This window comes from Vicugna pacos, chromosome 26 (genome assembly GCF_048564905.1).
Source record: "Vicugna pacos chromosome 26, VicPac4, whole genome shotgun sequence".
Classification (NCBI taxonomy): domain Eukaryota; kingdom Metazoa; phylum Chordata; class Mammalia; order Artiodactyla; family Camelidae; genus Vicugna; species Vicugna pacos.
In genome coordinates this window covers 25,793,866-25,858,464 of record NC_133012.1, presented here as the reverse complement: position 1 = coordinate 25,858,464, position 64,599 = coordinate 25,793,866, and the positions used below count along the sequence as shown (strand labels likewise).

The 64,599-nt window shown below is 48.6% G+C and overlaps 2 protein-coding genes and 2 long non-coding RNA genes across 4 annotated transcripts; 2 read left to right on the top strand and 2 right to left on the bottom strand.

Moving 5' to 3' along the window:
* Nucleotides 1-17,336: 17,336 nt before the first annotated feature.
* On the top strand, nt 17,337-21,265 carry LOC140689527 (uncharacterized). The gene is made up of 2 exons (XR_012064569.1): nt 17,337-17,530; nt 21,038-21,265. It is a non-coding gene; the product is annotated as an uncharacterized lncRNA (long non-coding RNA).
* A 6,106-nt stretch (nt 21,266-27,371) lies between these two features.
* Nucleotides 27,372-35,027, top strand: LOC140689528 (uncharacterized). Its single transcript, XR_012064570.1, has 3 exons — nt 27,372-27,444; nt 27,885-28,012; nt 31,197-35,027. It is a non-coding gene; the product is annotated as an uncharacterized lncRNA (long non-coding RNA).
* Nucleotides 29,021-50,380, bottom strand: XKR5 (XK related 5). The gene is made up of 7 exons (XM_015248527.3): nt 50,303-50,380; nt 48,296-48,479; nt 41,398-41,582; nt 40,384-40,593; nt 38,713-38,882; nt 34,186-34,297; nt 29,021-30,611 (listed from the first exon to the last, which is right to left on the bottom strand). The coding sequence occupies exons 1-7, from the start codon at nt 50,358-50,360 to the stop codon at nt 29,470-29,472; spliced, it is 2,061 nt and encodes a 686-aa protein (XP_015104013.3). The 5' UTR covers nt 50,361-50,380; the 3' UTR covers nt 29,021-29,469.
* Nucleotides 50,381-53,656: 3,276 nt separating this feature from the next.
* On the bottom strand, nt 53,657-61,038 carry LOC107034609 (uncharacterized). The gene is made up of 7 exons (XM_072950122.1): nt 60,848-61,038; nt 58,506-58,586; nt 56,713-56,839; nt 55,913-56,008; nt 55,348-55,430; nt 54,419-54,874; nt 53,657-54,331 (listed from the first exon to the last, which is right to left on the bottom strand). The coding sequence occupies exons 2-7, from the start codon at nt 58,515-58,517 to the stop codon at nt 53,657-53,659; spliced, it is 1,449 nt and encodes a 482-aa protein (XP_072806223.1). The 5' UTR covers nt 58,518-58,586; nt 60,848-61,038.
* Nucleotides 61,039-64,599: the final 3,561 nt, after the last annotated feature.

Sequence of the window (64,599 nt, the reverse complement as noted above, 5' to 3'; positions counted from 1 at the left end):
GAGGCGAGGGCCGAGAAGTGTTCGCAGGCGGTCTGGTCAGCACGCGCTTTTATTGTCCCGGGGTATTAGCTGCTCTCACGTTCTATTTGCAAAGTAATTAGCATTTCTAATATTTATTGAAATTGCTTCGTTTGCACACCCTGTACCCCGTACAAAAGAATAATGTATAAAATACGAGAATTAAGTTTAAGCCAATATCGCGGCCCTGATTCATTGCAGCCGAATTTTAAATTGCTCAGCTTTTTCAAGATTGAAGCTGAGCTCCCGGGACCTCACGACATTTGTGCCATAAGTACTCGAAAACCTTAAGGCGTCCTGTTACTTTTAGATCAAAATAATCAGCGTGAGCCTTTGTTGGAGCCAAGATGGTGGGAGCTCTCACACACGTGACCCGATTTCCTAGCATGAGCCTTTTGCCTGGTACTCTGGGTTTAGCAAAACACTTAATCCAGAAATCATGTTTTCTGTCATCATGGTCGATTTCCGCTGTACGCAAGTCCTCTTCCCCCCGCTCCCCGGCAGCAGCGCTGCTGGGTCGCTGGCTCCCTGGCTCCCCGCGCGGCCAGCGTGTCCTGCTGTGGAGCTGGACCACTTAAGTGCCCGTGAGCCAGCTCACCGGCTGTGGCAAAGGAGTTTTGCATTCGTCTATGTCAAGAAATCACCTTCCTCAAGCCAGTGAAATACAGACTTAACCCACCAGGTCGGAGTGAATTTGTTTAGTTCCCATTAGTATTAATGGAGCCATACAATTAATCTGTGTCACCTCAAAAGAAGAGCTGTGTTTCAGGAACCCAGTCACACAATTTTTAGTCGTGGAACAATGTATCCCCTGGAAGAGGACTTTTCTAAAAGTGTGACCTGCTCTATTTTTATGTTACAATCCCAACTTGATAGCTACTAGTCCTTTAAGATAACATTTCTGCTTATTGGTAATGGATTTTTGCTGCAAAACTGTATCAGTGTCTCAGATGCAACACACCAACTGAATCATGATAATCAAAATGGAACTCATAGTTAAGGGAAATTGTGTCGAATTTTCGAGAACCAGAGTCAGCCATTTCAAGAATTGGGTAGCAGGAACTGGTTTGTGTACGTTAGTGTGCACACGTTTACACACATTCCCACGGGATACAGTTGGCCTAATTATGAACGGGGCTGTAGGTAGAACTTACGAAACATGTTCTCATGCCAAACTGCAATTTTCTCTTACTTGTAAAGTTCACTTTAGATCAATCTATGTTGTGTAACTTACTTTGAGTGTCATGGACATGCTCTAAGTTTACAAGACCAGTGCTCTAACCCCTGAGCTATGGAGCCAGCTGCTACATGCTCTAAGTTTAAATTTTAAGCAGCAGTCCCACTGGAACAATATTGATTGTAAGTGAGTTGGAGAAGGCAGAGTGAGCTGCATAAGATCACTGGAACATCGTGTTTCTTGTAACCATCCTTATATTTGTCTCATAAAAGGTCTATAATATATTTGTTTAAAAATTTTGTATCAAAATATTTGGAAAATTAGAAGCTTCTTTTTAACATGTATTGATATGACTTGAATTACTATTTTCTGAAATTAAGAGCCCTGTGTCTACCTATAAATCGTTTCACGTAGATATCATTTAAGCTTTTGTTTGTGCTATTTTTATTGTTGATTTACAGCTTAGTTATTACTTGGGTTTCCTTTAAAAGAATGCAATCAATGTGCATGCTTTTATGTTTTTCACAAAAGGGTGTTTGGATGAAAGTAAAAGAAAAAAATAAAATCTTTCACTGTCTCTAATGTCTGTGCTATTAATGTTTTGCAACCCTAAAAATTCACCAGCAGTCTCCTGTTACATAAAATAGGCTTCATGACTGGCCCTGCATTCCGAACATACAAAAATACAGTAGTGTAGAAGTTTAGAGCATGTTTTTTAAAAAAAAATACATTAAAATACTCAAAATTGTGAAGCAGTATATTAGTTTGGTTATATAAACTCATCCATATGTTTTACAAAGTATATGGCGAATATGAATTGCTTACTAATTCTGTGATTATTAGGATAGCTCACTGAAACATGTCAAATGCCTAAAATCAGCCAGGTTAGTGGGTAAAGTGCCAATTTGACTAATCCTTACATCACACATACAAGTGATTTCTTTCATTTGTTTCACTTCCATGTGATTTTTTTTTTCATTTAGAATAACAATTTCCTTTATAGCCAGATTGTGCAGACTTTGTTTCTTTTGTAACATTACGGGTTTTATACTTACCTTCACTGGCTAGGTCTGTGTCAATAAAGCGATCTAAATAAATTAACTGTTAAAACTAAGAAATTTGCCCGTCAAGTATAGTCACAAAGTAACTGCCAGATGTATATCAGGTGCACATTTGTGAAAACAGAGAAATGTGTGTTGTAGTAGTATTTCATGATCTCATGTGTGCGATTGAAAATCTATATAGTAGAGGTAAATTTTAACCCAATAATATTTGTTGAAGTGTTAGGTGGAGGGAAGGGCCATCTGAGCACATATTCCAGACATCACCTAGTAGTAACTTACAAATCTTTGCTTATAAGTAGGAATTGGGGGGGAGGGGCAGTTTTTATTAGTTACAGATACTTTTAGATTAAAGACTGGCTACCTTGGAGTATTATGTTACCATTTAGTATAACTGGCATTATAAACACACTGCATTAGCCTGGCATCCAAGCATTAGAATTAAAATCCATACTTGGTCAAACCGTTACTGAAAACTCAGATATTTGATATTACATAGGTAAAATCTCCATGTGATTCGACTGAATCTAAAACTTGCTGTTCAGACACTTCGAGGAGCCGTGTATGCAGTCACTAAGGTATTTGAGCTTAGAGGAGTTAAGACTTGACATTATCCCCAGGATTTCATTGACACCTTCTCCAACTTGAGGGCGATAAAGTAACCCCATTCCTTCAATCAACTAGGGAGTCATTCTTGGGGTACTCATGCATGGGGTCAAAGATTTCCTAGTTATTATCCTGAGCAGGAAAAAAAAAAGCTGTTGTTCAGAAAGCCACTATAAACAGAAAGCTCAGCCATTTCTACCGTGTTGAAGGAAATTTGGTATGTGGGGCAAGCTCCCAGTATATTTACTGATGGTGACGAGACAGGTCGGTTTTCCATCCAGATCAGGGATGGTTCATGATCTTACATGTGAATGTGTAAGAAAGACATGTTCTACAGTTTCATGTTTATCAATCTCGACATCTGAAAAAACAGAGGAAGAAGAAGCTGCTGCTGTTGATAGTCTCCTGTGTCCAGCAGGAGAGAGTATTTACTAACAGTCTTCTCTCCTTACAGAATGTTCAGACTAAATTCTGACATTTTCTTGAGTTTATTGGCACTAATGCTCAACAAAAAAGGGAAGATACAAATCTCAAAAGGTAGTTATTTGGTGACATATGTAACGATCAAAGATGTGTTTGGTGATAGTTCTTTCATATATATGTGATATATATGTATGTTTTGTTGACAAACATAGCTACAGAATACTATATATTATTTTAAAAGCTGATTTTGTCGTGATACTTGCCAAGATGTGTAGCGTGCTTACAGGGTGTCAGGCAGCTTGCTGACCTCTGGACACTGTCTCATCCAGTCCTCATAACAGATCCTGGACCGCAGAGTATCTTGGTTCTTGTTGAGAGCAGTGAGTCTGCAGGCAGACCGCCAGGTTTTGAGTCCTGATTTTGCCACTTGGTATTTGATTGGGCAAGTTATTTAAAATTTGTGACCCAATTGTTTTCATCCGTAAAAAAATAGCAGTAGTAATCGTGCTGCGGACTCAGGAAGTCCGTGCGTCTGAAGCACCGTATGTCGTGCGGGAAATGCAGCAGGTGCCAAATAAGTCTCGTTCTTGTAATTCTCCTCCTGCTCGCAGTTTTACCGATGAGGAGGTTGAGGCTCAGAGTTCAAATAAAATACACAAAGTCACATAACTAACACTTTTGGCAGAAAAAAGTACTCCTCTGCTTCGTGAAGATGTAATGCAGTATTTCAAACTACCTAAGTGCCTTCAACTTCAGTCATGGCCATAATCACAGTTATGTAAAGATTACATGTTTTTGAAATCTAGATATAATACAGGGATTCAAAAGGAAAAATTCTCCATCTTTTGTAAGAAAAATTTCATGGTCTCTGCAGATCGGTTCCACGTTGGTCCTGAGGGCTGAGGAGATGCCCGCTCCCAGGAGCTGGCAGCACAGAATCCTTCCCACGTTGGTGAAGGTGATGTGTAGTGGCGGGCTCGGGGGTCTTCCCCGTAATGGCAGGGTAGTGTTCGAAATTGTCCAACTTAAGATCCCTTACTAAGGGAGACCGCATACTGTACGATAATCTGCTTTGTCGCTACACGTGTATAATCTTAGGCAAATTACCTTCCCTGTTTGATCCCTCCTTTATCTGTAAAATGAAGTGAATACTTACCTCACGGAGTTTCATTAGAGTCCAGCGAGGTAATAGTTGTAAGAGTGCATTCGTGTATGAAGCTCATGAATGTGAAGAGATTGTTCCAATTCTTCCTAAATCATTTCAGCTTTACTCACTGTCTGTGATGTGTGAATAAATAATTATTTCTGACATGTTTTGGAACTGAAACCCGTAATTCTTAGGAATATTTGTTATTAAACATGTTTTTCAGTCATTCCGGATCATATATATGTTGTGTTCTGTCCGGGCATCCTTGAGTTACTTTCCTTCTGGGTCACAGGTCAGTCTCTCAATTTCCAGACCGTTACCAATAGATGACTGGTAACAGTCATCTATTCATAACTGTCCTGTTCTCTCTCACTTGCACCCATCGTTTCTGAGGTCCTTGGAAGTTAGTTTCAGGGAAGATGACAGAGAAAGTTGTTTTTCTCACCCACCATCCCATCATCGGTCAGAATGGAAAATAGCAGTAAATGCTATTGGAGAACATTGCTTATCAGCATGATGGAAGCCAGGATGAAGGAGGGAAGAATCCACCGTAGAAGGAAGAGCATTTTCAGACTGAGTACCAGTTGAAGGAAAGGAGAAATTCTGCATCCGGCTGCCATGCACCGCATGTGAGGAGCTGACCGAGTGTGTCCTGGAACCCAGAACGTGTCCAAGAAATACATACATTCTTTGCGTGTGCCTGCTTCAGCTGGGTTGGTTTTATTCTTGATGGTGGTGGTGGTGGTGGTGGTGGTTAAAGTTTGACCTTCTAGTTGAAAGGCAAAACAACTAGCAGTACAATTATTGTCACTTCAGGACGTCTGGGGTTATAGTTAAGTTACTGTTCCGCAGGTTTTCTAAACCTGCAGCCGGCATTGCGCCCGCTCACCCCACATCACTGAACACCTGGCAGGGCAGAGCTAAGTTACTTCCAGAGGGGCCTGCTTAGGGTGTAAGGAAAGCTAGTGAATCCAGCAAAGCCAAAGACATGCTAGGAGATAGGTGCCCTGGGCGTGGTCACCCTGCCACGCCCCTCCTTCAGGTTTCCGCAGAGCATGCTGCTCAAAGGACCTGTGTGGACCACAGCTGCGGGTGACGCCATCCATCACTGGCGTGTTCTCCCAAGAGGCAACTCACCTGGAACTAGGAGTAAAAGCAGTTGCTACCCTGACTTAGGGGCACCCAAAGATTCCGGCCCCTCAGGGTCACAGCACAGACAACTGTCAGCTACATGCTGCGTGTCTCTTGGAAGAGTGGCTTTGTGCTGTCCAGATGGGGGAGACCAGGCCCTTTAGTGTTCATTTCTGTCTTTGAAACCTGCTGCTTTGGGGAGGGGTGGCAGGGTGAGGGGTAAGGGCATGGATTCCGGAGCCAGGCTGCTGGGGCTTTGAGCCCTCCTGCCCCTCGCCAGCTGAGTGACCTCGGTCCACTTCCTAAGCTCCGCGCAGCGGTTCCCTTAATTACAAAACAGCAGTGATCATGATGGTACTTCCTCATCGGGTGGTTGTGAGGATTCATGCAGTAACCTGTGTAAAGTTCCAGGATGACGGAGGTCCTTGTACCGTGCCTGGCACGTCCTGAGCGCTGTGTTAGCTGTGTTACTAGTGTTCTGAGAAGTCAGGGCCACGACCCAGGCCACCGCCCCTCTTCCCAGCAATCCTGGGATCCAGGGGGCCGCTAAGCCATCGAAAAGTCTCTTATACCTGGGATTTCTGTTGTAAAACATCTCAATTACTTTGTCCACATGCATGTCCATACGTGGATCTGCCTTCCACTAGAACTAGCAACAGTCTTGTTTCAGGTTTTTGATTTGTTGGTCTAACATGGCATATGACAAGCACATATTCGACATCATGACGTGAAATAATGTGCATTAAAAAGATCAACCCAACAACGTATCCCCCTCTTCTGCACTAATGTCTTTCTTCTTTTTCTTCTTTTATTTGTTTGTCTCTGTATTCCCTCTTCTCTCTGTTTCTAGAAATTGAGATAAAGAATTTTAGATTCTGATCTAAAATGAACTAATCCAGCACAAAGCATCCTTCCACGTGTCCCTGTCTGGGGTAACTCTGTGCTTGTCCTCAACTTGCTCTCACTCCTGCGTGCGCTCCGGTTCCTGCTGGTTCCCTGACCTTTCTGATTGTGTCGCTTTTCCTGAGATACTTTATTACCGACGACTGGCCCCGCTCTCCCATGCATATGTGTCTGCAATTATGTTTCTGTTGGACAGACTGGTCTACAGGATGACAGAGGTCGGGGGCTTGTGGGTCCTGAGACTCCGCCACAGTTCCCTGCATGTCCGGGAAGGTTTGTGTAATTCACTCAATAGATAGAATTATTGGAAGTGTCTGTCTGCTGTTGCATCTGCTTATAATGAAGAGCTTAAGTTGTGTTACGTCTGTCTGCTTTGTTCATTCTTCCCTAAGGAAATTACTTGGGTTGAATCGTGTTGAAAGGCAGTGTGTTTATTAGTGGCCTCAGAAGACACATTAAAAATGTTGAATGCCAACAGCAAAAGAATGAGACTTTTTAACAAGGTTGCAGTTAATTCCGAGAAGTGCATAGGAAACGAGATAATCCTCCCCACCGAGTTGTTAGAAGAATGCTCCTGTAATCTAGTAAATAATGTGGACGCTGTAGGTTAGGACTAATAGTTACTAGATTGCGCAGTTGGGAACCTTGAGTTGGAAAAGCCAAGGAGGGGGAGGGGACTCACTGTACAGAAGCAACAGTGACGAGAGAGGACCTGGATTCCGATCTTGGAGGCGGAGGGGTGAGGGGTGGTCTCCTGGTCCCCCGCCCAACAGACCGTAATCATCAAATGTTGATGGGGCTTTATTATAAGGATATAGGATAAAGAAAGAATGTACAGGATAAAGAAAGCTTACATATGAATGAAATACGTGTGCTTATAAATATGCACGTATGTGTAAAAATACATGATTTACCACTGACGGTAAGGATTTTTCAGGCAATGCTGAATTACCTCTCTTTACATCTTTAGTGTTGAACCCAGGATCTGGGGAACCTTCCCTTCATGCTCTTTGGGCTGGTGACTTACTACTCGACTCAGTGGCACAAAAAACTCTTTAACCGACCTCTGCCCTGACGCCTCCCAGTTAACTTGGAGACAGCTGACTTTGATATGTGACTTTCTCTTGTGTTCCCTAATTTCCACGCGTGCCCAATTACTGCCGCTCTTAACACCTTGTAGAAGGCTTTACGTACTAAAACGTACTGTATTTATACACGTAGTCAAAGATATGCTAGGTTTATCTGTCTCTGCTGGACCAGGGTAACACCGGGACTTTATGTAACAATGTTTAATCAATAAAGTGTCTCATAGCTGACAAAATCCTCAAAGTATCAGCCATGCCCATATGCCAATAAAAGCTCCATTTGTAATAATTAGAATAGCTCTGTTACTGAGTATTTGCCATCTGATAGACAGTGTACAAAGTGCTTTTCATACATTCTACTTAAATTCTCACAATAACCCTGTGAAGCAGATGGTGGTCCCGCAAGTGTCCTGTTCACAGGGATGACTATTTATGAGATGGGGGTCAAGTGAAGTGTGACAGAGCAGGAAGGACCTCCATATCCAGCCCCTTCCCCATGATTGTTTGCCACCCCCTGGTGGCCACTTAATGGCAGGAAGGCGCTTCGCCGTCCAGGACAAAGAGCTGGTGAGAAGCAGCTCGCTCCGTGGAAGACCTCGGGCCCCGCCACGCCCAGGTTGCTGCCACACACGTTTGGAGACAGCAGACGGGTGCCGGCATCCTCCCTCCCTGCTCCCACTCGAAGGGCTTCACCTGCAGTCAGCTGCCCCTCTGCCCACTCCTGGCCGTGTCGCAGCCCTAAGGATGTCGTCCCTCTGCTGGCCTGTGTGGCCCCCACAGACCCACACCTGGCCGTCCTCCCTGGGGACTGTCTTCTCCTCTGGTCTCAGCTGCGCACACCTTTGGGTGAGGCGTTTGCAACATCCTCATTCACACAGACGGGCAGTGAGTGGGCAGCAGTGACTGTGGCCCAGTGTCTTGGTTAGATGTGTTTGTGGTCCCCAAACTCCAGTCCCCTTTCAGGTGAGTAACCATCTCTGGAGGCCAGTGGATAAACACTTGATGGACAAGCCTTCGGGGACCCCGAGGGACCTGCACAGCCAGACGCCAGCCTCGGAGTTGAGTGGACGGCACAGAGGTGCCTGTTAGGTGAGCCGGAGGCCACGGAGAGCCTGCCTGGGGTCACCCCCTCCTAGAGCCCTGGACCCGGGTCTCTGCCTGTCTGTCCTGTGCCGTGTGGGCCGTGGGGACAGCGAGGAGGGAACAGAGGCCTCAGCCTGACTTGGGGTGGAGGGTCCTTGCTCATATCTGCCCAATGGGACCCTAGGCCCATAGGATGGTGCTCCTATACAAGAGATGCCAGGGGTACATGTGCGCAGAGGAGACCCCATGTGAAGACACAGAAGATGCCCATCTGCAAGCCAAGAACTCAGGAGAAACCATTCCTGCCTGCACCCTGATCTTGGACCTCCAGCCACCGGAACTGGGAGGAAGTGCATCTCTGTTGTTTAAGTCCCCAGACTGTGGCACTTTGTCACGGCAGCCGGAGAAGACCAACAGAGATTAACAAGGAATCACGGCTGGGCTCAGAGCCTCCCCATCCAGCAGAAGACCCTGGCACCCGAGATGCACCCGGCCCGTCAGAATTGCAACGTGCTTCCTACTGCTGCTCCACTCTAGCTCCGTGCTGCGGGGCCAGTCGAGTATACATGGAACCTGTCTAGACAAGTGAACTGAGATGACCTTGAGGCTTTTAAATCTCCCTTCCATCCTATCATTGCTAGAATCTATATACTTCTTACTGTTGACATTCTAATAGCAACCCAACAACTCTCTCTCCATCTTGAGATCTCTTAAGGTCCATTACAGGAGAACGGTCACTTAGCAGAGTCTCCGAGGACTGATTTCTCCGTGCTGTACTCTGAGGGTCATCCGTGTGAGCTGAAGTAGATGCTTTTTGGGGGAGTGATTTATAGGGTGTTTTTTTCATTGTCTTAGTCTTTGAACAGCTGAGAAAGATTGGGACTTGGATTGGATTCCCCTTTCCCTTGGCCTATTATGTACTTTATCCTTGGCAAAGTACAGCCATAAAAAAGAATGAAATCATGCCATTTACAGCAACGTAGATGGAACTGGAGATTGTCATTCTAAATGAAGTAAGCCAGAAAGAGAAAAAAAAAATACCATATGATATCATTCTTATGTGGAATCTAAAAAAAGGAAAAAGATGACACTAATGAACTCATCTACAAAACAGAAATAGACTCACATACATAGTAAACAATCTTACGGTTACCTGGGGAAAGGGGGTGGGAAGGGACAAATTTGGGAGTTTGAGATTTGCAAATATTAACTACTATATATAAGAATAGATAAAAATCAAATTTCTTCTGTAGAGCACAGGGAACTATATTCAATATCTTGTAATAACCTTTAATGAACAAGAATATGAAAACGAATGTATGTATGACTGGGACATTGTGCTGTACACCAGAAATTGACACATTGTAACTGCCTGTGCTTCACTATAAACAAACTAACTAACTAACTTAGGGTGTTATTGTTTCAGTTCATGTTACCTCAGAGGCAGAATCAAACAGACTGGCGGTATTTTAGGAATCGAGGAAAGCCTCTACCCCCATGTGATAAGGCCATTCTCAAAGGTGATCAACACAGAGTTGAGGGAAGTTTTGGGATGCTGTTTCTTCATCCCTCTCCCCAGGCCTTCCTGTTTTCCTGGGACCGCCACATCCTGCAGGCACTGACGGCAGAGGATGTTCGAGTCACAGCCCCGCCAACCCCCAGCCAGCTCCCGCCACAGCCCTGCTGCTCCCTAGTCACAAGTCACAGCCATGTGCCCGGAAAGACAGTTTCCACAGGACGAGCCACACAGGTGGCAGCTTTTCTGCCCATCAAGGGATGTGCCTGGCTGAGGTACCAGAGGGATTTTTACACCCAGCCTCCTAAACACAGCGAGGCCAGAGCCCCTGCTGTGGCCCCAGAGGCACAAACAGCTCAGAGGCATTTCCTGTGGGGGATGAAGCAGCAGACTGGCCAAGCTCGGGCAGAAAGTGACTGTGTTGGGAGCAAGTGGGAGTCAGGGAGGCTGGTGGGCAGCACTGTGGCCTCCAGGTGGCCCGGACTGAGCTGCTTCCTAGGGGTGGAGGCGCCAGGTCCGTGTAAGATTTTCACCTTTGGCGGCCTTGTTCTGACTCTCACAGTGAGCCTCCCAGCTTCTGTGGCCCAAGAATTATTTTGGCTCCAGACTGTTTGCCAGATGGGTTCCCAGACTTAGTACCTTTGCATTTGGCTCTTTTCTCGTAGTTCCATTAGAAATGCTCTCCTAGGCTGGACTTCCCCGCCGGCCGTCTTCTCTCTTCTAACCTGCCTCCCAGCTAAGTGGGAGCTGCCACCCAGCGCTCAGGGGGCCAGGGTCGCAGACTGGGGATTGGGCACCACCTGGTGGCCAGCGGATAGATGACTGGCCACTGAAGGCTGAAGCCGTCGCTAGAAATGACGACTGGGCATGAATCCAAGTCATTAAGCGATGAGTTAAGTACCAAGATCAAGAGAACAAAACAAGAGCAGTAACAACAACAAGACATCCTGTTAACGTGACGGACAGGGAGCCGCCCCGCAGCCGGGCCCAGGTCCTGGGTTCTTTCCTGGGCCCTCGCTTTCCACCAGGGTGATCTGCTTCATTCTGCATCCCTTTTCTCTCCTGCCTCCCAGCTGCTGGGAGAACAGGACTGAACTTTTCCATCAGCTCTGCCTTCTGTGGGAGGCCAGCTCCCCAGCGCTTACAGCCGTTACCAGTCACTCCTGCCTCACAGTCTGGGGAGACAAGGGGTTAGTGGTCCCTGGAGGTCTGGTCGTTAAATCTCCCAGGCCCATCCTCTGGAAACTGAGTCAGTGGGCCTGGGAGGAGCCCCAAAACTTGATTTTTTAACCACTTGCCAGGCGATTCTGCCTCAGGTGGTGTCTGGATGCAGGAAGGAGGCCCGTGGAGGAGGCAAATGGCTCCACGTGGTCAGCACCAATGACAGAAGATTACCTGTGTCCTGTTGGCCTCATGCTTTTGGCCGGAGCCTCTCACTTTCACAGACTTGCACGTTAGTAACCTGGGGCCAGCTCTCCCAGTGGGGACACAACCCTGCGTGGGTGGCCGGGGGCTTCCTTCTCTCAGGAGGAGAGTGGCTGTTTGCTGGGATAAGTGGTGGAGAGGCCAGTCTCCTCTCTGTCCAAATACCTAGAAATAGAGATTTCCACTTTCTCTTCAGACACCAGAGGGAAGATAGTCACTGCAAACACAAAGCAAGGGCACAGTTTCCAAGGGCTGCAGGGAGGGGACGCACAGAGAGCCTGGCCCCGGGGGCCAGTGGTGCTCGGGGATTTCAGAAGCCAGGAGACATGGAGCAAACACCCCTTCATACTTCCCCGTCCATGGACTCGTGGGAAATCATGCCCCTACAAGCACATGGCAAGGTCTGAAGAAGGTCTTGGGAAGAAATGCATTAGGGAACGTTATTAAAATGGTTAGGGTCTTGTGTATAACCTGCAACAGATCGTAGTTCTTTTGGTACTATTAAAATGTGTTTGTTTCTAGACTGACTGAAGTTGGCATGGACTGGACGGTCATGAAGCATGGGCCCCCTGCCCTTAGTGACTGCATCCGGGGAAGAGTCTCTTTGAGTCCTGGTTTTCTCATTTGCAACCCGGGAACAGGTAACAGTTCCCTCCCCATTGGGCTGTTGGGAGGACCAGGTGAATCAGTGCATCATGTCCAGCATATAAGTGCTTGATAAATGTTTGCTCTTCTGACCTGAAAACAGTATAACTTATTCTAAGAAATCAATGTAAATTTTAAGCTGGTATATACATTTTTTTGTGGCTAGGAAGCTATCATCTTTAGGCTAAAAAAAAAAAGAATCATTTTGGTTTGGTTTTTCATGAAAAAAAAAAAAAAACCAACCAACTCTCTCCAAACTTGAGCAAATGAAATAAAGGAAATTTACAACTGCAAGGAGTCATTAAATTTCAAAACCTCCCTGGGGCCCGGGTAGAAGCCACTGCTCCATTGCTCCAGCCCATGGAATCATTCGAGAATGCCCTTCCTGGGAGTGGACAAAATGATGCAGGCCCATTTTCCATCTGTGATGTCTGCAGTGCTGGGAGGATGGTTCCCACTGGCCGCCGACCAACCTGAGGCCTGTGATTAGATGACTGCTTTCTTTCCACATGGAAAAACCAGCCGCGTCGAAAGGGAGAGATCACGGTTGTGGAATCCTTTGCATCTCATGATGGACAGAAGCATTTCCTAATTCTTTTCCCTTGAGTCCGACCACCAGAAGGCAAGTCCATCCGATATAACTAGAATTTTCCCCAAAACGCAGCTATTCAACCCAAGTTAGAAAGCACTGTTAGCGTCACTCACACTGGAGCTGCTGTTCAGGGAATGAAGAGGAATGAATCACCTTTGCACAGCCCATTCAACGAGAACTCCCCACTCCTCTCCCCCGGCCCCCGGCAACCACCAGTCTACTTCCTGTCCCTAAGGATTCGACTCCTCTAGGGACCTCACATAAGTGGAATCATACGGTATTTGTCCTTGTGTGTCTGGCTTATTTCTCTGAGCGTGATGTCCTCAGGGTTCATCCATGTTGTAGGGTGGGTCAGAATGTTCTTTTTTTAAGGCTCAGTAATATTCCACTGCATTGGGAGACCATATGTGTTTATCTGTCTATCCTTTGGTGGACACGTGAGTCGGCTCCACCTCTTGGCTGTGGTGTATCTTTCTGAAGACCTCACTCACCCCAGGACCGAGAGCTCTTTTCACAAATCACCAGGTATAGTTACTAGTGTAAAGTTGCCATTTATAAACACTGCTTTTTCCTTAAAGATGACTTCAGCTCATGGAACTAAAAAAAAAAGACAAATAGCAAGAGAATGATAAAGCCAGCATTTGTGAGTGGAGTCACGCCCTGGGGGGCGGTGGGATGGGTGTAAGTGGGTGGTGAGGACCGAGTTCTCGGGGGAAGCAGCGGCCCCACTGGGATCACTGTATCATGTGCACCCCTTTTGTATATACCAAATAGAAAAGCAGTAATATGGGGAAAATTTCTCCAGCCTAGTGGTTTTCCACGTTGGCTCTGAGTTGAGGTTACGGTATGGATTATGGACAGACTTGGCTGAATTTCACCTAGTTTTGTCGCAGGAAGTGACCACCCGGAGCTCCCTGGCAGGTGGGCGGAGTGGGGAGACTGTCTTCCTTCCCTCCCAGCTGTCTATCCCTTGGAGAACACTGCGCTTTTCCGAGTCTCAGCTGAGCCTCCAGAACCCAGGCAGCCAGGTTCAGATACAGCCACAGGCTGCGGTCTTCCCAGAGGGTCATCTCCACTCTCTGTCACCTCTGGAGAGGTGGCCTCTGGGCTCACCAGTGACCACCCCTGTGAGCCCTCGATCTCATCCCTCACATCCCATGTTCTTGGCTTCATGGAGAGAAGCAAAAACACTTCAGCCCTGGTAGTCTGGGAGGAGCACGTGGTCCCCAGCCCTGGCTTCCTCTGCAGCCCAGGGTCCACGGGACATCTGACTGGACGGGAGAGTGCGGTCAACTGGCGGGCGTGATGCCGGCCAGAAGCTTTCTGCCCAGTGCAGCCCACCGCCTCCTCCTTGACGACATACTCTTCCTCCTCCTTACAGCTCCTGGTACAGCTGCCTCTCCTGCTCCCTGCGCCCATCAGGTGTTCGTGGGCTGTTATCACCTGCCCTTCCCTCGTGGTCCCAATTTAGTAAAATTCTGCAGATTTAGCCAGAACCATCTTCCTTCATAAATCAGTCCTTTCTGATCAGTCATTTTTGGGCTGCTCGTTAGACTGTCTCCACCATGCATGCTCTCACACACACACACACACACTCACTCACACTCAAACATACACACACATATACTCAAACATACTCTAACACATATACACACACACAGGCTCCCATGCTGTCTCATACTCACGTGTTCTCACACGCACACGTGGGCACCATCCTTTATCTCTCACTCCATCACACACTCTTCTCTCCAGGTTTCAGAGTCTGTACAAGAGTCACCTCAGGTCCCTCGAAAGCCAAGAAAACTATGATTTGACTAACCCCACTAGAATTCTTGCCAGTCAGATTTTTAAAACCACAGTTCATTCTGATGCCTTAACTCCTTCATTCTCACAGATGCTACGGTCATTAGGAGGAAATAATTTTTCTTAATGACTAAGCGGTGATGCCCAACATCATAAGTGAGGACAGGGCAGCATATCATGAGGCTGGACAAAGACTACAGTTCAAAATATGAAGTACGATTTGTGCTGCATGCCTATCACTGTTGCACCATCATAAAGTCGAAAAATTTTAAGTAGAATCATTGTAAGTTGGGGACTGTCTGTATATAAATCTAGATAGATAATTTTCTTATTTTTAAAATATTTTGGGGGGAGGTCATTAGGTCTATTTATTTATTTTATATATATATTATTTATAAATAAATATATATATATATTTTATTTAAAAAATACATATGTATATGGAGGTACTGGGGATTGAACCCAGGACCACGTGCATGGTAGGCATGTGCTCTACTAATTGAGCTACATCGTCCCCCACCTCCTGATAGATACTTTTCTTTGTCCATTCATCCTTTGATCCTTAGGTTGTTTCCATGTCTTGGCTGTTATAAATAATGCCAGAATGAACATGGGGGTGCATTTTAGAGCAGTTTTATATTTTAGAGCAGTTTTAGGTTCACAGCAAAATTGAGAGGAAGGTACAGAGGGTTTCCATATACCGCTCCCCCACCCCTGTGCAGTTGACCCAAGTGTTTAATGCAGGCACCGCGACAGTTTTGTGAGAATTCAAAGGCCTGTTTGTGTGCTTACTTGGCACAGATCCCAGTCCCCAAGGAGGTCTTTTTATCTGGGGACACAGAGGGAGATGAAGCCCTAAAGACAATTACCCACCTGGAGAGAGTGAGACTAGTGGATTAGGGAGCTGACTATGCAAATCCACCTGCATCTGTCTTGGTGCTGACCAGGTGGGGCTGCGGGTGTCAGGACCTCTGGGCAGCATCGCATCGCGGAAGCTGTACTTTGCAGCAGGCATCTGGCTGAGGGGAGAGACGAGCTAAAACCCAACCAGATGGAGAGACTTTTCCTGACATGTACGAGGGAGCCACGGGAGCTCACGGTGGCTCAAATCTGAGCGCCTGCCCTGCGGCGAGGGCGGGGGACCTGGGAATAGAGTTAAGGGCTGACTGTCTAGAGAGGGGAAGAATCTAACCACGAGGAGGAACTTTACTGCTACAGTATTTCAATTTTGTTTCTTTCTTTCTTCCTTTTTTGGGTAACTAATATTTATTGCCAGTTTAACACACTAAACACCCTGGTAGGCACCTTCCTTGTGTGAACTCAAAACCACTTACAACCTCCCTGCAAGACAGGTGTTAGTGTTTGTCCTACTTCCTGGGTGAGGAGACTGAGGCTAGAGGCAGGGAACCCGGCCAAGGTCACAGCAGACCCTCTAGGCTTGCAAGCCAAACACTGCCCTTTACATCTGCCTGCCCCTTATGGAGGTCAAGGTTCCTGCTGCTCAATGATGCATTTATTTTCCACCCTGAGTTTATAGATATTGTGTACATTTTCAGATAAAAATAGCATCGTTTTGTGAGATGGCCAAGGCATGATGAGAAAGTATCTTGAAAGTTGCCAAGTGTTACAAAGATGATATTTTAAACAACCTCTTTATACATTATTGCAGAAAGTGTTATTGTTTCTATTATTAGAAGGCAGTGAACATGTCCTAGAATTGCTTTTTTTCTCTTTTTTTGGGTAAGAACTGACTTGGATATGCGGGAAGGGAAAGGAAAAAAATTCTTCTCTGACTAGCTCTCTGAACAGAGGATATCTAAGTCTTAGCAGCAGGTACCTGTGATGCCTGCAGACACAAATAAGCCTCATTGGAAGAATCTGCTTTAAAAAAATGCTACTGCCCAGGTGGCCTCCTTGCTTTTTCATTGCAGACATTGAAAAATCATTTATTCAATGCATGCATATTGAGGGCTTAGGGTATTAGTGTCAGGCACGGCCCGGAGTCCTGGGGTGCAGTGGGGAACAAGGCGGGTGAGGCCCTGGCTGCCCAGGGCTCACATCTGATGCAGAGGCCGTGACACAGGAAAAAAAAATGTGGGGCAAAAGGATGGCAGTGTCCCAGGTCTTGGTTGAATCCCTGGGATATGCCCCGCCAAGTGTGAGTCCTTGGCTTTGTGCAGGAAAGAACTGAAGGGAGAGCCACAGTTGAGTAAAGGTAGATTTATTCAGAGAGATATGCACCCAACAGACAGAGTGCGGCCACCAGGTACGGGTGGTTAGTTTTTATAGACTTGGCAAATTTTAGGCTAACAAGTGGGAGGATTATAAGGGCTACTTTGGGGATGGGGCGAGATTCCCAGGAACTGGGCCACCACCCACTTCTGGGCCTTTTATGATCCCCTTTGAACTCTCACGGCGCCCGTGGGCGTCCCACTTGCCACGGTAATACATTACCGGAGGGAAGAGCAGGTCTCCCGGAAGCCGAATCTCCCGCCCTCTTCAGCTGCAAGGCCTGCTGGGAGTCAAATCGCCCGCCCTCTTGGCCGCAAGGATTGCTGGGAGTCGAATCTCCCGCCTTCTTGGCCGCAAGGCTTGCTGGGAGTCGAATCTCCCGCCTTCTTGGCCGCAAGGCCTGCTGGGAGTCAAATCACCCACCCTCTTGGCCGCAAGGCTTGCTGGGAGTCGAATCTCCCGCCTTCTTGGCCGCAAGGCCTGCTGGGAGTGAGTCACGCCATCTTGGTGGTAACCGCTGTGTCCGTACCTCAGCGCTGTGCTCTTCCCCGACCCTCCTGTCTTGGACACCGTCGCCTGTGCAGCGACACCCTCATGGCGCGGAGAACCGGCGGCGGATGTTCTTCAGCCCCGCTCTGGGAGCTCATCGCTGCTCCTGGCGGCGCAGGGACAGGTCTCGGGAGGTAAGCGGTTTTCCCTCCGCGCCCGCTGGGCTCTGGCCGGTTTCTGCTCTGACTGCAGATCGGGCTGTTTTCGGTCGGGCGGGGCTGAGGGCTTCCAGGGGCGGCTTTGACCCGCGTCCTGCTCTCAGCTCACCTTCCAGGTGAGGAGGGCCGGCGGGCGGGTCACAGCTGTCGGGAGATAACATGCCGTCAGGGGGAAGTCAGCACCTTCGCCTGAGGAAAGTGGACGGCGCTCAGCCCCGACGCCTTTGCGTGGCGCTTAGTCGGAGCCTTTCCAAATGCTGGGGACTCTCGAGGTGAAGGGAAAGGAAGGCAGCGGGGCCCTCATCACCCCCGACAGGGCAACTGGGTGAGAGCGGGAGACGGTGGAAAGGGGGTCACCTTCCCAGCCCACACTGTCACGGCCGCAGCGAGGGCACCAGCAGGGGCCTGTTCAGAATCCCGAGTGTGATGCCTGAGCCTCCTGTCTGGGCCGGAGCAGCGCCATCCCAGCCCGGAGTGGCGCTGCGGGGGAGGGGGGAGCCGCAGCCGGGGCCACTTGGACGCCTCATGTTTTCCTCTGGCCCTGCTGCGGTCCCCACCCCGGGAGGCTGTGCTCGCTGGAGCCTCTCCCAGGGGACCGAACTTTCTCCCAGGGCTGGAAGACTTTCTTCGGTGTGTGATGCTGGAAACGTCCCAACTGAGCCGGGAGGAGGCCCGCCAGGGCCCGCCCGTCTGTCCTTCCTCACAGGCCTGTGGAGAGTGTGGTCCCTCGAGGTACCTGTCTCTCTGGCCTCAGGCCTCCGAGGAAGGACGGAGGGGGGGCCGTCTGCTCTGCTTGCTGAAGCCAGAGCGCTTCCTGTGCATTTGCTGGGCATGTTCTGTGAGACTGGTTTGTATTCAGTGGGTGCTTTCCTTGGCCTGCCACCGAAACACAGCTTGCCTGGAGTAGAGGAAACCAATTTGTTAACAATTCTGAGAAAAAAAAGAGGCCAGGGCGGGTAAGGGGTAGAATCTGGAGGTAAAATCCCAGGGTAAAGACCACAGCTGCGTGAGAGGCCCTGGTCCAGGCCCTGCCTTTGCCTTCTGGTCTGGCAAGCCCTCATGCCCTTCAAGGCCTCCTCCACCAGGAAGCCTTCCTGCGGTCTCCATCTTATTACCAGTACTCTGCCCTACAGGATGCGTCCTTCACAGGCATGAGCTGGATTCACGGTTTTGATTTGCTTTTATACTTGTTAAGATAGTGTAACCCTCCCTCCAAGAACCTGCTCTCAGGCCACTGGGGTAAACATTCCCTAAGTCCAGGGCGTTTTGGACTGTTTTTGTTCTTCTTAATAGCTTTTATTTTTTTAGAGCAGTTTTAGGTTCACAGCAAACTTGAGTAGAAGGTGCAGAGATTCCCCATGTATCCCCTGACCTCTCTACACACAGCCTCCCACCAAGCACCTCCTGAACCAGACAGTTCGTTTGTTTCAATCAGTGAACCTCCAGTGACACATCATCATCACCCAGAGTCCATAGTTTATAGTTAAGGTCCACTCTTGGTGTTGTACATCCTATGGATTTGGACAAATGTATAATGGAATGTGTCCACCTTTATAACATCATACAGAGTATTTTCATTGCCTTAAAAATCCTGTTTCACCTATTCATCCTTCCCACCCTCCACCCTCTGAAGACTGCCGATTTTTTCTTGTCTCTGTAGTTTTGCCTTTTCTAGAATGTCATATAGTTGGACTCCTACAGTATGTAGCCTTTTCAGGTTGGCTTCCTTTGCTTTGTCATATGCATTAAAGGTTCCTCCATGCCTTTTTGTGGCTTGATAGCTCATTTCTTTTTATCATTGATTAATATTTCATTGTCTGGGTGTACTAGGTTTAATTATCCATTCACATACTGAGTGACATCTTGGTTGCTTCCAGGTTTTGGCAACTGTGAATAAGGTTGATATAAACATCTGTGTGCAGATTTTTGTGTGAACGTAAGTTTTCAGCTCTGGGTAGATACCTAAGAGTATAAGTGCTGGATTGTGTGATAGGAGTATGTTTCATTTGTAAGAAAAGCACCAAACTGTCTTCCAAACTGGCTGCACCACTTTGCATCCCACCAGCAGTGAGTGAGTGTTCCTACTGCTCCACACCCTCACCTGCATTTGGTGATGTCAGTGTCCAGATCTGGTCGTTTTCATAGGGGTGTGGGGTATCTCCCTGCTGTTTTAAATTTGTATTTTCCTGATGGCGTAGGATGTGTGGAGCATCTTCTTTCATGTGTTCATTTGCCATCGGAGCATCTTTCTTCCCACATAGTGACAGTGTCTTCCTGGGCAGTCACTGGGATCTGGGTATGGGCCTTGCTGTCATGTTCCTTATTTCTGAAATTAGATTGTGTCTCCTAAGTCAGAACGTGGCCCGTGGCCCTGAAGGGTCTGGACATGGCAGGGTGAGTGAGAGCTCGTCTGCTCGTGTGGTCACAGAGAGGCTCCTTCACCCACGGGAGCCTCAGGCTCATTAGCTGTGAAGTGGGGAGAGGACTGGGGCCTTCTCTTAGAGGGTCGTCTCCAGTGGTAAATGTGTAGAGAAAGTAGCTCAGAGCCCGGTGTATAGGCAACCCTCCAGAAAGACTAGTGGATGGTGACGGTGCTTGTTGAGTTTGCATTTTGGAGGAACGACCAGGTTCCATTAGTCCAAAGAAGAGCTGAGCTGGGAGGGGGCAGCACCTGTCATTCTCTGGCACCAGGAAATCTGAAGCCAGCCACCAGGGTGCCTTCTTGTGTTGTTTCATTATGAATATTTTTTCTAAAGCGGGTGCCTAGGAGTTTTGGGTTGATGAGCAAATAGAAAAGGTTAAGACAAACCAACCTTGCCACGGTGGCAGCTCAGTCAGCTCCAGCTCCTGAAGCAAGTATTTGGCTGGAAAAACACAGTTACAACTTGAGAATTAAATTTAGAGATTAAAAGAAATTACCTAATTTTGGGACTTGACCCAGGAATCAAGCTCAGATATCTGCAAAGAGGTCAGTTGTTTAATAGAAGACTAGTTCCTGTGTCACTTGCTCACTCTCGACTCCAGCCAAGGCCGGTCCTGGCCTGGCTTCTTTCCTCACACCATTAACACACAATTAATGAAATGCTGGAACAGGCCCAGATGAAAGTCTTGTTTAGAACACTTCCTCCCCACTTCACCAGCACAAACAACTATTCTGGGCTTGGGCTGTTTTCCAAGTTGGGTTACATGATAATAAACAAGGGGTTTTTGTTTTTGTGTGTGTATGTTTTTTTTGTCAGTGAAATTTTAACTGGGTACTTTGCAAAACATAATTAAAAAATTATTTGGAGAAACCATTAAGTGGAAAAGTTAGAGACATAAAGAATTGCATGAGGTTATAAAAATGTTTTTCTCTAAGCTCTGTTTATTCCTTGGCATTTGGAAAGACCTGCTTGGACACATTTTTGACCAGTAATATGTGTTCCACTTAGACACTGGGACTTTCTTATATAGGCAATCAATAATTTTCTATCTTGTTTTAAGGATAAAAATGGGAAGTGAAAAGTTCAAGAAATCGATGAGCTGGCTTCAGTTTGCTGAGAGATTCAGAATTCATGACTGAGATTTATAAAGTATGTCAACACATTATGAAGAAGTAAATTAACCCAAAATGACAAAATGAAAGGACGGTTCCCATGTAACCTCATAAATTTCCTGCTTGATGCATTTCAAGTCTCTGATTTCTAATAAAATTCTCATGAGAACATAGAATTGCTCCATAAAAACTCCTGAACTCTCCCCATGAGAACCGGCTGGTTTATAAGGGCACATGGGTTCATGGCTGTGGTTTATTTATTAAAAATTTCTCAGTAAATATATCATGGTCCACTGGAGAGAGCCCCGTGATTATGGGGAGGCCATGTGTCATTTCTGCTGCCCCCAAGTAAGAAGAAAAACAAGAAGAAGCATGTCAAAAACTATGAACCAGGAAAAAACTCGTCTTATTTTTTTTTCCCCTAAAGAAAGTCTTGTGTGAGCTGCTCCTGGCCTTTACCTTTGGACCAAAAGACCTCGTAGGAGTTTCCCCTTTGGCTTAGGAAAGTCTGAATGTTTGACAGTGAGCTGTGGGACCCAGAATGGAATCCTGGTCTTTTCCCTCCTGGGGCGCCCTCTCCTGGAGCGTGCCTCCTGGGGGTGCAGGGCAGACAAAGGCTGCCAAGTGGGTATTGCACATTTTGAGGAATTTCAAGGTCTCAGAGAAAAGATGTGTATTTAAATGTAGTCACGAAGATAACGAGTTCATGGCTTACTCAGCTCTCCCTACATACCTCCCCACCTGCAAAGGTCATCTTCCCGAACCTTGTGCTTTTTAATCTGTGCCAGATACTTGGCTAAAAGCTTTCTGGGTATGACCCCACTCGATTCTACACACAATCCTGTAACATGGGCTATTCCTATTGCCCTCGTTTGAGAGAGGGAAGTTTCACGTGGAAAGGTTAGGTTGCTGCTAAGATCACACACCTCACAAGGGATGGAATGGCAACTTGAACCCAGGTAGACTGACTGCAGTGCTGACCCACTAACCACCAAACTGGACTTGGAGGGGGATGCCTGACTCCTGGGAGCCTTGCCAGGTCTTACCCTACTCACCCAAGATCCACTTTAAACAAACTCATAGGTTCAGGTCTAACATTTGCAAAGCACCTGTACTGGCTTAAACACGGTGCTGACCTATCCACAGGCAGGCTCCATGTGACCCTCAGAGCCAGCCTGTGAGGTGGACAAGCCCACTGCTCTTTGTGCAACTGCCCTCCCCTGACTCCAGTACTCACGAGTGGAACCTCCTATGTCCCGCACTTGGTGGGGGGGCCTGGCACACACAGATGCTTGATTAAACGTTTTGAGAGCTAAAAATAGGTTTTGGTTCATGGCTGAGAAGAGAGAATAATTAAGAAATTCTTAAAAAGCAGACTTCTTTTAAAGAGCAGTTTTAGACTCAGCAAAATTGAGAAAAAGGTAGAGATTTGTCATATACATACTACACTCACATGCACAGCCTCCTCTGTTACAGCATCCCCCCCAGGTGGTACACTTGTTACAGGTGATGACGCTGCACATGTCATCATCACCCAGAGTCCATGTTGGCACTCCGGTCACTCGGTGTTGTCCACTCTATGGCTTTGGACAGCAGCACAGTGACGTGTATTCACCACCATGGCATCATGCAGAGGAGTTTCACGGCCCTAAAAATCCTGTGTTCCACTTACTCATCCCTCTCTCCATCCCCCAACCACTGGCAACCACGAATCTTTTTACTTTTTTGTCTTTTCCAGATGTCAGAGTCGGAATCACACAGTATGTAGTCTTTTCAGATTGGCGTCCCTTTGTCGTATGCATTTAAGGCTCTTCTGTGTCTTTTCATGGCTTGGTAGCTTATTTCTTTTTAGTGCTGAATAGCATTCTGTTGTCTGAGAAAAGTATAGTTTTTGCCTCATAGAAGTGAAAAGCCCTTTCTAGATCCATGGGATTTAGCCTGATCATGGGAGCTGGGGACACCTTGGAACTGGTGGCACATTCCGAATTCACTGTCCCTGAAAAGATACAGAAATGGCTTTTTTTTTTCCTTAATGACAGTAGCAATGGCAGCCTGACTCATGGGTCTCCATAATAAAATCGCCCTTTGGTGCAATATGTACAATGCGGGCATGCAGGAATTGTGTGCGTCTGTCCCATGAACGAGCTTCATGAATAAGACATTTCATAAATGCTGACTTCAAATATAAGGGCGCTTGCTATTGATAGTGGACCTTCATGGTACTCCTTCTATGGGAAGGAGTTAAGCTCTGCGCTTAACACCTAGTTTATCCCAATAAACCCTTAGGTACATGCCTCACAAGGGCAGACTGTCAGCTAGCTGGAAAAATGCAAAGATCCTGCCTGCATAGACTCTCAGAGTTGGTGGTACCGTCCATGTGGGGCATTGATGTGCATAGCTGAAAGCAACAAATGAAAACTCGACCCACTAAACTTACACTTCAAGGGATGAGAGATGGAGCATTAACTAGAAGGGGTGCTCCTGGCTGGGACGTGGGTGGATGGAGGGGCGAGGGCGCCACCTACTGAGTTCACGCAGCCCTGCCTGTGCGCGGAGCCAGTGTGCAGCTTGAGTCCTCCATCTGCTGCCCCGTTCGCTCTGAGAACAAAACACGATGTGAAGTATGCTTAACACCACAACATACACCTATGGAAATAGCCCCCACAGCACGTCTTCATTGCAAAAGTCAGCAAGATCTTCAGACACTTAATGCCTTAAAATGTCCGTGGGATGTGGAGCTCTACTAAGAATGGGCTTTTTGCAACTTAGAATTATGGCTAAACTTTGTCATCAATTAAGTGAGAAAAGAAGGCGGTTGGCCATGTATTTCAAACCCAAGTCAAAACTAGGCCAGATTAAGCTTTTAGCTGATGTTATTTAAAATAAATGACTCAAAATCCTGAAAGTTTTTGTAACCTTACAAAATGCAGCTTGGACCTTTGTCCACCTAGCTCCATTACTCAGATTAATCACATTACTTCCTGACTGCTGGGGAAAAATATTGACCTCCAAATTCTTTAGACGTTTGAGAAAGGAAAGTGGGGTCTGAATATCTAAGGAAAACTTTCTATCATTTGTTTTGCAACAGCTGTCACTTAAAGCAAACACGTGATCGGCAACCAGAATCAATCTCGTTCCCTCCAGCATTCCTAGAAGTTCTGGGGTTATAAGAGGGGAAGGCTGGGACCTAACATTTTTGTAATTCCTGTTTGGTTTGTTAGTCGTTTCATAAGGGCCATTTTATCGTAGGTCCTGACCATCACCCTGTGAGCTTGCAAGGCCTGAGAAGGGTCTCTGCCCTCACCCCCTCTCCCTGCTGGACTCCATGGAGGAGGTTTTTGCTCCTTATGCCTTACAAGGTCACAAGACTGTGGCAAGATGCCCCGAAGTGAGTTTATGGCTTTGGAGCAATTACTGTAAAACTTTTTAGTAAAAACAAGCTTGAACCCCCATCAGGATCCAGGATGCACTTGCTCTGAGGTAAGTCAGTATCCCAGGGGTGGTGGTGTCTCCCTTATTCCATGGCCTTGGGAACAGCAGCCCCCCAACTGCATGGAGTGACTCTCAGACTCCACCCTCTTTGGGGGGCGGCTGGGACGAGCAAACAGAAGAACTCTGCCCCTTGGGTAACACAGTTCATCTCCATTGCCTTGTGGTCATACACAAGTAACTCTATAAACTAGCCAGACTGACTAACAGTATCCCTGATTCACAGAAGAGGAACCTGAGGTCAGAAAGAAGTGATCAGAGAGTAGCCGGAAACAGAGCCAGAGGAGGACCCAGGTCTAGTCCCACCCAGTCTCCCATCACACTGCTTCCCTCAAGGGCACGGTGAGCCAAAGCTCATCTCTTCCATGGTTGATCAAATTTCACGTATAAGAAAAAAAAAAGCAAATCTGTATTCATTTATCGAGTGTTCCTTCTTTTAAAGTAAAAGACAAAATGTGTCTTTAAATCCAAAATTCTCAGATCTTGATGACATCCCTAATTGACCTCAATGAGTTATTTTTTTGTTGGTCTGTGTCTTTTAGTTTCAGTTTAAAGGACACACTAAGAACAAAAATCCATATTGTTTATTCTTCTCCCCTCTTTTCCTTCCCCCACCCATAGCCTTGCCAATTTGTAAACAAATCAGACAAATCCCCAGTGGGCTGGAAACCTGTCCGTGGTTTGCTCCAGCTGGAAAGAATTGTGTTCCACCAAGATTTAGACCCCATTTATAATGGAAACCCTGACGGGCAGTGTTGTAATTATAGTCTTGCCATAATGAATGTATCTCTGTGGTCAAAGTTGTGGGTTTTTCCATGGTATTTTTCCATGGGAGATTTCCTCCCTCAGAGATGTTAACTTAAAATCTGGATTATTGCTCTGACTTCAGAGCAGGACCTCTTCTGGCATTGGTTTAGCTTAAAGTTGACCGTTACATTGGCTGCGGTAGTCGTGATTAGCGAGGGGGACATTAGTCATACTGATCTTCGCAAGATTGATGAGGGACAGGGGTTTGGTGGTGGAGGGGCTTACTTCAGGAAACGCACATGGTCTCCCAGCTATAGCCAAGGCGTGTTTCCTCTGCTCCCTGACTGTGCTGTGACATAAAGTAGAAGACGAGCAGGGCGGACAGGTATCAGGGTCACCAGCTGTCCCAACTGGCCTGGGACTATCCAGTTTTAGCCCTAAAATCTCACATCCCAGGAAACCCCTAGTCTTTGGTTGACCAGGATAGTTAGTCATCTTAAAAAGTATGAAAAATTGAAAATCAAATTTGGGAGGACAGAAAAGTAACAGACTATTTTACACTGAACAACCAGAGTGAGTTTTAACGAAAAGTCTTTGTGGTGCTTAAAAAACCCGAATGTTGTCAGGCTTTGCTTGAGAATTGACTCAGGGAAGGACTCAAAAGGGATGGAGAAATCTCACACTCGGCACAGCAGAATATAACTGGAGGAACCGAAGACACTGCTGCTCACTTTGCCTAGCAGTTTCTTAGGCTGATCTGTCCGTGGGTCTCTGGAGGCGGGGATAGAAAAGGCAGTTCTTGGTGTGCAGGTCAGCTGGAAGGTGGCTGCCAGGGCCCCTCTCCTCCAGGCCTGTGCTGCAGGCCCTTAACTGCTCAGCAAACTGGGAGAGGATGTGGGAGAGGAGCAGCTCGGGGGGCTGATGTGGGAGCCGGGTTTCCCATCTGGGTCCCCACACAGCTGTTCCAGGGCCGGCTCTCTGGGTCTCCTCTGGGTTCACTCTGAGGACTGTGAAGACCTCTGACTTTTAGGAACTGGTAGGCTGACTGGGGCAGGGAGAAAGGAAGGAGTATGGAATAAAAACTTAGAAAAAGTGGCCAACACAAGACCCCAAAACATGAGTCAGGGAGCCCTGTGACACCTCTGCACAGGGGGTGAGGAAATGTGTGTCAGATCTCTTCTTGACTTGTAAAACCAGATGCCTTAGGGCATGGATGTTACACCCGTCTTTGGAGTTATAAATGCTGAGACTTCAGGAGGAGAATTGCATCTGTCTCTGGATTTGTAATTTCAGTAAATCCCTTTGGCAAATGTGTGTTAACTCTTTCTGCTGTTGTAGATTTGACAGCTGTGAAGTCCAGGACTGTGAGATGGAGAACAGGACAGGAGGGAAGGGGGGACTTCCACCTGCTGGGGCAGACCACTGCTCTTCCTTCAACCCACGGAACTTGGGCTTGGCCGTGTGACCTGTTGAGGTCACGGAACATGAGCAGGCGTGGCAGTGGTCACCTTTCCAGCCACCCTCTGGGAGTGTCTGGCTGACGTGTCCACTGCCCCTCAACCCTGGGATGTGGAGCACATATGACCTTGACCCACAGCCTGAACAGGAGCCCCCAGATGACACCCAGGCCCCTGAGTGAAAGGTGCTTATTGTTTTAGGCCACTGAGATGCTATGCTGTTTGCTTTGCATTCAAAGCTGACAAATACACTTGCTTTTAAAGAAGGTACTTAGTCTCATTGCGTCGTATCTGATTCTTTTCCCCTTGACCACCCTGTGTGTGTTATAAAAGATCTTCAAAGCTGTCTTCATTCTAGGCTCTCTTCTGATGTCAGAGGAGGGCAGAGATGTAAAGCTTCCACTCTTGTTTCTCTGCTTCTCTTTTGTTTTTTTATTGAGGTATAATTGACATATTGCGTTATATTCAGGGGTACAACATGATGGTTCAGTATTTGTACATATTGTGAAACGATCACCACAGTGAGTCTCATTACCATCCATCATCCCAGAGAGTTACACATTTTTTTCCATTTTTCCTGCTTATTAATAGAAGAACTTGCAGTGAATTTCGTCACTGTGCCTGCAAAGGCCATGGAAAGATATTAACCAGCAATCCAGAGTGTAAGTAAACTAGATAGATAAAAATAAATCCCTTTATTTTCCTCTTGTGTGAGGGGTGAGGGAAGCAGGGAAAAGCAGACACATTTATAACAGCTGCGTCGCAGCTCGGCTTAGCGGTAAGTGCTCTAGGGCTTGTGGAAGATGCCGAGGGCGTTGCTTTGGGGACCTGGGTGGGTACTGTCAGATCGCCCAAGACTGGCTTCCCTTGCTGCCGGACCCGGGGAGCCCACTTTTGGAGACTGCATGGGGTTCAGAGTCCAGCGGGTTTGATACTGAGGTCTCTTCCCCTGTTGAGAAGGCCTCTGAATAAAATCTGTTTTCACCACACCACACCCAGCCCTCGGGTCAGGACCTAAAAGAGAGCTGGGAAGTCCTTGAAGTCCCTTCATGTTGGACTTCTGACTTTGAGAACTGTGAGAAAGAAATGTCTTCTGTTTTAGCCCCCAGGTTATGGCATCTGGTTACAGCTGCCTGCGAGGACTAGACCTGCTGTAAAGCCGCACCTCGTGACTCAGTCATGACTGATGAGTGAGCTCCTCCCAGTGTCCCAGTGCCTGCTGTGTGCCAGGTACTGTGCTGGGCCCTGGAGCTACACAGGTCGGGATTTGCAACTCTTAATTAGCCTTTGGTGCAAGGGCTCATTCGAGTTTAGGAAGAGGTCACTAGAGGGCAGGGAACTGTGGAGTACAGCCGGGGGCAGGCAAGGCTAGGGAAGGCTCTGGAGAGGCCGAGTTTGAGCTGAGTCTTGGAGGATGAGCACGGGGTAGGGGTCTGTTAGGAATCAATGTATAGGCCCAGGCTCCTGGTTGGATGAGAGGCTGTGGAGGAACAAGTGTGCTGTAATATAATAGCACAGTCAGTAACTGTGGGCCATCTTTTGTCCTGTTAATGAACTCTCTGTACTTCGCGTTTACCTGTTGTTAACAAAGGTGCTTAGCCACTCATTTGCTATCTCAGGTTGGTTTATGTGGTTGGCAGCAGGGTTGCTGATGATCTGAAAGCTTAGGGCAGAAAACGTACAAGCTCTTACCACGTGTGAGCTAAGCTGAGTTACTCTTCACTTCCTCGTTGAGGCTCAGACACTGTCCTGGATCCCAGAGGTGTTTGGAAAAGGTAAAAAGCACCAGCACCAAGCAGGTTGCCCCCCAGGTGCCCTGTCTTTTGCTTCGATAGTTTCTGATTGGACCTCTTTAACAAGCTATAAAGGGAGGCTTGAAAATGATGGAAATAACTATCTACAAATAACATCTTTAAGGAGAAGAGTTAGAAAGAAACAGCAAAGGGGTAAGGGGCACTAATTCCCTTGTTGGCTGAGCTTACATCACAGTCTCACACTGAATGGAGGAGGGATCCGAGTTTGGAAATAAAGGGGACAGAGTCTGAAGCCAGTCGTGGAGAAGAGGGCTCTGACTAATAACTGCTGGCAGGCCAGCCTGCAGGAAGGACTGTGGGTTTTACAGAATATCAGTCAAGTTCTGCCAAAGAGACAAGGGAACCTCACAATGACACCTGCGTTCTTGTTTACAGTGATACTATAAGTACACAATTCTCCTCTACTTCCAGACAGGGCTTGCATTACCTTATCATGAGATTTCATAAAATAATGTAGTTAAAATGCATTTTCAAACAGAGAAGTTAATAAAATCAGTGTCAGAAGAAGCTAGCTGTAACAAGAACCCAGAATAAAATAGGACTCTGGGTTTTACCTTTGAGTTTCCTAGAAACCACAGGAGGGAGAAAAGGAACACGTAGTTTGTAAACAGAAGCAGCTGATACTGATTGAAGCCTTCCTTCCACCTCCCACACTGTTGGAGAACGGCTCAGTGCATAGGCGTGGCGGGTGGTGTCGGCAGGCGATCTGGGAAGGCATCTAGCCTGGGGCTGCCCTCATCTCTGGCTGTGCGAGTAGAGGTCTGGAGGGGGGGTGGTGGGCTCAGGTGGACGTGTCAGAAGTGTGATGCCTCCTGTCCCAACACCAGTGACCAGCCTGATCCGCTGGCCCGCTTCTTGCTCCCCTGTGACTGGTCAGATGAAGAAACTTGTCTCAAACTTGTCCCTCCAGCTGCAGCCCCTGTGGGTGGGCTCGGACTTGGGGGTGGAGGTGAGGCAGGGCTCGTCTGCGGGCCTCAGGCTCATTTTCGGCAGTGAGGTCTGTGAGCCAGCCGTGGCTGTGTGGCTCAGGTCACTCGCCGACTCCTGCTGCATCCCGTGCTGTGAGCCACCCAGGGCTCTGCCAGGGCAGCCTGCCCTGCGATGGACGCTTCTCCCTGAGCCCGGGCCTAAGATCGGGCTGATGTTGGCCATGGTGACAGGAAAGGGCTTAGTGGCTGGCAGAGGTGAGGCAGGCTGGGCGGGGCTGTGCCTTCCCACTCTCCTCCCAGAGTGGGACATCTGCAGAGCTGCCGGCCCACCTTCTTGGGGTGAGGACATGGCCCCTTCTGCAGTGGCGCTGAAGTACAGCGTGGAGCTGTCCTGTCCTTCCCCTGCACTGGGCCACCCATCTGCACCCCTCCCCTGCACCTCAGAGATAGCCTCGGCTCCTTCCCCTGGGCGGCCCTCCTGCTGTGTAGCTGACAGCCTCTGGGCAGGAGCTCTGTCATAATTATTGCTGGCAAAAGAGACATAACTTGAGGTTTCCAACAGGTCAGCCTCTACTCTCAGGGCAGCTTGAGACTCAGAGCCTTTCTCTGAGGCTAGGGGTTCAAGGGGTGACAAGGGAAGCTCTTGCTGGGGAAGCGAGGGCTTCCTCTGCTGGTTGCAGTGCTGGCTCACCCCCCACGTAATGGAACAAAAATGGCTAGGATTGTCTTCTCCAAAGACTGCGTAGATCTTAGACACATTTCCTGTTTTCAGGGCTAGTTTCACCAACAGCCAGTGGTGGTGACTGAGGAAAGAGTCCTCCCCAGCAATTTGGCTTTCCAGCCCGGCCTCTGGGGGACCCCACTGTGGGCTGGGGGGCCTCCCCAGACCTGGTAGCTCGTAACTTTCCTCCTGGCCCGTGCCCTGGCTCTCCGGTCTCTCCCCAGCTGGACCCAGGGCCCCGGGAGAAGAGTCTCCCTCTGCTTTATCACTCCCCACAACGCCGCAGGACTTCCGTACAAAGCTGAGCCAGATGTCTGTGGATTTAGGATGTAGCAGGTTGTAATAAATTACCAGTGAGGCACCGCCTACAAAAGAATAAAAAAAAGAGCCCAAGGTTATGTTCTTTGAAGTCCTGCATCCTCCCTGGGGTTTGCAGAATTCCAGGTTCTAGAATTTTGAGTGGAGTAATAATATCATTTGGAATTCAAAACAGGACTCTTGTTGGAGCAACAGAATTGGATATTTGGAGGGAAGATTTAGGTACACTCTAGCTCCCATAAACTGCAAGTGTTTCTAGTCTTGGAAATGTAATAATAAAGTTTAAATCCTATGCATTCTATGACATCTTCGCTGAGGGAGGCTCCATTTAAGTACTGGGTGTGCGTGTGTGTGCATGTGTGACTGAGGGATTTGGTAGAAATGCTACTTTTACTTTCAAACAACTGGATGGATCAAATACTCAGAAATCAACCATCCACACGCTGGGTGACAGACTCCAAAGTGAGGGGAGGGGTAGGTAAGGAGTCATTTTAAAAACAAGACCCAGATATCAAGGAATTTCCATGAGCAGCAGCAATACTTCCTTTGTGCACAAACATCTTAATCACATTGTTGTCAGGTTAATTTATTTTGATCAGAAGTGTTGACTACAGCAATAATTTATTTAACAGAGCGTTCCAGCAATCCTCCCACATTATTTCCAGCTTCCTGTTGTACTGGACCAAGTGCCTGGTTTCAGGGCGCTTGTTATAAACAGTGTGAAACCTGACAAAGCCAGGGAAGCATCGACGGGGCCAGGAAATCACAGCAGTGGCGCTAGAGGAACCTCCAGACATCCCCTCGCACCCGCTCGGAGTGTCTTTGGGGGAATGCAGCCAGAATTCCCACATGATGTGACCGTGTGTTGCTTCTGGGGGGAGGGCATGGCTCAGACCACCTCTACACATGGTTCTGAGTCCTCACAGTCAGCGGTGAGGGAGGTATTGCCACCCTTCCCCTACAGTGAGCCTCCCCCTCCATCCTGCACGTCCCAAGTACATGTGTTCAACGAAGACAGACTTCCCTCAAGGCCCGTGGTTCACAGGGGTGTTGGCTGCAGCCCCAGGCTGGCATGCAGGAGGTACTCAATACATGTATGTCTGGGAGCTCAAGATGGGAGCCAGACACTTTCAAGCCTGTGCTCCTCTGACGATAATTACACCCCATCTTCCTGCAGAGGATGCCGTCCAGGGCCACCCCAGGAAGCCGGGGAGAAGGACCAGCAGGCTGGGCTCTGTCTGAGCCCCTCAGGCCTCCTGAGCCTGGGGTGCTGACCCTCGGACCTGGCCCCCCCATCCCCAAGTAAACACACAGAATGAAAATCCCTCCTCCCTGGAGCAACACTGGGCGGGGAAGCCAGTGAGGCGGCCCCCAGGAGCACCACACATTCTAGGAACGTTGGCCGACATTGGTTTTCTAATCAGAGGGTGAAAACGTCAAGTAGATGGGAGGAATCTTTCTGCCTCTGACCCTGCTGTGCTCAGGGTCAGGCCTCCCGAGAACCGAGAAGTCCTTACGAGCTATTCAGCCTCCCAGCTGCAATGGCCCTTCCCCCATGTGTCAAGTGCCCGGGCCCCCAGGAAGATTGCTTGGGCAGAGCCAGGAGCAGTGGACTCTGGGCCCTGGGAGGGAGCTGGCTGCTTCTCACCTGGGCTCCGGGGTCCTCAGCTCTGCGTTTATGTGCACACTAGCACCCTGTGTACAAATGATGATGTGGAAAAGGACAACTCAGATGTCCTTCAAGGGCTGGCAGACTGGGCCTCACTCAGACCTCGGACCCGGCCTCAGCCACAAAGGAAGGGCTGCCCTGACAGACTCCAGGAGACTGTGCTGAGTGAACCAAACCAGCGCCCAGAGCACATGTACCATTCCAGCCATGTGACGCTGTGGCAGTGACAAAATTATAGAAATGGAGGGCAGGTTAGGGGTCGTCGGGGATTACAGAGCAGGTGGGGGTGAGAGGAAGTGGGCGTGGTTCTAAGAGTATCAGAGGGTCCTTATGGCCACTGAAATGTTCTCTGCGTCTTGCAGGTCGTGTCAGTATCCTGGTTCAGATGTTCTGCCTGCAGTTCTGTCAGAAGTCACCACTGCAGGGACTGGGCAGGGATGCAGGGATGTCTCCTTGTTCCTCCCTCCCTCTCCTCTCTCTCTCAATTTCTTTCATGCACAACTTTGAAAATTTTCCCTGTTCTTGACCTTAATATCTTCCATTCATCCTCCTAAATCTGTCTCCAAAGCTATCTACTTGGTGAATTACTATTCACACATCTCCAGTCATATTACTTGTCCTTGTGTCATTTCTTGCTTTGTGCTGTTAAAAATGTTTTCAAAAAGATTTACTGATGTAGAGTTCTCTGTATGCCTTCTTAAACCTTCAGTGATCTCAAAAAGAACAAGAAGTTTAATTTGAAAAAGGAGGGCAGACTCAGCAAACCCTAGCGAGCCACGGCCCCTGACAGCTGAGAGAGGGGCCAGAACCAAGGCCCAGGTAGCTTGAGGCGGTGTTTGTGAATCTGCTCCGTCCCGGGATAGTCTCTTTCTCTCCAGATGCTTGGACACTCCAGGGCATTTCCTCTCCCTGGTCAGTGCTACCCACACAGGCTAGTCCAGCCCCGACTGCTGACTAGTAAAAGGGCCCTGCTCCCCGATAACACACCCATTCCTTGGCGTGAGGGGCCGGGGCTGTCCTTTGGCACCTCCCCTCCCACATGCCTCCTCCAGGCTGCAGGTGATGGGAAGGCTCTGGGGTGAGCGCGGGAGCTCCAGGCCATGAGTTGTTGGACACAGCAGGGGAACCTCTGCACTGGACTGAGCTTCAGAAGCACAAGGACCAGCCTGAGACATGCAGGTGCCGTCCTGGGCAGCCACAGCAAAGGCCTGCAGAGTGAGGGTGCTGTCATTGCTGAGCCAGCACCTGCTGGGGGCTGGGTAGGGGGCAGGCTGACAGCAGGGGTGCGTCTCGCTGTATTTTCCAAGTGCATGGGAGGAATTCTGCCTGGGAGCGCACGTTGCTGTGTTAAATCAGGCTAGTTAACACGGTGGGTAAAGTACACACCTTGAAGTCATTCATTCATCATGAAATGTAAGTGACTATCTAAAACCACCAGGCCCTGTGCTAGACGCATGAGTTGGAGTGGCTGTGAATCCCAGCTCTGCAGCTTCCGGATGGTCTGACCCCGTGGGCGTCACTTAACTTCCTCTGTGCCTCCTAGGCTGGGGCTAGTTCAGCCCCCTCTCCTAGGGCTCTTGTTGAGTTATAGCACACGTGTGGGGTCAGGAAGACCCCTGCTTTGCTCCCTCCCCACCCATCCCTTGTTGCTGCTGTGGGAAAAGAGAGGGAGGTCATGTCCTTGACCCCTGCCCTTGCTCCAGGGAGGGCACCCCCCAACGAGGCAGCCCCTGCTGGCTTGTAGTTCTGACCACAGCCAAGTGAGGCAGATGAAGACTGATACAGTTTCTTGTGCCCTGGTGGGGACGGCCTTGCCACCCACAGTGCAGGGAGCCTCCTTGATCTCCATCAACTGCTTCTGAGTCCCGTTTCCTACCTTTGGAGTGAGTTTATTGTAAATAAGCAGGTTGGGGTGAGGAGGGAGTGGATAGGAAGGTGACTTCGGGTCTTACCAATCAGAAATCCAGACAAGATTCCAGCTACAGCCCACAGGCTGGTCCACGACGCCCCCTGGAGGAAGTGTGTGGCCAGCAGCACAAGGAGGGAGTTCTCAAGCAGCATAATCTGTGGGACCAAAAAGAGTCAGCACATCTGGTCAGGTCACATGGCCCTGGGGATGCTCCCATCCTGTAGTCCTCTGCGGCGTCCTTCAGGGCTGGGGGCTCTGAGCTCTGTGCCCACCAGGGCTCCCACTGCTGACTGGGCCTCCCAGAAGCAGGGTCAGGGTCCAGTGAGCCTCTCTGGCACAGGGGGACTCTCCCTGTTCTCACTGCAGCTCACCGAAACACCTGCAGACTTGTTAACCCCCAAGGCGTGTGAGGGCACTGCTCACAAGGCTGGGGGTTCCCTCTGGTGAGTCCGGTAGGGCTGACAGGAGACTTTTATTTCCTGCTTTATATGCTTCATAGTCTCATGTTAACTGAGTGTATGTGTTAGTTTTATAATGCAAAAATTAAAAGTATCTGCAGAGCTCATGGTGACACTGAATTCTGGTAAGCCAGAGTCGCAAACTTTCATAACAACTTCAATTTTTTCCCCAAATATTTGCCTGTTTCAAGGTAAATTTGGCCCGTGGCCAGCAGGTGGCAGCAGGGGAGGCAGGCTTGCTGGCGGAACGGCCGTCCTCTGTGGTCCCAAATGGTGGCCGCTCTCACAGCCAGGTGGGCATATGAATTTGCTTTCCAGTTGTTAAATATAAACATGTATTTCTTTAAGTAAACAAACTGGATGTAATTCAAAGATAATATATTTAAATACTGTATATAAGACATTAAAAATAAACAACCGAAACTAATACGATTATGTTAAAAGTCTTCAAAGGTTTGCCACAGCCACTCACTGGCATTATTTTACTCTAGAAAGGTCAAATAAGGGGACAATAAAAAACGGCATTAGGGGCTGCTTAAAAATCCTAAGAATCCCATCCCCCAACACCTTTGGCTCTGGACAGCTGTGTTCCAAGGGCTCAGCAGACGTTTCAGCACTACACGGCACTGCCCGTCAGCCCAGTCTGCTAAACCTGGAGGCGTTCTCTCTGCTTAAATCACCCACATCTCATCAGCCCTCTGGTCCTGTAGAGTCAAACGCTTAAAGTTTGTTTCAGGTCCATTGCCTTGTTCCCGTCCTTACTGCCATTTCATGGTTCTGAACCCGTTGCTGCCTGTCAGGGTCCGACTGTCGCCTCTGTCTTCACTCTCACACGGCAGTCTCTCCTCCATGCTGTTGTTAGGGTGACCTGTCTCACCTGCAGAGCAGACCTCGTCGCCTGCCTTAACGCACCTTGGGATCGCCCCACCTCCACGTGGGTGGTGAGGCCGCTCCTTGACGATGCAGGTGTCCTGTTGACAATGTGTCCAATTCTGCCACCCAGAGCCCTCTTCCGGCAGGCTGACCTCACAAGCACCGTGACAACTGGTGTCATGGGTCAACTTGACTGGGTTAAAGGAGGACCGGATAGCTGGTAAGAGTGCATCTGGGTGTGTCTGTGAGGGTGTCTCAGGAAGAGACTAGCACTTGAACCAGTAGACTGAGTAAATAAGGCCACCTTCACTGACGCAGGTGGGCTTCGTCCAGTCTGCGGAGGGTCCGCATAGAACAAAAAAGTAGAGGAAGAGGGATTTCTCTTTCTCTCTGCCTGTGCTGAGATGTCCCTTTTCTGTCCTTGGACACCAGAGCCCCTCGTTCTTGGTCCTTTGGACTTGGACTGAATCACCACTGGCTTTCCTGGTTCTCCGGCTTGTGGAAGGCAGACCCCCATAACTGCCTGAGTGAATTCCTGCAATAAACCTCCTCTTCCATATCTGTGTGCATCATCCTATTGGTCCTGTGTCCCTGGAGAACCTGACAAACGCAGTGACGCTCCACTGATGCAGACTCTCTTCTTGACCAGACTTGACTCAAACAGGCTCCTCCAAGCCCTCTTCTCGCCGAGGCGTCAGCCTTGGTGTATACAAACTGTAGGCTCGTAGCAGAGATGATTTCGTCCACCTCCCCCACGTTGAGAGCCCTGAACAAACACAAACGTAGTTTCTGACAGCTCAAGGCAGCGTCCCTAGGGCGATGGCCTGGCCTCAGTTAAGCTCCTGCCTAAGAAAGCTCCGTGCTGCCGGGTGCACTTGGTTTGTTCCGGCCGCAATCTGGTAATAGGTTGATAGGCCCTGAGCCCCTTCTCAGGGGCAGTTACTTTAGAAAGCATGCAATTATAAATCCCTTCTCGGCCCCTTGGAAATCTGCCACCCAGCGCCGTCTTCTCCAGGACCTAAGAGCTGTCTCTGAAACACAAACCAAGGGGGCAAGTCTCTCTCTCCTGGCGCCAAGGTGTGGGAGCACTGCCTTTGGTCATGAAGATGGGGGAAGTGTGTTCGTGCTCCTGAAAAGTGCCAGTTTGCAAGCCAGACGCTGCAGTCACATTAAGCACCCTGTTCACTCCCCACTCTGCTCTAGCCCCCCTGTTCCCCAGCTCCGTTCTCCCTTTAAAATGCGCAGTCACCTCTGCACAAATTGAGGGCGGGGTCAGTCCACGCTGGACCCCCTTTCCCTGCTGCAACTGACTTAGTAAAATCTGTTATCACTGCCTTTAACTGGTGTCCGGGTTGTCTTGGTACTGTCTACATCTCCTTTCCTGTGGCCTCCCCCATCCTCCGTGGTCTTCATTTTGCTTCATCAGCTCTGCCTGAAGTGCCCCTCTGTACCCCCCACCCCATCTCCTCTTCAGGCCAACAATCCTGTCCCTCAGGACCCAGCTCCAGTGTCACAGCTGCAAAGTATTCCCCGATTTTCCCAGGCCCTGCTCCTCCGTCAGCCTCTTGAATTCCTCTGGGGTTTGATAACACCATTTCTCCAGTCACGGGGGTTGCATTCTTGTGCTGTGTCCCTGCGGCCTCTGAGCCTGGACCTTCTCACACTCTGGTGTCTGGGACATTTCTCGCACGTGCAGGAAGCTGTCTGTGCCTCTTTACGTGAATAATCAGTGACGGTGGAGGAGGCTCTGCCGGACTCTGACATTCACAAGTGATGGGGGCTGGTTCCCACCTCTGAAGAGGAGCAGTGAGCACAGGGGAGCACTTCCCAAATAGGCTGCATCAGCACCACCGGACCCTGCTCCCCAGACCCGGACTCCAGGCCTCACTCAGACCTGTGGGATCAGAATCGCCGATGAGGCATCTGGCATCTTTAGAAGACCTCCCTGAGTGTCCCTGACAGCCAGCCATGCTGAAGGGTGGCTGCACAGAGGCCCCCGAGGCTGCTTCCCACTTGTCCAGCTGTGTGGCTATGGGCTCAGCCTGTGGCGTTAGACCAACTGGATTTGAATCCTGCCTCTGACTGAGGAGCTCCCTGACCTTCAGCAGGTTACTTAACCTCTGTCTGCCTCAGTTTCTGCATCTGTAAAATGGGCTGCATCCCATTGCCTTCTGTGAGAAACAAGTGAGCTTAGAACAGTGGTGCATGACAATCCTGCCCCAAGTGTCAGCTGTTACAGGTGATCTACTAGGATTTTCTGGACCAGAAGATGAGGAAAGGAAGGCATAGGAGGGTGGGAACGAGTCCTAGTGCAGAACCTTGACAAATAGAAATGCTTCATATGTTTTTTGAATGAATCAAGGAAAAAAGGACTCCAGAAGTTACTGCTCTGGCCCGGGGACACGTGTGCCCTCATATAAGCAAAACCATTCCCCATTAAAAAACAGAGCTACTATAAGCAGCCACCAAGCCCATCTTCCTTAGAAAGTAGATTCTGTGGTCTTTTTGCTTCTGAGGCAAAAAAAAAAAAAAAAGCATTAACACTTTCTTTGCTAATAGAACACAATTTACCCCAAAGGAGTAACTTTCTTTTGGGGTCAGGGCTCATGCATCAACACCAGGGAAGGTGCCTGTCATTTATTTTTTTAAAAAATAATTTAGCTCTCAGAGTACCCCACAGCCACCATGTCCCAGGCACCAGGCTCCGCTTTGCTCTTGTCACCTGTCATTCCCAGCAACAGCTGTTTGGCAGTTGAGAGCACTGGGGAAAAGTCTGGAGCTGTCCCTCCCACGAAGCTCATGAGGAAGAAATCCTGCATCACACCTCAGATGCTGGAGCTGAAACCCATGTTCTCCCTGCTTGGCTGAGCGTTTGGGGTCTGGGCTGCAGGGCCATGCCCTCCACCTGGTCAGTGGCCTGACCTACTATATATATATATATATATATATATATTCACACAACAGATAAACAGCAAGGTCCCACTGTATAGCATGAGGAACTATATGCAACACCTTGTAATGGCCTGTAATGAAAATAAGGAATATATATATATATATATATATATATATGTGTGTGTATATATATATATATATATATATATGTATATATATATGTGTGTATATATATATATAGTAGAATCACTATGCTGTACATCAGAAATTAACACCATATTGTAAACCGACTATACTTCAATAAAAAATAATAAATGGAAGAAAAGAAACCCGTCATCACCACTTGCCATGTAGAACGTGGCCATCCTGTTTCTGGAAGGGCTGTCCCAGAAGTCGAGGTAGCAGAGGATGTACACAGCCCCCACGAGCAGGTTGAACAGCCTCCAGTGCCAGGTGCCGTCCACGATGTCACTCTGCTGAGCCATAAGCCAGAATGTCATCACCAGCCAGTGGGCACCTGGAAGGGGAGGCCTTAGAGGTGAGGGTCCTCGGTGCGGGGAGACGGGCGGGGGTAGGGCAGGGATGAGGAAACCCAGGACCTGTCACTGTCTTCTCTGTTATGACTACATCTGACTTCGAGGGGTCAGTGAAAACCCAGAAGAGATTCAGGGGGCACAGGAAACCAACACTTAATTTTGGCACATAGTATCTCATTTGGTCCTCACAACGGGTAGCTGACCTAACTTGGGGAGGAGCGTAGACCAGCTTCAGTAACACTTACCAAATATTCCGTGCTTATGACCTCTTAGCTCCAGAATGTGTTTAAGGAGGCAGTTACGAAACTGGCGACCCACTATTTTTCAGTCGCTGCTATAAGGGCTAAAACCCTCCACATTCAAAGAAAACATCTGTAGCAGCCCAGCTGTAATATTTACGTCCGTATTAAAGAGGAATAATATAGTGGAGTTTGAACCAGTTTTTTAAAATGAATTTTTAAAAAGCTAATCTCTTTAGGAATACAATTTCTTTCAAAAATTTCTCTTTTCTGCCAATAAGTGTATCAATGCTTGCTTTAGGTTCAAACCTAAGTATTTCTTGGTGCCTCCAGTTCTCTTTAAACAGAATACACTGTTCCTTTGTGCAGACCATATTCTCTGGGGACCGGGAGAGGTCCCCTCCAAGCACCCTGCTTAGTCAGACTCCCTGTCATCACTGGTCAAATCAGGTTCGGCTAGACTGAGGGCTGAGGGAGGGTTTGGGTTTAGTGGAGCTGTCCTGTTTGAAACAGAGAAAATGGCCAAAGTTTGGCATGTGAGTAAAACAGAGGGCTTTTGGAGTCTATGAGCAACAGCATCGTACGTACTGTAGATTTTTGTCCTGGGCCAGGGCAGGTGGGATGCTGTGCCTCTCTCCGTTTGAGTGACAGCTTCACTAAAGATTTCAGCCCATGACACAGAACATGCAGCCCTCACAGCAGCTGAAGTCGTGCTCTGGATCTGGCTGGTGCTTTGAGGGCTGGGCCAGCTCAGCTGTGGGAGCGTATCTCCAAAGAGAGCCCCCGCAGCTCCCATCCTGGACACTGATGGAATTGGGTCAGCTCCTCCACGTTCTTGAGCCTGGGCTGGCTGAGAATGTTGTGCTGGGTAGAACACAGCAGAAGCCATACTGATCCAGAGCTGGGCCAACAGTGAGAGGACTGGCAGTCTGCACCCGCTTTCTGTGGGAATTGTCAGCTGCTACGTCTGACTCCAGATGGCTTTGCTGAAGAGAAAGGGTGGAGAAGTCCTGGGTGCCAGACGTCTGAACGGCTGGTCTGGTGGAAACTTCCTCTGAATCCAGACACCTGGGGGCCCGCTGCAACAGCGTGAGGCCCGCCCTCCCAGGCAAGAGCGCCTGGACGGAGCCTGGCCAGCTTTCAGAATCAGGCATGTGGATCACAAATGGTTCTTTGGAAGGAATCAAGTTGTGGGGTGGCTCATTACACGGCAGTAGACACCCGGAACACAAGCGCAGCTTACCTCCGACAGCCAGAACCCAGACGTGGTAAGCTCTGAAGAACAGAACCAGACTCAGGACGCGGGATCCCAACATGCCCATCCTCCACAGCTGCTGGCAGCCGAGGGCCGTCCAGGACACGGAGAGGCGGCCGGGCTTCATAGAGCCCAGGAGGCGGGTGTAGCACACCAGGGCCCAGGACAGCGCCGACCAGGAGCACAGGGCGCTCAGCCCTGGGAGGGAAGGGACAACAGTGGTGTTTACAGGACGCCTAGCCTCTTCGTAAAATCTGACTTCACAGAGGGCACCGTCGCCTCTGTGCAAACACGCACGTCTGCCTGTGCTCAGGAGAACGAGGCTGGGCAGGAGAGTGTGCTCTGCGCAACACACGGGCCCCTTCCCCAGCTAGTGGGCTGGGCTCCCCTGTGGTCGCCCTTTGAGAAAAGCTTCCAAGTCATGGCTCCTTCAGTCCTTTGGTTTATGATGAAGCAGATCCTAAAGGCTCTGAACCTGGTGTTTCATCCCGAATGTACTTGCCCTCCACCCCACACGAAGGAGGTTTAATCAAGGAAATAAGACCAGGACATCCAATGGTGTCAGGCAGTAGGAGAGAGCCTGTGCCCCGGAGTGAGCGCCCGCGGGAGACGCATGCTTGCTGGGCCTCACTTGTTCTGTTTCTACGGCTTTTGAGGCCTGAGCCTCTGGCTGCACTGAGTTGGTCCCCCTGAAAAATGGACACACTGATCTCACGGAGAGGCAGCACGTGGTACCTTCCCAAGGTGCCTTCAGGTAATGTGACTATCTGCAATTTCTGTCTCAGGGACTGACTCCCATGGAGGAAGCTAACTCCTTGGGAACTCATCACCCCAAACAAAAGCCAGTATTAACCATCATCTTCTGTACTATAGTGATCTTGGGCTGCCCTAATTCTCCCTAACAGGGCAAATCTTAGATGGCCGGGCTTGGCTAAATAAGACGTTGGTTTCTGTCCGCTGGGAGAAGTTGGGCAGTCTGCGGTTAGTGTGGACGTTACTTACCTGGCACGGTATCGGTGAAGTCCGAGGTGAGGAAGACATATGTTTGAAGCAGCAGGTGGGGCCCGACCTGAAGCAGAGCCTCCAAGAGGCGCAGGGCCGACAGGTCGGCCTCCTGTAGCAGCAGCTGGCCCCGGCCAGAGGATTCCTCTTCCCTCGATAGAACAGTGGACACGGCGTCCCAGTGCCTGGAGGGGGGAGGGTGCTGGGTCTCAGAACCACACTGTGACAGCTCAAATAAGACCCCCCCTTTTCAGATGGCATTCTGGGGATGAACCCATCACCTCTCCACACCGGAGCCCCTGAGCTCTGACTCCAGGCTGAAGACAGAGCTTCTAATCCAAATGCTACAGCAGGTAACCCTGCCCAGCAAGGCCTGGCCAGCGGACCACACTGTGCACGTGTGGGAAGGGAGGGGCGTCAGGAGCCTGAACCAGACAGGCTTGCTGAGGGCTGTCTCTGAGTCCTGCAAAGTTTGGGGCTAACCCTGAACCCCTTCCCCACTCCAGAGCCTCTTGGGATGGGAATTAATTTGCTCAATAAATGTGTGTTGCCAGGTACACTGTCATCCTAGCTTTAGCTCAAAAGGAGGTTAGAAAACTCATCCTCGTCCTCACAGACCGTAGAACCTCGTGTGCCTCTGAAAGCAGGACAGGCCGAGAGCAGCACAGAGAAGGAAAGGGGGAGTGGCTGGGGCCTGGCAAGACCCAGGTGGCTGGCACAGGAGGGGAGGGAGGGCTGAGGGGGCCCAGGAGGTAGACCAGGGCCCTGAACTGCAGGTTATGGGGTCTGGATTTTGCTCTGGAAAGCTGAACTTGGCAGAGATATGTATGTCGTGTTTGGGGTACCGGATGAGTGTGTATGTGTGTGTATTAGACACTGAACATAGTCCCCCAGATTCGTATGTTGAAGCCCTGACCCTGTGTGATGGTTCTCGGAGGTGGGCACTTTGGGAGCTGATGAGTTAGATGAGGTCATGAGGGTGGGGCCCCCATGATGGGATTAGTGCCCTTATAAGAGGAGGGGGGAGACCAGAGGTCCTTCTCTGCTCACATGCACCAAGGACACAGCAAGAAGGTGGCCGTCTGCAAGCCCTGAAGAGAGACCTCCCCAGGAACCCCATCTGCGAGCACCTTGACCTTGGAGCTCCCAGCTTCCATAACTGTGGGGAAATGAATGTCTGTTGTAAGCTGGCCAGTCTGTGGTATCTTGTCATCTCAGCCTGGAGTAAGACTGTGAGAGTGTGCTTAGCGAAGAAAGGAAAATCAGGAAGAAACTAATATTATAATTCCAGCAATAATCAATGGATAAAAACTAATGAAGTTTAAGTTGAAGGAGCATTATGGGTGGAAAGGAAGGTGCAGGTGAGGGAAATATTGGGGGAAGGTTAGGACCTGGTGACTGATGAGGGAGGGTGAGGGAGGGTAACCGATGGCTCTGGGGCTTCAAGAGTGAACGACGTGGAAATGGTGATGCTGCTGACAGAAATAAGCCAGTGTTAAAACCATGGGGCTGCCGGACTGGCCAGGGGTATGACTGTCCTCCGAGGTGAGGATTTGAGGACTGCGGGACACGAAGAGAGAGTTCTGGAGCTACCACTGATGAACTCGGACTCGGGAACAGGGAGACAGCAGGGACCAGGGGGCCAGAGGAGACCATGGGGACAGGACCCTGAGGACCGTTCTCACTGAGGGACCTGGACGAGAAGGAGAAGCCAGCAGAAAGCTTGGAGGAGAGGAGCAGGAGGTGAGGAGGGCAGAGCACCCTCCGAGAAGGATGGCCGACATCCCAGGCAGAAACCAGGCAGCAGCAGACGTGTAACAGGAGGTTGCCGGGTTTGGGGGTGGCCAGTTGCCATGCAGCCTTCTCATCGGGAGGCAAAGCTTGCCCTGCTGGCCAGCAGGAAGGGCGGGCATCGTTGTGGGGTCTTCAAGACTGGGCTGCCCGACCACCGGGACACACCAGCTCCCCAAGGAGGGCCCACCTTCCTTGTGCCCAGGAACAGGAGTCAGCGCAAGAGAAAGAAATTAGGAAGTGTTCCTGCTTCACTCCCATGAAGCCACCCTAGAAACCCTTCCTGACACTCTCATCTCATGAGAGCCGCTGGGGGTGCTGTGGGGCCCCATCTCTTGCCACCTTGAGAATCGTGCCTGTATAAAAACAACACGACTCCCAGGGGACACTCGGGTGCTGGGGACTTCAGGTTTTTGCAGCAGTTTCCCCCCTTTCCACCCATGTGTCCCCCGGGTCCACTCATGAGCAGGAAGAGGGTGGTCACAACACCCGCCTGCAGCAGGGGCAGGAGTGCCCCCCTAGTCCAGGTGGGGTCGAGAACTTCTGTCCAAGTGGAGGAAAACTGGAACTCATTTCAATTTACTGACTCCTGAATCAGAGCCTGAAGCACCTTTCAAGTCCCTTGAGACACCCACTCCCTCTGATCTGCGGCCAACATTTCTACGGCAGCCAAAGCAGAGGGGGTCCTCTTTGAAATGGCTTTATTCGCGGTATGGAGGGCCCAGGAAAGAAGCTTGAGAAAAACAGTTTTCCTCTTTGATGATTTGGAATCCTGGAGGGAACCGATTTCTTACTGAGTCTTTGAAGCCATGATCTCTGACCCAAACATAATGTTAAGAAAAAGCATATGGAGCCAAACATGGGAGCTTCCCTTTCGGTCTGGAATCCTGGGGACAGACTGGTCCCCTTCCTTCCCTCCCCGCCACCTCCATTCATTCAATAAGCATCCTTATTGGGCTGCTCCCACCTGCTGGAGGTGGCAGAAAGCGCAAACGAAATGAAGGAGGTCCCCCAGGAGCCCAAGATTCAGTTGTGGATAGAAAGCCATACGCATGTGTAAAGTTTTAAGTAGGAAGAAAAACGTGACAAAATGAGAAGGGTGGGAGGGGTCTGGGGAGAGAGGATGCCAGGTCAGGTAAAGGAGGGATGGGCAAGCTAAGGATGGAGATGAAGCCTCAGGGAGCGTGTGTGGGGTCAGCGGGGCAGGAGGAGGGCCACCGGGGCAGGAGGTGGTCCGGTCTGGGGCTGGACAGCAGAGGCCTCTTCTGGTCCAGCTGAGGAGCTGGGCTTCCCTCTGGGAGACGGAGAACCAGTGGGAATGCGATTCATCTGGTTTTCTGAACCGGGTTTCTGGACCCGTTGCAGGGAAGGAACTCAGGCTGGGATCACTGGAAAGCTGGTGGGTTGGGGGAATCCAAGTGAGAGCTGAGGCACGGTGGGTGCGGGAAGTGGGAATGCCTGGATTACCAGCTCCCATCAAATTCTGGCGCGATCCGTCCTCGTGGCTGCTGCCTCTGTCCGGATCCACATCCTTCCGGGTCCTCAGCAGCTCCCGCCCAGATCTCTGGCTGCTGGCCTGGTCCTTGGACCCTCCTTCTCTACTATGTCCTTCACTGTCCCACAGCCATCTCTCTAAGGGCCTCATTTCACCAGGTTATTCCTTTACTTAAGCCTTTCCAGTGGGTCTCAAACCCCTTACCTAGTGGACAGGTTCCCTCACAGTCCAGCCTAGTCTGTCTCAGCCCACATTGCTCTCATCCTGAAAATCTTTCCCCTGCGCTCACAGTACAGTAAACTTCTCGTGTTCCCAAAACACCATGTCTGGCACTTCTTTCTGCCTCTGCAACAGCTGTTGCTGTTTTCTGGGTCGAAAGTTCTTCCTCCTCCCATGTGAATTAAAACCCACTTCATCCTTCAGCCCTCACGCAAGGGCTTCTGTGCCTGGGTGGTGGTTCCAAACAGTGGCAGCATCAGAGTCACGAAGAGGGCTGTCCAATGACAGGGTGCTGGGCTGCAGCCCAGAATTTCTGATGTGTTTGGAGAACTAGGAGAAGTTTGCTGTGATGTGATGTGATGTGGGTTCAGGTGCAGCTCGAGCATTTGCATTTTTAATGAATTCCGCGTGGTGAAGATATCGCTGGTCCAGGGATGCACTGTGGCAATCCTCCAGTCTGCAGCATCCCGTGAACATCTTTTTATTCTTCTGATACAGCTTTGTTCCCAATTTGGCCTCAGACAGTGTCTTAACCACGTGTGTCCCCAGCCCCTTTGGTGACACACAGGTTAGTGAATGTGAACAAATAAATACCAAAGATACTAAGCCGTGCTGATGGTGCTCTGAGATACCTAGTTGCACTACGGCAACGTGTCAACAAAATTGACTTTGTTAACAAGTTAATTAAACTAACTTCGGTCTTTGGAATGAAGTTTCTCGGCAAGCTCTAATCCCTTTTCATGAAGAGCTTAAATAAAAAACCAGACTTACCCACCTCAGCTGGAATAGTCTATCATAGACCCACAAGGTGAAGAATGGTGATCCTTCTCTCCACCTGAACGCTTTCTTGCAACGTGAAAGCTGAGACAGTGAACGGTTGAGGTTTCCGCTACGGCTGTACTTTTTTTTTCCAGTTTTTTTTATTGTGGTAAATAAAATGCACATAACATCTAATTTAACCATCTTAACTATTTTACGTGTACAGTTTAGTGGTATTAATAATTTAAATTTAATAACATAATTTAATAGATTATTAACACTTTGCAGTAATTCATAATGTTGTGCAACCATCACCACCATCCGTCTCCATAACGCTTTTCAACTTGTAAAACTAAAACTCGGTCCCCATTAAACAGTAACTCCCTGCCCCTTCCTCCCCTGGCCCTTGGCAACCACCATTCTACTTTCTGTCTCAATGATTCTGGCTACTCTTAAGGACCTCATATAAGTGGAATCATATAGCATCTGTCTTACTGCATGCTTATGGCATCATGTCCTCAAGATTCATCCATGTGGTAGCACATAACAGAATGTCCTTTTTAAAGGCTACATAATATTTCATTGTACATATATACCACATTTTGTTTATTCATTCACCTGTCAATAGACATTTGTGTTGCTTCACGTCTTGGCTATTGTGAGTAATGCTGTTACGAACATGGGTATACAGATATCTTCAAGACTCTGCTTTCAGTTTGTTTGGATACATACCCAGAAGTGGAATTGTTGGATTATATGATAATTCTATGTTTAATTTTTTCCAGGAAACAACATATTCTTTCCCACAGAGGCTGCACCATTTTACATTTCTACCCACAGTGCACAAGGGGTCCAGTTTCTCCACATCCTTGCCAACACTTGTTGTTTTCTGGTTTTTCTTTGATAGTAGCCATCCCAGTGGGTGTGAGGTGGTATCTCACTGTGGTTTTGATTTGCATTTCCTGGATGGTTCGTGGTATTGAGCATCTATTCTTGTGCCTATTATTGATAGGGCTGAATTTTACAAACTTTTAAATATTACATTTACACCCATCTATAGGAAGCTTGCCTTACATATCCTTAAAGCTCACCTCAGCTTTCCCTTTGAGAACTTTGAGCTTTCACTAAAGAAAAACTTCCAAGACACATGCTGAGGATGTGATGCGTTAAGTATTCTTCTGCCGTCTCATGCTGTTTTCAAATGGATTTATAGGCTTACAATTTTTTTAATGTTCGTAACATATAGCATTAGAGTGAAACTATAAAAACAAACTAGGGAAAAGTAAGTGACTTTGTTTAGACAAGTGGTCACTAAATCAGTCTCTCTTGAACAGTCACTTGATCTTAATATAGTCTGTGTTATTTGGAATTTAAAAAGGAATGCATTTATGTTCTAAGGCCTTGCATTTTTTATAAGCTATTTCACCTCACAAAGTTTGTGTTTTATTGGTTTTTCTGATATTAAGTGGATTCTGCGTTCCGTTATGAAGTCACTTTAAGTGATCCCTTTTAAAATGCTGTTTGGGATTGTGCAAAGAGAATTGGCTCCTCCTACAGGCACTTTAGCTGAATTGCAGTTTGCTCAAAGGCTGCTTTTCAGGCGCTGATTGGGAATCAGTCTTGCAAAATTCTATGAGGATTTGCTTAAAGACACTCCATTACCCAGTGTTTTCTTCGTGAGAGCCCAATATGCTGGTTCCAGGATGAGGAACAGATTTCTTGTTTTCTACTTTAAGTTTCAAAGCTTTCTTCTAAGGAAGTAGATTTTCATTTATTTGCTTCATTTTTAATTTCAGAAACACTGCAAACCGTGTAGCTTCTTATGCCTGCACTGACTGTTCCAGAACTCAGAGTCACCTTGCGGTTCACCTTGAATAATTGTGTATTCTGTCTTTATCATCTTTTCCAACATTTCTTGACTTTTCTCACTTCTTTTTTTTTGTTTCTTTCTCTTTTTTTTGTCCTTTAAAATTATATGTTTAGTCACCTTAACTCCTTTTTCTTTAAAATAAGAAGAGATATGGACAGCTAGTTGTTTTTCCTAATTTCTAATTTTCATGTCTCTCTTCACTAACCATTTTAGTTTCCTAATACATTTCACATTCATTGCATCATTTGAGAGGTTTCCCAGTGAAAACAATACCTTATCTGCAGTGGTGGACCACAGGTGAGCTTGCTGAGCACTTGGCCCATCCTGTTTATGGAAAAACTTGGCTCTGGCACCCAAATGGCTTGTTTTTGCAATGAAAGCTTGTTACAGATGTTACCAGGCCGATTCCACTGCTGAGCCCGTGGTTAAACCTGTGCCACCTTCCTGGACTGAGGAAGCAGGCGTTTACATGGAATGGTTGACCAATGAGTTGAAACAAGAGCAAGACAGAATTTTGCCCAAGTCAAGAAAAGGTTTGTGAAGGGTTACACCTTTTTCTAGAAGGAGCCCCTGATGATGCTCAAGAAAGTGCAGGCTGGGCGAGGGGACCAATATCAGAGCAAAGATTCAAAGAGGTGGCTTCAAATATTCTCCCAACCCTGCACTTCTGTGCCCCTTAGGATGGAATACACGTAGGCAGAAGAACCGCCCTGTTGCACGTACAAAATCATGCTTCGGGGGTGAAAGGGAATGCCTGTTCTTACCGCTTCCACACGCCAAGCTGTAGGAGGTGCAGCACCGCCAGCAAGCCGTGACCTTGATGTCCATCTTCTCGGAACCACAGATAGCTCAGGCCCTGGACCAAGAAGCCAGGCAGTAGCGCAGAAAGGGTCAGCCAGCCCCAGAGGAGCCGGCCTGCGGTGAAGTAGTAAACCATGGTGTAGAGGCCTGGGGACGAAAGAGGAAGCCCGAGACCATTAGTGGGAAGCTGGGGGGTGCCTGGGTGACCAGCCAACACTGCCTCCCGCCCCTACGGCCAGCAGGGCTGTCTGCTGGACCCAGCGCCTGAGCCGGCAGAGCCAGCAGGCAGTCTAGATGGGAGTGAGGCTGAAAGTGCTAGAGCTTCCAAAGGATCCCAGATACCAGACACCGTGGTCGTGTAGAGGGACTGTTGGGTCACCCAGGACAGCATGCACAGCAACCACCTGTTACTTAGTATGTGCTCAGAACTGTTAAACCTCCTCTCGGGGGACTGCTTCTTCATTTATTTTATTTTTGAGAATTGTAGGATACGGTAAGAGAGGAAAGAGTCTGACAAATCTAGGTTAGGATCTGCACTCCCTAATGACAACAGGTGAGTGGTTGCATCCGTCCAGCACTGAGATTCACAGGGATCGTTTCTCTTGACTGTTGCTTGGGTTTTCCCATGTTAGAGTTTAAAATGGATGTACCGGCACATAAAGCTGTGATCAGTAGCAGGAGAGCGACACCCAAGGTACAGACAGGAACCCTGCAGCTCTGCGCGGAGGAGCCAGGGCCTGCACAGCCATTCCTCGTCGCTGTCATCACCCAGGCAACACACGGCAAACCAGGGCCCCCAGGCACAGGAAGCCTCTGGGGGAGTCACTGCCCTGCCCACTCTGAGGCATGCTGAGGCCCGTGCCGTTCCCGGTTGGGGCGGGGGAGGAGGGGCCGACGGCCGCAGGACCACCTGGGCTGGGTGCTGAGACCTGGGGGTCCTGTCTTGTCTCGGCCCTGCTCGGTGGGGGCGCTGGACAGGGAGCTTTGGAGGGATCTCACTCTGGCGAGTCCTCTGTGCGCCTTTGAAATCTCACGGCGGGAGTGTCCAGGGGGACCCAAAGGACCTACTGTTCAAACCAGGGACCCCGCCAACACGGGGGCGACAAGTCTCTCGCAGCCACAAAGTTCAGAGCCAGCCGCCCCGCCCCAGGGTCCTCAAGTGCGTGCATGCTGAGGAGGGGTGCGGAGCCCTGGGGGTCCAGCTGCTGGGGCCGCGTTAAATCCACCTCGCTACCCTGGACCCGTGGGGATCGCGTGAAGGAAGACGCGTCTGCAGGGGGCCCGGCGGAAGTGGGAGGAGATCTCTGCTCCGGCACCGAAGGAGTTACAAGTTCAAACTGAAAAGGCGCTAAAAGGCTTTGCCATCTTGCTCCGCCTCGGCTGGCGGGACCGCGCTCCCCGCAGGGCCAGGGTGTCCCCAGTCAGCAGCAGCCTGCCTGGGTCTGAACAGCCCTGCAGAGCTCCGCCGAAGCCGAGCCCCGTCCCGCCCGAACCCGGCCCCCGAGCGGCTTCCCCTGCCGCTGAGACCCCCAGGCCGGCCGGGTGGTATGAAGAGCAGGGCGCACCGGGGCCCGTATTCAGCACCTCTGGCACCTGCGGCACTTTGCCGAGTTCAGGAGGCCTTTATGGAGGGAAGGGCGGGATACACGAGCCCAGGTTCCAGGAGAGGATCACGCATCCGCGGGGGAAATCGTGCATCCGCAGGGGAGGGGTCTCATGCACGGGGGAGGGAGACCATGCATCCTCGAGGGAATCACGCATCCGCGGGGGATCGTGCATTCGCGGGCATCCACTAAGGACTGCGCGGGTTGGGGGCCACCGTGCGTGCCTTGGCGCGCAGTGCTGGCCGCAGGCGGGGGCAGGCTGCCGCCATGGCCGGGGTGGTGTGTGGGTCCCCGGCGTCAGGATGGATTGGGGTGTCGGAGAGGTGGGCATGGCAGACGCCCAGCCTCGGATTGCCCCGCACTCACGCGCGCTCTGCTCGGCCGCCAGCAGCAGGGCGGAGAGGCCCAGGACCCCCGCGTGCATCCTCCGCGCCGGCCCCGCGGCCCGCGCCTCGCGCCACCGGCCCGCCTCCCGGGCCCCCGCCCCTTCCCCTCCCGCCGCCCCGAGTCGGGGAGGTTTCCGGCCGGAGACCCGACTGCAGGATGCTTTTTGGCTGAGCCGTTAAGGCGTGAGGTGTCTCATTCTGGTTTATCCTGAGTGGCTTAGAGGGGAGGGGGGAGGGAGGCAGGCAGTGTTGAGTTTTCTGAATCCTAAGGAGGGAAAGTACGGGTTAGACCCGGCCTCTTGATTTGCGCAGAAGCGGTTTCTCTGCAGTTCCTCAACTTTATAACGGGCCTTCGGAAAGTACTATGAGTCTTGGGACCACAGCTGGGTTGGACAGGAGGTGGTTAAACTGGCCACCGCCTCTGGGGCGGCTGAAAGGCACTCGGGTTAGCCACTAGTCAGAGAGCACATGTACGTCAATGGAAGGAGTTGGATTAGAGCCATAAATTAGTCTTTCCGAAATCTTGCAGGAGATGTTAACTGGCATCTTTCCCTGTATCTCACCCTCGAATCCACTGCAATCTGTTTCCACAAAAGGTTTTTTTTTGCACAGGGGCTTGCGTGTTAATCAAGATTCCAATGTGCAAGAAGTAAAACTGCTCGCTGGAAAACCTCGCAGGATATTGTCTGTCTGTCTGTCTGTCAGTCTATCTATCTAATCTACCTACCTACCTACCTACTTACTGTATAATTTAAGGAAGAAGTGGTATTTAGACATGGTGATGCCAGTGATGAAGTTGGGGTCTTTAACTTTTAAAGTGAGCAATTAACCAAACTATCCCTCCTTTTTATTTTGGGGGAGTTTTCTGCCTCCATCCCTGGGGCAGAGATTTGCCACTTCCAAAGGATCTTGCTGCTCTGATCCCACTGGTTTAGCGAGGTGGAGCACTCCCTCATTCCCTACCAAATCCCTGCAGTGGAGAAAGTCACAGTTGAAGAACTTACCATCTTGAAGGGGAAAAAAATACGGTTGCATGACCTAGAGGAACCTATAAATCAAGTGAAGCTACAAAACTCATGATTATTTTCCATTTACCAAAATAAACTGCAAAATCAGACATCTTTGGTTATTCCCTACAGTTTCCATATGATTCTTATAAAATGCTTCATTTCATCGAAGGTAATGTTTATTTGTCCTAAGAGGCTTCCCTCTCCTCCTCACGGCCAGCTTCCCACTCCTCGTTTCTGGTTTTCTCATCAGAACTATGAATTCTGATCTTCTAGGTCTGTCCCCATTTCAGAGTCTCAGCTCTGTGATACAGATGGTCAAATGCCCTGTAAACCCTTCAAGTCTCTTCCCTCTAAATCAATACAGGGAAACAGGTTTGCAGTCTGGGTTTCCATACCTTCAGCTTCACTTTCCACAAAACCTCATTGCCAAAAGTCCCACTCTCTCTTGCCTCTACAATCTCCCCTTTTATTGACTTCCAGTCCCCAGATCCTCCTTCTCCTGGTTGTCCTGCAGAAGGAGTATGTCACAATGTGTACATGTTGGGAGCAGGACTCTCACCCACTAGAAAAGGAATATGAAATTGAATCACGTACAGAAATTGGGGTTGGGAGTAAAGGAAGAATCATTCTGCTATTCTTTACTCCCCTCAGCATTTCAAGTTTTAGAAAAAAATGTTTCCCCTAGTTCTGAGGTATTATTTGAGGCATAAACATATATTCCATTTTCATATGTTGAAAAGAGAATCCAGTGATTTAAAAGTTCAGAAGAGGGTCTTTCTCCTGGGACAGCAGCGGACAGTTTAAATAAGAGGTACAGTCAGTGTCTCCTGCCTTGAAGCTATGGGTGAGTTATTGGAAGGAAAGATAGAAAATGTCATAGAGAAAGGGGTTTATTGTCCCAGGAGAATATCCTCAGCTCAGAAAATAGTGGTTCCCACCCCAAATCACAGCCATGGGGTGAAATAGATGATGATGGGTCAGGAGGAAGGGGTCGTGCAGAAATCTTGGAGTTAGAGAATCCTGTATAACTAAAGTGTGGGCACCTGACCCTACATCTCAGCCTTTTGACCGTCCACCTGGTTGCTTTTAGGCACTCTCAGAACCAGCCTGGTGCCCAGATTTGTGGCAACTTGTGACCTAAAATGACACTATTATATTAGTGGAGAAAAATTACCCAGGCGGATATTGGTGCTTCTGGCATCTTGGTTTCAAGGAGTCTCCCTTTCTAGGTCCAGCATTTGGGTGAATTTGGAAGCGTCCCCCTTGTGGAGCCTCAGGGACAGGTGTGTGTTTGGGGACAACGGTTCCCCTGAACTGAACTGTTTTCTGAATCTTTCATCTTCAGTGTCCCATTTTTGCCTAGTTAATAATAAGGTGAAACATGTTTCAACTAAGAATGTCCCTCTGGCCCCAGGTTGTTTCCATCTACAGAGACATAGGCTGAGGGGCCACCAAAACTTTGGACTAGATGACTTTTATACTTCCCCCATGACCTTGCCAGACCAGCGCCATGACATTTGGGAAAACCTGGCAAGTGGAGGCGAAGCTCACAGCTGTGTCACCACCAGGGCCTGATGGGGACAGATGGGGTTGGAGGGGTGGATGTTGGAGAGAGTGGAGCTAAGTTGGGTGGAAAGAGCTGTTGAGAAAGGGTGACTGAGTCTGGGGCTGAATCTCTCCCCACATGCCGAGTGTAGAACTGAATGCCTGTGTTTAGAGGGGCAAAGAAAACTGGACACCAACATTTAGCTTCTATATCAATGGACTTCATTGTTTGAATATTTGCAACTATTACTCCATTTACAAATTTTGATTTCTTACAAAATTCTGCATTCCATATGGCTAGATCAATTCATTCTCCATTTTATGCCACGTGTTTATAAGTTGGTGTTTCCCCCAAATCACAAGTTGCCTAATTGTGTGTTGAAGGCTTCTTTTAGAGGCTCGCCCCGCTGCTCCTACATACTGATTTATTTCTGACATGAAATCGATCTCTAGTTCCATTCTGGTTTAAGATTGCTACAGCCTCCACGTGAGCGTTTTATGTTGACCAGGAAATAAGTGACCGCTGAAGACGTCCCTTCCTTCAGGACACTGAGGGGCTTTTGTGCAGTCTGGATCCTCACACGTGCCGGAGGGGTCGCTCTGTGAGTGAAGTATTTCTCAGGGTTTACACTTCTTCAGGCTGAATTATTTACAAGTACGCGTCGACGCTCCTCGGCTTGCTTTGGTATTTCACAGTTGTCACCTTTAGTGTTTCCTCTTCCACTGAGTTTCTCGCGCTCATCAGTCCTGGCGCTTGGCTGAATGCCCCTGCAGAGAGATTACAGGCCTCCTGGTGCTCCATGTGCAGTCTGCTCACGCTTAACAGTAAGTGTCAAAGAGGAACTAGGGGCTCGCCTCTGCTCAAGCCGCCTGGGTTCTTCAGGGTCGAGAGCTGGTGCTGCGGACACCTGCGCTGCGTTCACAGTCACTCGTGGGCACGCGGAGCCGCTGCCACGCGCGCATGCCTGTCCTGACTGAGGGGGCCGATGCCTGAGCGCGTCCGCGTGGGTCACAGGCAGGGCCTTGATCGGGCGTGCCCTTCGGGGCGTCGCAGCGCTGCCTCCCCGCTCGCATTCGCAGCGCGCTGTCCCCCCCCCCCCCCCCCGGCGCGCCGTCTCCCGAGCGCCGCCCTGGCGGCCCCCCCAGTGCTGGGTCGCCGCGTGCCGCCGGAGGGACGAGCTGTGCCGGAAGCAGCGCCCGCAGCGCGGGCACCGGTGCGGCCGCTCGCCGGTGTGGGTCCGCTCGTGCCGCCTCAGGTTGGCCAGCTGGCTGAAGGCGCTGCCGCAGCGCGGGCACTGGAACGGCTTCTCGCCCGTGTGGGCCCTTCGGTGCCGGGCCAGCCCGGAGCTCTGGCCGAAGGCCTTGCCGCACACCGGGCAGGCGTGCGGCCGCTCCCCGGTGTGCGTCCGCCTGTGCTGGCTCAGGCCCGAGCTCTGGCCGAAGGCCTTGCCGCACTGAGGACACGCGAAGCGCTTCTCCGCACGGTGAACGCCCTCGTGCTTTCTCAGGTAGGAGAGCTGATTGAAAGTCTTCTCGCACACGCGGCACTCGTACGGCTTTCCCCCTGAGTGGGTTTTCTCATGCTGCTTCAGGTAGGAGCTTTGACCGAAGGCTTTCCCGCACAGCTGGCATCGGTATGGCTTCTCTCCAGTGTGGGTTCGATTGTGCTTTCTAAGGTCGGAGCTTTGCAAAAAGCCACTTCCACACAGATGACATTGATATGGTTTCTCTCCAGTGTGAGTCATCTCGTGTCGTCTGAGGCTAAAGCAATTACTAAAGACTTTCCCACACAGAGGACATTCACGTAATTTTCCTCTCGTGTGAGTGTGATCATGTCCGTTACCGAGTGACCCTTCGCTAAGAGATGTTCTAGACTGTTTGCTGACATAATGTTTCCTTCTTAAGTAAATTGATAAATGTTGATTTGAAGGAGATCTGTCAGTAAATCCATCACTCAAATCAGTAGAGTCAACGGGGTCCACTTGGGTGTGAGAAACCTGCTTTGGGGGAGAAGATGAAAGGCTGTTAAAGGTTGGCCCACATCCTGGTGTATGTTCATCTCTCTACATGTGAGCCCTCGGGTGTCGGTCAGTAACAGTCTCCTCTGAACATATTTCCAGTGTCATCTGCCTGCACGTGTTGTGTTACCCCCCTGCAGGCACAAACACCTTCTCTTTTATAGTACCCCAGCCCCAGAGATCTCAGATTAATTTTGAAGACTTCAGTGTTTGTTAAAGACTAAGTGATAAGCAATGTTTATGCAGCTGACTTTTTATTTTTTAGATCTCAGGTTGTTGATCTTAGATTGTTTTGAGCTCATATTAGCTTATTAACTGACTTCAAGCCATCTGAGATATGCCCAGAGAGAGCTGAATCTCAATTACATGGAGACAGGTGTGCTCAGGTGCTAACTTATCTCATCGCCAGGTCTTTCGTGTGGATGCCTGGTGTTCACACCCATGACACTTACCATTGACGTGGTAGGGGATATGCTCCTCATGGTGATTTGTTGCATGAATATCATTTCTTGTTGTCTAAGGGGACTTTCACTACCTAAGGAATTGAAAAAAAATTAGGTAGTTAGAATCCCTTTAGTGGAATAAAAATGTAGTCCAACACCCAGTTTCCTGTGAGTATGATTCAAAAATCGGTACTTGGATGGGGAAGTTGTGTCAAGTAAAAAATACTCAAGGTAGTAGAAACATTTAAAGATCATTGTCTAGAGGAAAAAATCAGGAATAAAATATAAAAATGTAATGTGGTGAAGAGATACGAGGTCAGCAAGTGGTGGGAAAACCCTTCAATGGTAGGATCAGGACAAGAATCGGCTCCGTTAAAGTGTGGCTGCACACACACAGCACACAAGTTGTGGCTGATGTAGGCAGAGTGAAGACAGTATGCGGAACCCGCCCCGGGCCTCACTGACATGCTGGGCTGTGCCACTCGCTTCGCGGACGCTCAGTCAGCATTTCCAAGGGCTTGGCCCGCCCACGGCCAGAACCTCTCTGCGTGGAAGCAAGGCCCCTGATGCTCACCTGGACCCCGGCCTTGGGGACGTCCTTCTCCTTCCCTCCACAGCTCTTTCCCTTGCTCCAGCTGGAGAATCACATCCGATTTGGAGATCTGATACCCTGTTTGTTGAAAAAAAAATGTGTGGATATTTAGTCCGTGCTCATTAACCTTCCCTGTCCTCAAGTCCAGGGCTGGGTAATGGGACAGATAAAGACATAACTGGAGGGTGTTGCACCACAGACAATAACATCACCAACACATGGAACAGTGAAGATGCCTCATCAGACCAGGAGGAAACCCAGAGCAGCAGCAGAGACAGCGAGGACCTGGAGAGGCTGAGGCCTCTGCCCAGGTTCAGAGACAGAGTACAGCATCCTCAGTCTTTTCCAAAAGGGAAGATGAGCAGAGTCTGCAGTGGGCTGAGTATCATTTTTAAAAAATCACTAATAAGTCTCATGTGAATAATCAAGTTACGCAGTTTTTACCACTTTGCTCTCAAGCCTTCATGCAGTGACTAGAACAGAAGAATTACTTTAAAATGTTTGATCCATTTATTTATGCATTAAAATATCCGTTGAATCCCCAGTTCTGAGTGTTGGGACTGAGCAGCAGCAAGGCTACGAAGTGTGGCCGCCATTCCCTTTAGTGTGGCAACCAGAAGCACAACAGACAGAGATACCTTCCTTTTATGTAGTTATGACGATTATCGAAGAATCAGGAAGCAGTTGGAATGGGACATAGGGAAGCTGCTCTAAATACTGGTTGAGTGAGTGAGTGAATGGAAAGGACACGTCCACACGGACACACATGCTGCCAGGCCCACCTACGGAGACCAGATGGTGGATGTTTTCCAGCATCACATCTCTGAACAGCTTTTTCTGGGATGTGTCCAGCAGGGCCCACTCTTCCTGGGTGAAGTCGAGCGCCACGTCCCCAAAGGTGACCGTTTCCTAAAACGTCAGGGATACCTGGTTTACACAGAGCAGTTCTACCAACGTCCGGAGTGGGAGAGCTGGGATGACGGGGTGAAGGGGGCTGGCGTATAAAAGATCATTCCATGTGCGAGTTTCCCCTCAGTTCTCCGTCAGTGCCGAGCTGGTATCTGCCTTCCATGTACATTCACAGACACCTACACACTATGACTTTATAAATCTTTGTTTTACAGAAATATCGCATGAGGTGTATTTTAATACAACATAGAAGTTTTTCAATAACCTGGTAATTAGGACTTCCAGACAGGTGATTGTAAAATATTCTCTTGAAAAATCATAACTAAATCTTTTTTCCCCATTGATTTTAAGTAACTCTACAGATTCATAACAAGACAAACAATAACCATGGTGTGCTACTTAAAACATGAGAGCTGTTTAAATCATTTCCCTATAGGAACCTTTGGTTCCAAATATGAGCTGATTTAGTAACTTGTAATGAGTATTGGAGCATCCCATGTATGATTGTATGAAGTGTTTCCTGTCTAGCAAACCTAAGTAAAATTTAATATATGCATTATGCTACTGATCATGAAGACGTCCGAGAACCATGAATGAACTCTGCTCATCTTCAGAACAGAACAAGCTTCATATAGAACATGGCACCAGTAGGTGTCCTCTGTCTTAGTGCTGCAGGACTCAGGGGTTCATGGCAGACTCTGGGGGCAGGTGGTTCTGAGCACAAGGCCGGGAGCCCCTGGGTGGCTGAGCTGAAGGGCCGTCCTCGCCTGACCTCCCCTGTGGTGCCAGGACCCCCGTTCCCAACATTCTAGGGCGTCTAGACTCTAGTTATCACCGTGTCCCTTGTCATCTCATCTTGTCTCCATTGGAGGGTAAAAGAAGCCTAGTTATTGGTTTCGTTTTTATCCACTAAAAAAAATTTATACAAGAGCCTAAGTTTCCTCTACTTACTATAGTCTTTCTCCTTTCCACACAGAAATAAAATAAAATAAAATAAAAGCACAAGAAAAAACCCCCACTTCCCTCACATTCCTCCAGTTATCAAATAGGAATAAAAGGTTAATTAGTAAGAAGTAAACTGTGTAATGGAGGGAAAGACTGCTAATGATGATTTTAGTGACATCTTCCCAAAATTTTCAGTAGTGCAGGCATACGCTCATAACTGTGAGAGGTTTCAAGCTGGGAAAGAATAAACCTGCATCCTGTTCCTCTCGGCACAGAACAGTGCACACCGGGGGTGTAACGGGGAGCGGTCATCCTCAGGCTGTGCCGTCGGAGTCTGGGGAACGCGACGTTCTGCCCCTCACTCCTCTCCACCACTGGCAGTCACCAGCCCCTGATCCCATTACATCCAAAACCAGTCAACAAGTTAATCTTTTGCCAGTCAGGCCATGGGCTGAATGAGTTAAAAGCAGTTTTCTTACCTCTTCTGTAAATACGCAAGGTTAACACAGATACCCTAAATTGGCTAAATGTTAGGAAAGAGACATTTACCCATGAGGTGCTGACTCGTGTTAACTATCCCAGAGTCCTGGGCGACTTTATTGGAGCTCCGATGCCTGAACACTGCCTGATTGCACTTGGAACATACATGCCAATTTGAAAAAGTGGCCCATCCAGTGGAACTCGGGTGCGATTTCCCGAGAAAGAGGCGCTCGCTACTCACCAGGGGCTGCATTGTCAGAACTGTTTCCAGGAGTCGTTCTCTGGGTCACTCACAGCCAATCGAAGCACCAAGCAGTCAAATCTGAGGATGAAGAACAGTCATGAGACTCCAGCCCCGTTTGCAGCTCTCAGACCTACCTGAAATGGAGCCCCAGACCTTCACCTGGGAGGGACCCCCACCCTCCAAACAGAAACAAGGGGTGCATCCTAAGAATAACACGCAGTCTCTCCTCCCCCACAGTCACATGTGAGACAGCTGAGGCTGTAGTTACTCATGCAGAAACTCAACGTACAGACACCTTACAAGTAAGAAGGTGCTAGGCATCTACTTTTGTTTGTTAACTCTCCTGTGGCATCCAGAATTATTCAGTGTCCTCCCTAATTCAAAACCTAGGGAAACTTGACTCGTGGCACATGCAGTTTTAGGTTCTCTCCGGTGGGTAAACACTGTGGAATTCCTCAGATCACTTCTGCCTTAGGAAACCAACAGTGGTTCTCCAGCACCCCTGGCAGCCTTCTGGAACCTCACTCCCTTCCAGCTCTCCCTCAACCCTGACTTTTAGGGATGTCTCCCGTGGACTTGGAAGTCAATCTACTAAGAATCTATCTTATGATGTAGTTAATTCAAGGACTTGTTCCGTGTGGAGGAGCCATGGCTCCCATCCCGCCAGTCTAGTCCCTAGCATCCCTGCACCAGAAAGGAGCAGAAGTACGAGTCACGGTGTCGCTGCCACGGGCTGTCGCTACCCTCCAGGCCAAGGATACTCAGCAACAGGGACTGTCTGAGGTTTAAGAGGAAATTGGTTTATTTACAAATTTCCAATTACATGCAGAGGTTCCAAAGACTTCAGCATATGACAAAGTTACACATCTAGGATAAGGAACAGATAGTGTTTAATTTTGCTTGGTTGGTGTCCTGTGCTCAAATTCTTTTTGCATAACAAAGATTCCCTAGGGTTTACTGTAATGTGATCTCAAACATTAATAATCAGAAGCTGCCTTTTATTACAGCCTTTTTCCTCTTGCATGTTCACAAAATGACTCCTTGTACCCATTCTCTAACGCATGGGAGCTTCTAGTGTATTGACCCCACTTTCCAAACATCGTAATGTCTCTTCATTTTTATCACCCAGTTTTAGGGGAAACCTCTCGATACAGTGGCAGCCAGTCCTCTCACTGCATCCCATCTGTCTTGAAACAGAAATCCCCTCTGACAATGTTTGCTCACAAGTCCCTGCTCTCCCGTCCTCTTCTCACAATCAAACTGATCGTGTGGTTACCAGCTTCAATTAGGAGGAAGCCCTAGATTAATGCAAGAATCTGCTAACTTGTGAAGAATCTGGAAAAATTCACAACGCTTAAGGACACACTCGAGGAAACAGTTCAATGATTGGATTACCTAGAGCCTTTGGGAAAATCCAAAGGGGAAGGACTGTCCAGGAAAACTGATCAAAAGTTGGCTACGGAATACCTTTGGTTTTTGACATCAAGGCAAATTTCAGAGTCAGATGAAGCATTCTGTTTTCCCCTTAGAATCTTTTTTCTGTTGAAAATAGGACCATGTAAACCCCTACTTGGTATCCAGGGAACCCCCAGGCCTAGGCAGAAGGGCAGCCCTGGAAGTAGGAAGAAGATGGAAGCTTGGCAGCCCTGTGCTACGTCCATCTTTCAAGTCACAGGCACCAGAGGAGGTTAATGTATATTACTGTTTGGGAAGAATTAAAATAAACCTCTCAAGAGGTTTATTGTATCTTGAGATAATTATTTTAAAATAAATATCACAAGACACCTAAGAAATAAAATGAAGAACATCACTTGATGAAACCCCTAAGAGGAAATTAATTCAGAGAAGCAGAAAAGGAAGTATTTACAAACACAGCAAGAGAAGCAGAAGCGGTAGATCAACGTGCTAGTAGCACTTTCCTAGTTGAAGGACAGGCTCTGTATCTGCATCGTACGAGGCAGTAACTGCCACACACAGGTGGTGACAGAACACTGGAAATTTTGACAGCAGTCCCCAGAATGTGAAGTTTAGTTATTTAACTGCACTCATTTACATTTTATAGTCACAGGAGACTGCTAGTTACTGTACTGAACAGCACAAGTTTAGGGTCTTAGGTTAGGCAGTTAAAATAAATAGATACGTTCAAGCCAGCAGCATTGGAACTGAAGAACAGGGGCTTGAACAGTGAATCCGAGAAGAGGAGATGGGGAAACACTGACACGATGTAACTCAGAGGCCACGAGGAGCTGCTTTGACAGGACCAGGGTCTAAGACAGATAGGACTTGGAACATTTTCACAGAATGAAGACAGCTCACAGCTCCCAGTCTGAAGAACTCACCAGAACCCAAAATTGGAGGATCCAGTGAAGCCAAGTAGATTCTGAGGCAAGTTCCACAGCAAGCAGCAGCTAATTTCTTGTCCTCCAATGTCCCAGACTGTCCAGTTTCTTCTTCTTGGGGCCAATGCATTGCATGTCTGTTTGAGCTCCTTTATACCTGGGAGACGGTTTATAATCCAATCTGGGCTATGTTCCAGGGATACACCCTGCATCGATGGATGTAACTGTCCAGTAGGGTTTCAGCCCGGGAGACACGCCCTGTTCAATTTGATTGGATTTTTCCAGACTAATACACAATTGCAGCCCCCACACAAAGTTGGAGCGCAGAGATGTAAAGACATTACTGAGGGATGGTGAAAAGACACACCCATCCCTGTCTCCATTCTGAGTGCCTCCTGGGTACTGGGAAACATTCTAGGTATTCCCAATAAGCAGGGCGTCAGACACAATGGGATTCTGTGGAAAGGAAGCTGGAATTCCCTGAGAGAAATATGGAATTAAAAATAAAAGGTGAGGAACAATGAAAATCTGAAATATAAATACTGAGGTGACAAAATAAGGTATATTAATGGAACGAAGAACTTGCACTGGCCACGTAGTACTTCCAAGAACATGTTAGGAATTTACTGACTATGCAAAAAAAATGGGAAGACAATTTTATACTTTATTTCTTGGTTAGTGGGGGAATCACACAATGCTCCAATGTAGTAAAATGCAGTGAATAATTTTACTTCCGGGTCATTCACAGTTGACTTTCACCTTTGAGAGGAAATCTCATGGTTGTGGAGATGGCTCTCTAAGCTACAAATTCCTGGTTCCAAAATGGAAACACTTAAACCAGAGGGCATAATATTTCACTATATCTGAGGACATGTAGGTTATTTGTCATAAAATGCCTAAAAATCCTATTATGCCAGGCATTTCAGTTCCATTGCCCATGCTCATTAAAGAGTATTTATTTCATTTCACCTGAAACCAAAATATTAAGGTAGATCAACTATACTTCGATTTGAAAAAAGAGTATTTCAACCTTCGCTATTACCACTCAGTCTCTGAGGACTCACACTTTTCGCTCACATTCGTCAAATTGTGTGTAAACTATTTCACAAATGAAATAGATAATTTTGGGTGGATACTTTCCACCACAAGATTTACAGAATTCCTGTCCTGTCATTCATTACTTATGCCGTCTCCCTCATAAAAGGAAGTGAGTTGCTTTTAATCTCAGCTGGGTAATTGATTTCTATATTTGTGTTCTTTCCTGCTGTCTCCTGTCATGGCAGAATGTACATTATAATTAAAAACCAATACACTTTATTTTTACTTTTTAAGTATTTATAGTGTTATATTAGTTTCAGGTGTGCAGCATGGTAATTTAATCATTTTAAACAGTATACTCTACTTAAAGTCATTATAAAATATTGCCTATATTCCCTGTGTGGTAAAATTTACCCCTGTAGCTAAGTTTTAAATTTTATAATTTTTCCCTTTTTTGTTAATGGAGGTAAAAGTTTTAAAATTTTATACATAGTAATTAGTAGCTTTCAATCTCTTATTTCTAATTTGCCCCTCCCCCTTCTCTCTTTACTTTGGTAAACCCCAGTTTGTATCCTATATTTGTAAATCTGTTTGTGTTTTCTTATTTCATTTCTTTGCTTCACTTTTTTTTACATTTCACAATAAGTGAATGCATACAATATTCATCTTTTTTTTTTGGTCTGACTTTATTTCTCTAATAATAAGACCCTCCAAGTCCATCCATGTTGTTGCAAATGGCAAAATTTTATTTTATTTTTTATGACAGAGTAATATTCCATTATGTACTCACCACTTGTTCTTTATCCATTCATCTGTTAATGGACACATAGATTGCTCCCATGTCTTGGCTAGTGTAAATAATGCAGATGTGAACATTGGGTGCACGTTTCTTTTCAAAATTGTGTTTGAGCTATATACCCAGGAGTGGAATTGTTGGATGATACATAGTAGTTCTATGTTTAGCCTTTTAGGACTCTCTGTGCCCTTTCCCATAGCAGTGCACTAATTTATACTCCCACCAACAAGTGTACCAGGGTTCCCTTTTCTCCGTATCCTAGACAACCTATTTTATTTGTAGGATTTTTCATGAGGGCATTCAGACAGGTGTGAGGTGGTATCTCATTGTGGATTTGATTTACATTTCTCTGGTGATGAGTAATGCTGAGCATCTTTTCATGGGCCTCTGGCCATGGTATTTCTTCTCAACCAAAATGTCTATTCAGATCCTCTGCCCACTTTTTAATTGGATTGTTTGGTTTTTGATATTGAGTTGTATAAGTTGTAAAACAATGTACACACTTTATTTTAAACTCTCTCTCTCTGAACCACCTCCTCTTAGCATTTAAATACAACGTAGTATGACCCAAACTTAAAGTTAAATTAAAATAAAAATGCTAAAATTTTGAACTCCCTTTATTTCCAACAGCCGGCCTCTCAGTATTTTCAATCCAATTTGAGGACAGAGTCCATTAGTTACCATTTCTCCTTGCCTCAAACAATCTTATTTTTTGTACCCTTTAATTCATGGATATTATTGTTTTATTCAATAAAAAATAAAGTAAGTTTTTACAACATAAAAATAAAAAAAAGAATGAAGCAACTTTGATAAACTGAATTGTGTTCCCCTCCCCCAAATTCATATGTTGAAACTCGAACATTTAATTTATCAGAATGTGATTGTACATGAGCGTAGGGCAGTTAGGACTGTGGTTAGGTTAAGGTGACTCCTTTAGGGTGGGTCCCTAATCCGATCAGACCTGTGCTTTACGGTTTCCAGAGATTTCAGCCCAGACATTGGGCAGCACCCCCCACACTGCTCACCTTGGCCTTTGACCCTCCTCCCTCGCGGCCGTGCTCGAGGTCCGCGGGGTCCGCAGCTTCCGTGCCTCTAGGTTCTCTTTCCAGCGTGTGGAGCCCAGGGGCTGGGGGACTCGGGCCCTGTGCCAGCGCTTCATGGGGCACCTGAGGCTGCTCACTCCAAAGGCTCCGCAGTCCTTGCACTTCACCTGTGGGTGGAGGACAGGGCGGTCAGCGCGACCGCAGGAGTGACAGGCACGTTTCAGAAGCGCACATCGGGACGGGCTCAGGGAGCTGAGCGCCGCTTCTGGAGAAAGGACAGGGCGCACGGCTCCCGGGTGCCGGGGCACTCACGACCCCCTGGGGCAGCCCGAGCCTTAGTTAGGGGGCATCCAAGGAGGGAGGCCTGGAGGTCTAAGTGTGAACAGAAGGGCCCACATGGAAACTCCTGGGAAAATACAGACTGGACAGGACGTAGGTAGGAGCGGGGTGCTTCCTCCCAGGCTCCAAATGGCCCAGTCTGCCTGGGGTTGAGGCCCCGGGGCAGCTGGCTGTGGGTGGAATGGACAGGTGAGTCGTGGACCCAGAGCGGTCCAGGTCCACACCCTCCCTGACGCCCCTTTATCTGTGATGAAGGACCTTCTTGTTTTAACGCTCATTCCATCATGAGCCAATATTTTAGTGAAATAAAATGCAGATAAAGCTTTGGAAGCGAGGTTGTGTGCTCGGATGTCTCTACAACGTCAGTTTTCCTTCCTGTATCAGTGCTTCTCTCAGCCTGACGCTAGCCCCGACCTGACAGATGGCCAGTGCCCGGGGGGGAGCACCTCGAGAGCACAATGGAGCTGTGGCACACACCTGCATGCTTGCCCCATGGCCCCAGTGGAATGACTTTAAGGGGTCATTTTTATGATGTA

What these genes read in the sequence shown, in the direction of transcription:
- XKR5 (XM_015248527.3), bottom strand. Translation starts at nt 50,360, where the DNA reads ATGCACGCGGGGGTCCTGGGCCTCTCCGCCCTGCTGCTGGCGGCCGAG. An exon ending in CTTCACCGATACCGTGCCAG is followed by an intron (nt 40,594 to 41,397) that starts GTAAGTAACGTC and finishes CTTCCCTCCCAG; the next exon opens with GGCTGAGCGCCCTGTGCTCC. An exon ending in CTTGTCTGGATTTCTGATTG is followed by an intron (nt 30,612 to 34,185) that starts GTAAGACCCGAA and finishes ATTCTTTTGTAG; the next exon opens with GCGGTGCCTCACTGGTAATT.
- LOC107034609 (XM_072950122.1), bottom strand. An exon ending in CCACCATCTGGTCTCCGTAG is followed by an intron (nt 56,009 to 56,712) that starts GTGGGCCTGGCA and finishes TTCAACAAACAG; the next exon opens with GGTATCAGATCTCCAAATCG. An exon ending in GAAAGCCGTACGAGTGCCGC is followed by an intron (nt 54,332 to 54,418) that starts GTGTGCGAGAAG and finishes GCGTGTCCTCAG; the next exon opens with TGCGGCAAGGCCTTCGGCCA.